Source organism: Enoplosus armatus, chromosome 22, assembly GCF_043641665.1.
Source record: "Enoplosus armatus isolate fEnoArm2 chromosome 22, fEnoArm2.hap1, whole genome shotgun sequence".
Taxonomy (NCBI): domain Eukaryota; kingdom Metazoa; phylum Chordata; class Actinopteri; order Centrarchiformes; family Enoplosidae; genus Enoplosus; species Enoplosus armatus.
Window position 1 is genome coordinate 15,807,214 of NC_092201.1, and position 70,357 is coordinate 15,877,570.

Here is a 70,357-nt window from a genome sequence, read left to right on the forward strand (position 1 = left end):
CTGGCCTGCCATAAGCACAGGCAGTTTCCTTCAGTCCTCCACCCACACACACACATACACACATACACACACACACACACACACACACTAATAGCATCATAACTCTGCTCTTTGCCTTCGGTGTGTTTCATTTCTCCTCTCTCTCTTTTTCACTTCTCTTTTTTTTTTTTCTTTCTTCTTCAGTTTTTAATCTTGAAATTGGAAAGGCCCGCAATTGTTCAGAGCATCACCTTTGGGAAGTATGAGAAGACTCACGTCTGCAACTTGAAGAAGTTTAAAGTGTTTGGTGGGATGAGTGAAGAGAACATGACAGAGCTTTTGTCCAGGTGAGATGTCAACTGCTAATGCCGGTCCAACTGTTTATTTTTGTTTGTGATATTTGCAGTCTGAAAATAAAAAACAACTGAATTTTCAGCAGCTCACATTGCAATGCCATTTGCAGCATTTTTTTGTGTTCTTGAGAGAAATTGGGATTGTTTGTAGCTTGTTGGGGGCGATACACAGCCATGGGGCTGCCTCAGAAGATAACTGAAGAGGCAGTAATGTCCCAAAGGCAATAAAGTATCTGCAAGGAAGTCTTGGATTGATTTTGCTTGACCTAGTCTGTCTCATAGCGCACCAATACTGCCCTTAAAGGCATGTTTCCGCTGTGGGAACCGCGCGGCCCTGCGAGGCGTTGGTTCTAGGCTCTGCTTTGTGTTTCCACTGTGTTTTACAAACCATTTTGGATGCATGTCACTGAAAAGGCGCCGCCAACATCATTTTTAATGCGCTGTTTGGTAGGTGAGTGGACTTCAGTTGTGGGACAGGCCACGTTTGCGCGTGGTGACTTTTAAAGGTCAATTTAAGTAAGTTAATAGAAGGGCCCCACCTGCAGTAGGAGGTCAACGGAATGAGCAAAGTGAACAAGAGAAAATAATTAATAGACATAGTTCACTCCTGGAGGTGCTTCAAGGTTTTGAAAATTAGTTACTGAAGTACTGAAGTAGTATCAGTTGCATTCATTCAGTCATGGTGGGCTGGCGACTAATTTTTTAGTGACACGGCACTCCCCAGTGTGTAATATTGACTTTTGTTATCACTAGATGCCAGGTATCGGATCGGATGCTTTTGTATTAGCATATTTAAATTCTTTTTTCTTTTCTTTTTTTTACTCACGCTGCTTTTGCATTTATCTGCCAGCTCTGGTGGTACCTACCTAATTGATAATTGTAAAATGCTGCCTTTTTTAAAGAATATATTTAGCTTCATGTAGATGTTGACACCGGGTTTGTTTTCTATACGTGGGAGCTGAAACACCTGCGATCCGTGCAGGAAAGTAACTGGCATCATTTGTCAAACTGCTGCGTCATCTTCCTTTTCTCTTGCAGCGGCCTTAAGAATGACTACAACAAGGAAACGTTCACCTTAAAGCACAAGATTGACGAGCAGATGTTTCCCTGCAGATTTGTCAAAATAGGTGAGAAGGGAAGTGGTTTGTCAAATGTCAAATGGAGATTTGTGGTGATCATTTGTCTTTTTTCTTATTTTTTTTTTATAATGTTTTCCTCTTTCTCCACCTTTGCTCTGTGTCTCAGTGCCTCTGATGTCCTGGGGTCCGAGTTTTAATTTCAGCATCTGGTACATTGAGCTGCACGGTATCGAAGACCCTGATGTGGTGCAGCCCTGCCTTAACTGGTACAGCAAGGTAAGCGCCCCGCGGTAGGGGCTGGGGTTTTACAGACACAGGCTCTGACTGGAAGAGTGGATTACAGATCCAGCAGGCCCGAATCTGTAATTAGACGGATTAATCAGTTAGATGGATTAATCAGCTGCCACGAGACCGTAACTTCTGCAACAAGCGTCCTTCATGGTCGTATCCTTGGCCGCCTTTCTCAAGGTGTCTTGAGAAAAGCTAAGGATACCATCATGCCTGTCTATGTTTTCTTTTCATCAAACCATTGTGTAAATTGCAAGCACAATGCCAAAAAGGTGTTTGTTTTCATACCTTTTTTGCTGAGTTGTTCTTTTTCATTTAACAAAAATAAGCCAAACAAATGCTGTCTTAATTAGTAAATCCAGTTTATCACAACTTGGATCTTATTTTCAACGTTGTTCGACAGTCACCAAGTTAATAGCCGAGGTCTTGGAGCGTGGTGACGTTGCCAAACAGCATACATACACGTGCATACATCGACATATACACACGCACATCTGTACATACGACTTCCTTTTCAGGAACAGTTGGCGGGGTGTTTCTTTTTAATAAACTTAAGCTAAAATTTGAGACTTGGGCTCGGCTCACGGTTCGCCGACTGCAACACATCCTCGTCTTGCCACGCGAGGCTCGCATTGGCTTTACGGTCATCTGCAAGAACTCGATTTGATGGCCTGCCTCCGCTCTAGTATCGTGTTTGTCGCACCATCTCCACCTTTGCTGAGAAAGCTCAGAGACTTCTGTACTTCAGAGGAGCAATAGAAAGCAAACCGCCCAGAACGTCATTGGTACCCGTCAACCGAGCATCAGTGATATCGGGGAGGTGAGGTGTCAGAGCCCAAAGGATACTGAAAACACAATACCAGCCGCAACCTGTTCACCCTGCCACCATCTGGCAAGAGATATAAACCCTACAAACCCTTTACTTAGTGTCACCCAAGTAAGTTCATACGGGACATGTTGTCACACTTTAAGTCTAGGGCTCCAAAACGTGTGGCTAACAGTAGTCGGTTGTGTCCGTGAACTGATCCGATCCTGATCTGTCCGTCTCCTCTCCATCTTGCCCTCGCAGTACAGAGAACAGGAAGCCATCCGCCTTTGCCTCAAGCACTTCCGACAGCATAACTACACAGAGGCCTTCGAGTCACTGCAGAAGAAGACTCGGATAGCACTGGAGCACCCAATGCTCACCCACCTGCATGACCGGCTGGTGCTGCAAGGAGACTTCGACGCCTGCGAGGAGCTCATAGACAAAGCCGTGAGAGGTATCGTACTCGTACTCAGGTTACCGCTGAGTTAAAGATTACTTTAAGATGTTTTTTTTTTTTTTTGAATGAATCCTACATGCCTGGTTTCTGCTTGCGTTAATGGTGATTTTATTTTTTGATTTATTTATTTATTTTTGTGCCATATTTGATCCTCTTCTCTCTTTGCTAGACGGTTTGTTTAACCAGTATATCAGCCAGCAGGAGTACAAGCCCAGGTGGAGTCAGATCATCCCGAAATGCAACAAAGGTACAAGCGCCCAAGAAATCAACCGAGACGACATGAACAGTGAGACCATCTATTCAAGCGGGAAATATTCCCGATCCGTCGATCAGACATTTCAGCACACTGTGAAAGCTTTTGTGGCCTAGTAGCTAAAGCGATGCCGCCTTCCCCTTGTTTTTTTTTCGGTCGCCTCCCTGTTGCCCTCTGCTCCTCCCATCGTTCCACCCCTCTCTACATCATCCTCTCTCTCTCTGTCTCTCTCTCACTGTCCTCCACGTCATCCCCCCCCCCCCCCCCCCCCCCCACGCTCATACACCATCCTCGTCTGCTCCTTCCTCTCCTCTTTGCAGGTGACGGTGACGACAACAGGCCAGGGATGAGGGGAGGACATCAAATGGTCATTGACGTCCAGACGGGTGAGACCCACGCAGCCGGTGTTATGACATGGTTGTTTAACCAACGCTATGACTCATATCCTCCTACTCAGACTCAGAACGCGAAGCTCTGTTGCTGTTTAATCAAATGAACCCTCCCTTCCCTTCCCTTCCCGTCTCCGTCTCCGTCCCCTCCACCTCCAGCCCTTCCCCCTCCAAAGGAAAACAGTCCCGAGGACAGTTCTCTTTCAAAGAGCTCATAAATCACAAGTTGTGTTTTGACAGAGACACACAATGATTGTTTTTTTTTTTTTTTATGTGTCTGGCAACATTGTTGGTGGTGTACTCTGAAAAACAAAAGCCTGCCTTGTGTGTGTGCGAGTGATGCAGTGTCTGCAACTTGTGTCCGAACTGAGAGAAGGCATTGCATCCCTCTGGTGTGTGTGTGTGTGTGTGTGTCTCAGGCCAAAAACACTGATTTCTCTGTTGTGGTAGTTGATAGCAGACCTCGATACAGGAGACCCTGAATGATTCCTTTTGTTACCAGTCCTGTCCCGATCCTGCCACTTCTAATTCTTAATCTTTTTTTTTTTTTTTTAATCCAGTGGTTAGTTCATACAAGCTATAGGTTTACCTCTAACTCCCAGGCCCGGTTGCCACTCGCATGCACACATGTCCCAGGCACTTGTCAAACACCACAGCACACATTCACAGCTTACACCGATTTTAAAAGCGCACTAGATACATTTTTTCGCTGATCCTCAGCCCGAAACAAACTATTGTTGGTCATCACCAGTGACTTATTAAATATTTCTTGGCTTTCACAACTTTCTGGCTTGTACCCTGTTTTTGGAATTGCAGCAGTAATGGCACAACTTATTTCCTCCTACACAAGTCTCTGATACAATCGCAGCTTCCCACAACTCCCATCTGCCCGAGCTACAGTGGCTTATATTTGACCCAAACAACGATGTTTTCACAGCAGAGACTAGCAAGCTTATTAATTAGAGACACAACACAAATGTGCTGTCAAGAGAGGTAGTGTACGGCAGTACATCATGTGTCCTGGTAACACCAGGTCCTCTTTTGCAGTCTTGTAACTGAGTAGTTCCCAAAAAAAAAAAAAGTAGTGAGTTTGAGAATATTTCAAAATGCTAATCTCAGGTGTTGCGTTCTAAAACACAATACAGACTTGGAATTTGAAAGGCAGAAAGTGACAGCCTGAGCTGATTCACTGGATCCAGATCAGGGTTTTGGCTAATCCAGGCATTTTTTATGTTATGTTATGTCGACTATATAAAGCCTGATAAGTTTTTGTTTGCTTTCCTATTGTCATCTGTCTGTGTCCATTAACAGGGGGGTAAAAAAAAAGTGGACTCCGTGTCAGTTCGGCTTACATTTTAGAGAACTTTTAGATGCTTTTGTTAAAGTGTAACCTTAACAAAGCAAAGTCTGTTTATTCACAGTAACTGCTCAGTTTCTACTGAGCGGAGGGCTGACAGAGCGCTTGAGTTTAGCATGGCTGTGCTTTAATGTTGCGTAGCTGCTGCTGTTGTTGTTGAGCAGTGTCCGTTCCCTGCAGAGACCGTGTACCTGTTTGGGGGCTGGGACGGCACACAGGACCTGGCGGACTTCTGGGCTTACAGCGTTCAGGAGAACCAGTGGGCCTGCATCTCCAGAGACACCGAGAAAGAGGTGAGCGGGGTTGGAAAACCGTTTTGTCGGAAAAAAAAACATATGGCTATTGAGAAAAGACATCAGTGCAGACTAAATCTTTTTCCCCATGTAGGATTAAACAGTTGCGGGAACGTTTTGTTTCTTAAATACCTCAAACTTTCACCGTGTTCCAGTGTTTTGAGCATGAAATAGTTTTTCTATTTTGTTGAGAAAACCAGATGGCATATTATGTGTTAATTAGAAAGCTTTAGTTAGCTTTAGTTTAGGTTAGCTTTTAATAAAGACAGAATTCAGGAACATTTAGTTTTTATTCATGTTTGGAGGTGAAGTTTACCCGTTAGTATGACTTATAGTCGTCGTTTGAGGAACAATATTTGTGAATAGCCCTTTTGGTCTCCTCTGTAAACATATTGGCTGTTCTCAGCAGCTGGTCATGTCTCCTTTTGCGCCCCTCAGAGCGGTCCGAGCGCTCGCTCGTGCCACAAGATGTGCATCGACTCCCAGCGGCGTCAGATCTACACGCTGGGCCGGTACCTGGACTCCAGCGTCAGGAACAGCAAGTCTCTGAAGAGCGACTTCTACCGCTACGACATCGACGCCAACACCTGGACGCTACTCAGCGAGGACACGTCGGCTGACGGAGGGCCGAAGTTGGTGTTCGACCACCAGGTAGCTGGAATCAGTTTCTGTTCGTGCCCCCCCCCCCCGACCCCTTGTATTTCATTTACACACACCCGCTGTTGAGGAATGACAGTTCACATATCAGCCTACCATCATTGATATAAATGGGGTATACTGAGTGTATGGCATTATATAACAGTATTATACAACATAACATTTTTTTATTTGGATGTCTTGTCTTGAGATTGACAATATATCGTTATCTAATGTTATTCAAGTTTTATTATTTTTATTTAAAGCTTTTAGATCTTTAGAGTTGAAACAATCAAATCGGTCGAGTCAATAAAGAGATTGGCAGAAAGTTAACCGGCAAGTGTCCCCCCCCCCCCCCCCCCCCCAAATTTGAGAATGGGAATATTAATTAGTCTTCTGTGTTTAGTGTCTCTGTTTGGGACTGTTGGTATTCAAGCCGTCGACACAGGATGCGTTCAGGCGCGGTATTGAGCAAAGGATGGTTTTGAATGTGACTTTGGATGCACCTCTCTGTAGAAAGTGCACCAGCATTCATGAAATTAAGTCAATAAAGTCGATATATGTGGAAACCAAAAAGAATTGAATGTCTCTTTGAAAATGGGGGACAAAATTTGGCCGCTGTAATCGAGACCTCTGTCTAATCCTTCCACACAAATGGTGGAAGTAAGAAAGTCACCCCGCTGCTGCTCCTTCCTCCCGGAGCCCTCCCTCTGAACTCTTACACTTCCTCTGCTCTTCCCGCAGATGTGCATGGACTCGGAAAAGCACATGATCTACACGTTCGGCGGCCGCATCCTGACATGCAACGGCACCGTGGAGGACAGTCGGACGTCGGAGCCTCAGTTCAGCGGCCTGTACGCCTACCACTGCCAGGCCGCAACGTGGAGCCTCTTGCGGGAAGACTCGTGCAACGCCGGGCCAGAGGACGTCCAGTCCCGCATCGGACACTGCATGCTCTTCCACACCGTGAGTCCGCTCCTCCTGCCTGAATACACGCTTTATTTCTGTTTCGGTGACGATAACCCCTGCCCGATGAGTTTGAGAAAATACTGTTAGCTCCAGTGTTGATCATTATTCCTCCATTCTTTGTTTGCTGTATCTCACCGCCAACTCTTCTCCTGTTTTTAATAGAGAAACCGCTGTCTGTATGTGTTCGGGGGTCAGAGGTCAAAGACGTACCTCAATGATTTCTTCAGCTATGATGTGGACGGAGACCACGTCGAGATCATATCTGATGGCACCAAGAAGGACTCAGGAATGGGTGAGATTTACCCTCAGTCACGCAAGATACAAGATAACTTCAAATATATAATCTTATATAAAGAAACAGGTTGGTCTGTTTGTTGATATTGTTATATATATTGCTATAGAAACGGAAATTGTCTATCAAATATAATAACTTTATTTATTATGAGACCAAGTGCGTTTTAGAATATCAGGAGGAGAAGAGTGAATAAAAGTTCCGCTGATTAACTTAACTGACTGAGGGAAATTTAGAATACAAGCAAGAAAATAAGACAATGTAATTATTGTTGTTGTTCCAGTAATGGAAGTTCATATTGATAAAATCAATTAAGGTTTTTACAGACGAGTGGAAGCTCCTAAATATTGGTGTTGCATTAAAAAAAAAAAAATTCTCCATGTAACATTTTTGCATTTGCAACTATCGGTTATCATTATCGATGCATCTCTAATTACCGTACCCATCATGCTCGTTGGTTCGATTTTCACCAAAGCTGGACCGAGATTTGAAAGACGTTTTTTAATAACAGTCGAGTGCTTTGGCAACGGTGTCGTATAATGAAAGGAAATGCCAAGGCAGCAAAAGAAAATACCTGTTCTGTACTAACACTGCACAGACGCAGTCAGAGAGAGTCTTCCATTGCCTAGAATCTGTCAAAATAAGCTCCAACAAATCACTTGTAATATCCTCCCGTTGCTCTCATCGCAGGGAGCCTATGCTGCACAGATGGGTTTAGGTACAGCGTGAATCTGGATCGGGTTTACTCTCCAAACGCATTAAACGGACAGAAATGCACCTGCCATCATTTCAGAAAGTTCAGAAAGGAGATAAATAAATAAATAAATAAATTCCCTGCACCCTCAAGGCCAGTGTTTTTGGGTCGCTGCCCTGTAGCCTCATGGGTGTCGTTTAACTCAAACCTGTGGCTCCATTAAACCATTTGAACGGCCCGCGATCGTGGCACCCATCTCTGTTGCTGCAGCAGATTCTCTCATAGATAGACCTCTGTCTGCTTAATCTGGACATAGTGGTGAGAGAGAAATGTATTTTGCGTGCGAGAAGCAAGAGAGAACAGAATGTATTTTGGCAGGAAGGAAGCAGCAAGCCCAAACAGTTCTCCCTGTCTCATAATTAGTGTCACATGTTGATGTGCGCCGGGCTCGGCGCTGCAGCAGCATCTCGTCCTGTTGGTCTTCGCGCGGTGACCTGTGACCCCGGCCTTTTGTGCGGGAGTACTGACGTCTGTCTGGTCTGATCTGGTGTCAGCTGGGAGTTTAGTGAAATTAAGTTGATTTTTAGATGATATCACTGTAATTAATGACATGTTGTCGGTGTGTCGGTGCACACTGTAACATTTTAAGTCTAGTCTCAGATTAACTCTACATTAAAAATGTGTGTGTGTGTGTGTGTGTGTGTGCCTGTGAAAGGAAATTTAAATAAATAAATCATGTTGCAGCTTGCAGTATTGGACAAAATGGCAGTTTGAGCCCTGCATGCAGACCCAACATACACTGTTTACATTTTATGTGTACATTTTGTGACGCGTTCGAGGCTTTCAGCTCCAGGAATGGAGCCCCACCCCCAACCCCATGTCATTTTTGGTACCATCCGTCCACCCACAGCAGGTCTCAGGCCTGCCGCAGTCACAGGAGAACAACACTGTGTTTGTTGGCGTTTCTCCATCACACCCGGCTGAATTTGCATGCTGCTCCCTCCCTCTCTGCTGGGCCTTGTTGCCATGGCGGCGTGTTGCTGAGTCGTTTTCTTTAGCTTCTTTTTTTTTTTTTTTTTTTTTTTTTACTTGGACTTTTCATTTTGGGGAGAAGAAAGTTTTATTATTAATGGAGCTTGTCACACTCGGGCCTGTGTTTGCCCTCTGAATTCTTTCCTCCATGCTAACAAAAACTACTGACCTGAGGAGGTTCTTAACATTGTTCTTATCTCGGCTGAATCGGATCTGCTGGAGGAGTGGATGCTTTTTATTGCTTTATTTGACCCTCCCTGTTGGTATGTCGTCTTTGCCTCCACAGTGCCAATGACGGGCTTCACCCAGAGAGCCACCATCGACCCCGAGCTCAACGAGATCCACGTCCTGTCGGGCCTCAGCAAAGACAAGGACAAGCGCGAGGAGAACGTCCGCAACTCCTTCTGGATCTACGACATCGCCCGCAACAACTGGTAGGAAAGAGAACGAGAAAGAAACACGCTCAGGTTTCTGTGATCGTCGCCGCAGCAGCAGCAGCAGCGAGGAGAGCGTGCGCACACACACACACAGGAAATACTTTCACACACACCAGCTCTTTTGTAGCCAAGATCTTCACCACAACAGATAACCGAGAGCATGCATGCATGCAAAAAAAACAACAACACATACTCTCGCTCAGTGTCAACACTGCAGTGTCACATTTCAAAGCATTTCCTGACCTCTCAGCTCTCCATCAGGGAACTGTATGTTCTCAGAGTGTGTGTGTGTGTGTGCGTGCGCATGTATGTGGTGGTGGTGAAAGAACAGGCTGTGAGACTGCAGCCCTCGTCGTTCCAGTACATTGATTTCGGTTGCTGTTCTTGTACTCGGTGTCCAGTGAAATAAGTCAATGAGACACTTGCAGCGTTATGTTGACGTGTGCTCGTTCCTCTCTACTAGGCCTGTGTGTGTGTGTGTGTGTGTGTGCGTGTGTGTGTGTGTGTACACACATGCGTAACTAACTGAATTTGTTGAACAGCTTATATTAGAGGGCTTTTGTTTCATCACTAATGTAAATTTCCACCCTCCTCCTCCTCCTTATTTCTGTGTGTGTGTGTGTGTGTGTGTGTGTGTGTGTGTGTGTGTGTGTGTGTGTGTGTGTGTGTGTGTGTGTGTGTGTGTGTGTGTGTGTGTGTGTGTGTGTGTGTGTGTGTGTGTGTTGTGTGTGTGTTCCTGCACAGGTCATGTGTATATAAGAACGATCAGGCAGTGAAAGAAAACCCGAGCAAGGCTCTGCAGGAGGAGGAGCCGTGTCCACGCTTTGCACACCAGCTGGTCTACGATGAGATGCACAAGGTAACTCAGACTCTCACACACTGTTATTTAGTATCACCATCGCACAAACATCATGGCAAACACTCAAATAGTAACACTCCAAATCCATGCTTGACACGTCTCCTCATGGGCTGCTTATTCACACACCTGGCGCTACTCTTTGATCAGAGCTCTCCTCTGTTACATCGACACTATAAATGAGCACCCCCCCCCCCCCCTTTAGCACCGCAAAAACAACGTCAGAAGATGGAGGCTCTTCGAAAGTCAGCCTCCTTACGACTAAGCTCTTGCCCTTCACCAGCTTTATTAGGAGTGAGAAGAGTTAAGATTATGGAGAGGTTGTGACTAAAAAGATTTAAGATCTTAAGATCAGAAGAATTACAGTATTTGTAAAAGAGAGTTTTCTCCAATGCTTTCAATATTTCTTCCAAAAATGATCAATGCACATTTGACTTAACCCCAAAAAAAAAAAGGTTGGCTGAAAAATATATTTTGGCTGCATTAATTGCAACTAAACTCTGGCTGTTCAGCCATCTCAGGTGCCTTTTGTTGAAACGTGCAACAGCGAGCGCGACATGAAAGGTCATGATCGTTGACAAGTTAGTGCTTAGCATTAACAATTTAGTGCGTCCCTGATCCATCCAATTGAACTGAAGACGGTGATAAAAGTGTTGTAAGTGTAGCTATATGCATTTTGTTAGCTTAGTCAGTATTCTCTAATACACTCTTGTGTCTTTCCAGGTGCACTACCTGTTTGGCGGAAACCCCGGGAAGTCTTGTTCTCCCAAGATGCGCCTGGACGACTTCTGGTCCCTAAAACTGTGTCGGCCCTCCAAGGAGTACCTGCTCCGCCACTGCAGATACCTCATCAGGAAATACAGGTCTGAAGCATTTTCAACTCCAGCGTGCACTGCCTACAACACTTCTCCAACCACCGCTTACGACATGTGCTGTGTCTTTTTATTGATGTGTACCAGTCTGACTGATCTGCTGTTATCAGTGCCAATACTGACATTTATTTAACAGATGATGTCATGTCATGATCGTTAATATATTTCATTCATGAAAGGGCTTTTGACTTAGCAATGCAATGTCAAAGAAAGGCCACGGAATCTTCCATCCGGGTCATGATAGGAGGCCTGACCGCCGAGCTGTGGGATTACCTCTGCTTTGCGTCTGTTGCCATCTAGTGCTTCTTTTGTTGTAACTGCAGTCTCACTGCACCCATGTAATGTTTACAGTGTGTTTTGATTGGCCAGGTTTGAGGAGAAAGCCCAATCGGAGCCACTAAGTGCACTAAAATACCTGCAGAACGACCTCTCGCTGACGGTGGACCACACAGACCCCGACGAGACAAAAGAGGTACTGGATTTGTCTTTCAGTGCATGCTTTTATTTCAATATTAGTTCAGTTTTCAGTGTGGGGGGAAAAAGAACACGAGAGATCAACCAGAAAGAAGTTGTAGAGAGATGACAAGAAGATAGCACATGCAACAATGGGGAGAAAATAAGAAGCAGAGGGATAGGTGTGTACAGGAAATGAGGAATGTTGAACATGCCTTAGTTTGCCGGCTCTTTTTTTTTTGTTTGTTTGTTTATTTATTCAGTACTATCAAACATAAAAGTGACTCACGGCACTTGTGCTGTGCTTCCAGTTCCAGCTCCTGCCCTCGGCACTCTTCAAGTCCAGCTCTGACTTCATCCCTCTGGGTAAGAAACTGATCTCTGTTCACGCAAAAACAGCACATACGGTACGTCAAGACAGGAACTAGAACTGGATGAAGTTCGGTACCCGCTGCCTCTGAAATAAGCCAAGAGCTGTATGACGTATGTCACTTTCGAAAATATTTGTTGATCTTTAGCATGCAGGTGACCTATGTCAGATGAAGGACCACGAGACAACGTATCGTACTGACTGTGGTGATGAGCTTTCCTCTGCACTTTCATCTAGCGTGCTACATGCTACCCTAAGACGGTGAACGTGGTAAACGTTGCACTTGCTAAACATCAGCATGTTGGCATGACTCCACAGCCATGCTATCAGTTCTGCCAGGCTGCGCTTGGGCACGGCGGTGCTACGTGGCAAGCGCTAATGTCAGCATGCTAACATGGTCACATTTTACAATGCTAACGTGGTAATGTTTAGCAGGTTTAACGTTTCCATCTCAGTTTTAGTGTATTAGCATGCTAACTGTTGCTAAAAAAAAAAAAGCACCAAATACAAAGTACTGCTGAGGCTGATGGGAATTTCATTAGATTTGCAGACTGGCAGTATTTGAAAAGTCGCTAATCTAAAATAATTACAATTAATCCTCAGGGGAGCATGAATGTCTTTGGCATCAACAATGGATATGGTGTACCTTATCAAATGAGCTGGAGCATATGTCTCAATATGTTGGTCGACCAGAACCAGTCACTGTCTTGCTGTGCTGTCATTACCACTGTTGCTCCCCACCGTTCTGTGGGTTGCCAAAATGCATTCTGGGAAGCACTGAGAATCACTTGAAGCGAAAGACGACGACTTGGTTTAAGGCAAAGGGGGCCGACTGAAAAAGTAAAGGCGTATGCTATATTTGGGGGTGTGTTGGGTCCCCCCCCCCCCCCCCCCTGTAAATACAGTGTCTCTGTGATGCTGACGAGCTGTTTCTCTCTGACAGATGAAGTTTAGAGCGGTACCTGACGCGCTGACAGGCGCCTCCAGTTCACATTTTACACGTTTACACCAGCCAAAACAAATCAGTAGTCTTCGCATCTGTCAGTGTAAATCAGCATAAACATGATGAAAGTCCTCCATCGCTTTCGATGACATTCGGCTATCTATAGCACCACACTTGTGTTGAAATCATCTGCTGTTTTTCTGTTTCTGCTTTTCCCTCCCCAACCCCCCTCCCACACACACTTTCTTCTCCTCTCCCCCATCTCAGGTTTCTCAGACGTAGACCAGACGTACGCTCAGCGGACGCAGCTCTTCGACACGCTCGTCAACTTCTTCCCGGACAACATGACCCCGCCCAAGGGCAACCTGGTAGACCTCATCACGCTCTAGCCCCTCCCACCTCTCACGCGCTCGCCTCCCTCCCTCACCGCCTCACCCATTGGACTCGACTGAAGGGCCACGCACCTGACGGGGACGCTGATAACCAGAGACCAGTTATTTTTCTATTCCTGAACCCCCGTTGCTGGGATAAACACAACGCTGTGTTATTTGGCTGTGAGCGAAACTCCACGACGACCTGAGGTGTGTGTGTGTGTGTGTGTGTGTATGCGTTTTACTTTTCCCTTTGGGTTTTTTCCCTCGCTGATGAACATTTCTTGGAGCATGCAAAGCCCCTCTAAACGCCAAACACCGCTTGTGTTTTTCATTTTCACTTTATTTTTATCCCCAGGGAAGGGGGGGGGGGGGGATCTATGAAAAAAAAGACTGCAAACAAATGTCTGCAAATCCTTTTTTTTTTTTTTTGGCCTTAAGTGTTGGATTTGTGCTTCGTACCCACGCAAACGCCCCCGCACAGTCGACCACAGGCATCCATCCACATATTTGGAGCGAAACAGATGACGAGACGACATCTGCTGTTCAGGCCAATTATTGGTAAAGTTTTTGAATTCGCTGGTTGTTAAGTTTGTTTGGACGACGGTGGACGGTGTGACCGCGATCCAGGAAACCACTTCGCTCTCCGCGCCAACCAGCCCTGCCGCTCCTCTGGTGAAACCCGGACCGCAAAATCTTACGTCAGCCTTCTATCTTGAGGAATTCGGTCAGCTTGCTTTCCTGTAACATATGCCCCTATTTATGATCATGACGGCCATGCAGAAAAAGAAAAAAATAAGAAAAAAAAAAAAAAGCAGTGAAGAAAATGTAATAGTGTTGTAGGATAGATAGAGGAATGATTCTATGAGATGATGTTTAATATATATCTAACTATGCCTTTTTCTAGTGGTTTGGGTTGTAAAACCGGCTGGTAAATTTTTTGAGTTTTGACTTTTTTTTTTCCTTCTCCTCAGTAATTAATGGACTGTAACTTCATTCTAAGTTAAATGGTGTACAGAATATGTAAATATACATATAGGACTTTTATTTGGATTGAACGGGTTCCGTGCTGGATCGTGTTCTTTCTTGTCCCTCTTCATCAACAAGCCAGGGCCTGCGTACAGTAACCTCTCTGGCTCTGCATTTTAACACTCATTATTATGCTGTGCGTGTGTGAATGAAGTGCCGGGGCCACTAATTCCAGTTTGACAATTAAAGTAGGGGGCAGGTGAGTGTTCAGGTCTGATCGTCATAGTGAGTTGACACGATGTTCTTTCAGTGTGATTAATTAGCGGGTGATATTTTCCTTTTTTCCTTTTTATTTATTTATTTATCTTTTTTTTTTTTACCCCCTAAAAATCCCAAATGTGCCCCTGAAAAGTGAAATAGACGGCAGGATTGAGCAGAACCAGCCGAGCCTCGGCGCCATCTATTGCAGCCACGCAACGTACAAACTTGCCAGGCCACTTATACCACGGCCACTCGCCAACAAAATGCCATTAGTCGTCAACTTAAAAACACTGAACACATTTTTAGCCATGCTAGCGAGAGGGGGGGGGGGAGCGAGGACCACTTTAGTCCAGACTGAAATATCTGAACAACTACTGGACGGAATTTGGTGCGGACATTTTTTGGTCCCCAGAGGATGAATCCTACTTGACTTTGGTGATTTCCCCCTCGACTTTTCATCCGGCGCCACCATGAGGTTGACATTCGTGGGTTCAGAGTGAAATATCTTTGACAACTACTGGACGGATTGCCATGGAGTTGGCCTCCGACGTTCACAGTCCCTCGAGGATAAATCTCCCTGACTTGTGATTTAGTGCCGCCAGCAGGTACTTGATGAATTGGCGCCATATTTGATAGATTGATGGTTGCTGTTATTTGACTCATTCAGTAGAAGGCTACCAGACATGAGGTGGTTTTAGTCGACACGGAAGACTTTCTCACACAACTGGCTGCCTCTTATGTCTTCGTCACACGTACCTACAAGAACTGAACACTAGTGGAAAAGGATTGCTTTGGTCTCCTTAAGCCTCCCTTGAAGAAACCCTATTCGGAAAGAGGGGGATTTCCTGTGGTCATCGTCGAAAGGCACGTCGACGACAACATGATTCTTGGTTTACGCCCATAGGAAGAGTGTGAAACTGCTGATTTGTAGTTTAACCGTCTGCGGTAAATGAAGAGGGGGCACCCGCCACAGAGGTTCCCACCAACACAGTCACTTTGGAATGACTCTCAGTCGACGCGTCAGAACCCGGCGCGACTCGCCATCCCTGGCACATCCGCTACGACTGTTAACCGCAATTTGTACATAGTTTGTGTGTAATGTACAGGATCCGTACTTTTTCTATCTATAAGCTCCACGAACACCGAGGACAAATGGCATCTTTAGGTCAGTTTCACACGAGGGCAGAGTCGGGTAAAAAAAAAAAAAAAGATTAGAGGTTTGTTGTGCAGCTTGCTGGCGAATTGGAACATCTTTCACAGTTTTTTTTTTTTTTTAACACTGTGTTGATTTGAGGGTCACATCTTTAAATCGGGGGTGAAATTCAATGTTGAGTCACAGATGCTGAGTCTTAAAGATCAGACATGAACTAGTTAACTTATGAGTCCCTCTGCAGTGGCATTTTACAGACTGATTTACATTATTTATATACTTATTATACTTAATGAGAGTTAGCTGAGAAGATCAATATCACCCTCATGTCTGTACTGGCAGCCAGTTAGCCTAGCTTAGCACAAAGACCGGAAGTATAGCCTGGCTCTGTGCAAAGGTAACAAAATCTGCGGACTGACCCCTCCTAAAGCTGACCAATGAACACTATGGAGCCTCTGCTGGTCACCCGACGACCTCGCGGTGACCACGACACTTCAGGAAGTCACTGTGTCTGGCCAACATAATGGTCTGGTACAGAAACTCCCGTAAAACTTCAGACTCCTTTCTTTGTTTGTTGTTTTGGTTTAGTATGGATTAAACAAACAACATGTAACTTGTGAGCTTTAGAGGTGCTGGTAGGTGGACACGTTTACCTTTTTGGACCGAGCCAGGCTAGCTGTTTCCAGCCTTTATGCTAAGCTAAGCTAACCCCCAGTTGGCGGTGGCTTTATGTTTAGAGTACAAGCATGAGTGTGGTAACACCGGACTCGCAGCAAGACCGAAAATAGGCCTGTTTCCCCAAAAACATCCAACTCCTTTTTAAGGATACATGATTTGTAGCAAATGACTAAAAGAGTGTTACGGTCCTTTTTAAGTGTCAGACATGAGCCTCTTATCTGAAAGGACTTGTTCGATGCTTTACATTGAATGCACTTAATGTGGAATCTGGTGAAATCACTTCCTTTGTCCTGATTTTAAATTCATAATGTGCAGACGGACAACATTCAACTCCCTCGATTCATCAGTCGAGGAAAGTAAAAACCTGAAACAGTTTACCGCAGTGTTTTTTGGGTTGTTGTTTTTTTTTTGCGTTGATGTTTGTTTTGTCGGAGGGGTGAAGACGGCAGCGTGCAAACAAAAATGATAACGCCTATAGCTAAGAAAATGAAAGCGCTATGCAAGGTATTATGTGTGATCTTTTGACGACATTTTGGGTTTATCATGCTTGACGTAGCATTTATTTTTGTTTTGTGCCAGAAGACAACTGTTTAAAAAGACTAATTGAAAGCACCTTTTTGTAAAAAAAAACAAAAAAAACTAAACAACAAAAAAAACTAAACAAAACACAATGCCAAATACTACTTTTCTTTCTGCTATTTTAAGGTAGAAATCCTCCACACAACTTTTGCTGGATGGAATGTTATTTTTTCATTTTCCTCTTCTTTTCTTTTTTTTTTTTTTTTTTTTTCCCCATCTTGCCCTCCTCTCGACCCCTGGGTGGGACTCAGGAGTTTTAAGGCTGGTACTCTCAGACACAGTGAGCACTACTCTGTGGATACAGTGAATGTGTAGAAAGCCTTGTAGTATTGCATTGTATGTAATGTATATAATGAATAAAGATTGTATTTTGTTCAGGTTTTCTTAACTCCTGTCTCTGTGGCGTCTCTGTCCCCTAGTGGCCGTGTGCGAGTACTACTGACAGCTGTGCAGAACAGGAAAACAACAGAACCCAAGTGGGGGGAAAAAACAAAACGCTTCCTTTTTTATTTGCAAATCTGAACAGGTAAAACAACGTGAGCGCCGAGGCGCTCGACAATTTACAGCTTCCAGTGTGTCAGACCCCTGTTGTTCGCCTTCAGCAGCAAACAAACCATAAATACATAAAATATTGGTAACGTACTTTGGTGAAAATATCACAGCTATAGTAAAAGTGAAACTGTAGACACACAAACACAATTTAACAAAACAAAACAACAACAAAAAAATGTTGGATTGGAGTGCCCAAGGTGATGGATTCACTTGTATATAAGTAAATATATATATATATTAACTTCTTAATTGGTTTAAAGGGAAGTAAATTATTAAAGTGAAAAGAATCCAAAATGGGGGGGGGCATGCTCATGTTCTGCTGTTGAGGGTTTTAATATCAAGTCAGGCATCTTAAAATGTCCGACGACTCCTCCCCTCCAGCATCCGCAACAGTGACAAAAAAAAGATAAGACGGCTATTTACAAGTTATTGGTATATCAGTATGGACCAATAACATAATCATCCAAACTGTCCTCTGTTAACGTCCGGCGCCCTTTTCTAGACCAGCTCGGGGGCACGCAAGCCGGCCGATTTTTGCAACACATCATTTTCCTTTTCCTTTTTTTTATTTTTATTTTTATTTTTTTTTAAAGCGGGACTATGTGGCCACAGGTGACACTTCTAGGATGGCGAGCCATTGCATTTCCCACGATTCTCTTTGAGGCGGAGAGTGAGTTGAATGTGATTTCGAGCGGGACACGAAAAACGCATGTCTTTGTCATGTCAAGTGTTTTACTTTCTGTTTTTAATTTAGTGATAAAACCGTAGAAACGCACTTGGTTCAATTTGACCTACTGTGCTTACCGTACTTGTGTGCACACTTTTACTTCGGCGAGTTCAGTGTCTTTACAGCCAATAGAAATATTGGGCAAAACTACTGAAAATAAGGCCTTGTATGGAAGGCAAGAGGGGACAAAAATGGGAGGGGGGGGGGGGGGGGCTTTTCCCTTTTGTTTTTCACATGAAACAACTTTATGTCAAGGTCACATATCAAGAGACGAAAAGAAAACACAGTATATACTTGTGATATATAGACCTCCCCCTCAGGCTTTCCATACACCCCCCCCCCCCTCTCTCAAGTCAATGTATGGCATTTCTATAGACCCACCTGCCTTAATCAGCGTCTTTGTGGACATGTTGCACCAGCTACAGCCACCGGCAGCTCCCGACACACGCACCAGTGGGAACATCCTTACCAGGATGCTGCGAAGTATCCCGAGGTCATCTATCTAAGTTAGTAACTCTAGAACAGCCGAGGCAGGCTAATGCGGGGCTGTTACCTCTCTGATCGTCTTCCTCTCAGGCCCCCCCCCCCCACACCACCATGGCCTGGCCCTCCCTCGCTGGCAGAAAACAACATTTAAAAAAAACGGAAAAAAAAACCAACCTCTATTTACAGGCGCTTTGTGTGCTAATCAGCTCTCTTTGTGAGTGTAGTAAAAGTAAAGGCACAATCCTCTTGGGGGGTTTTTGGGGGCACTTTCGGAGTTTTTTTTTTTTTTTGAATGACACGGTTTTGAATTGTGATCCGTAGAGATCAAAAACAACCGCAGAGGCACGACAGTGACGGATTTAGTGGATTATTCCAACATCTGTTTTAAGTTTCCAAGGCCGCTATGTACAATTTCATTTCATACCAAAATATAATAGAAATCAATCCAACAGACATTACTGGGGGGGGGGCTTGGTTGCTCTACAGGATGTATTTCTTTGTGAGAGTTCTTCTCTGGCTACAGGGACAAGAATCCCCAGGGTCACGAGTGTAAGGTGAGAGGGCAGGGCCGGCACGGAGCAAGAAGTGTGGATTCTTTTGTTTGTTTTTGTGTGGCTGGAACTAGCCCGGTTCCTCCTCCTCCTCCTCCATCTTCTTCTTCTTCGTTCCTGGTCGCCTTCTACAGGTGAGTGTCCTCCTCATCGGGTATGTCCTCCTTCAGCAGGTTGTCGATGGGGACGATCCAGCTGTCGTTGAACTCCCCGTTCAGCGCCATCTTCTTCTCCTGCATCTCCGGCTGCACCTCCATCACCTCCAGCGTGGGGTTGTCGTGGTAACCGTTCTCTACCGTGTGCAGCTCCTCAGTCAGGTGTTGCTGTAGAGATTAAGAGGGACAAAAGTCTCTAGAAATGGCTTTCTGTATGGTAAGGCAGAAGTTACCAAAGAAAGATTTGAAAGTCACGTTAATAAAATTCACGGTTTTCCAGTACTTGAGGCTTTTCCAGGAAATAAGGTCTCTAGTTTAAGAGCTCTTCAAACACCGACACGTCTGTTGTAACTAGTGTTTGCAGGGTTACAAGCAATACTCTCTAAAAGAGGAGTGGTGAATCTCTAAATATAGTGTGTTCCTAAACTTTAACACCCCCACATCACATTATTATCATACATTTACGTCTTCGTTTCAGACTTTCAGATCCTACTATTCTCATTTAAACACCGAGTCTAAGAGTCTGATCTTAATTTCAACCTTTGAAACTGACTTCTTTGATTTGATGAACTGTGATTTCACAGATCCCAAAATTTTTGAACATCTCTCCATATGTTCCGATATTATGGCAGCGGCGCCAGACGTCAGTCGACTCAATTTATGCTCATGAACAGGAAAGGCAGTCTTAGCTTAGCATGTCAGCACGCTAACATTCGCTAATCAGCGCAAAACACGGGGTAGAGCTGCGAGCGACGTGGGGTGTCATTAGCATTAGCAGGTATTTGGTCATAAACCACGAAGTGTTGGTCGAGTTCAAATTTTAAAAAGTGAAGGGGTCGCAAATTCTGACCAGCGTGGAGATTAACACGAACATGAATGTAGCAAAGTTGTTGCGCTATGTTATGAACAGGCCATTGCACATGTCCCCTGAAAATATCCCATGTGGATTAAGCAGAGATTTTTTATTCAGGGGGGTACAAGGGTGACCTTATCGCTGTTGTGTTTCCTATTTATTTCCGCCGTTGTTGGTCATTTGTTTTTATGGGAGTGTACTTCTGTCTGAGCAGGACAGCCTCCCGCCTACCTGGTTCTCGTTGTACGGCTTGCGGTGGTGGGAGGCACAAACGGCGAGGATGACGATCATGATCAGCAGGGCTCCACAGGAGGCCAGGATGGCTATCAGGGTTTTGTTGTCTGTTGGTTTCTTTAAGTGGACAACAACAACGACGACAACAACAACAACAAGAGAATGACATGTGGAATTTGAACCCTGCAAGTGTTTACATGCACCGACAACGGCGTCCATACATTCACCCTTACCTTGGTGATTTCTTCATAATACTGGGTTGCCAGGCTGGTTTTCACTGGAAGATACATTTCAAATTGGTCCGTTAAATTCAGTTCAACTTGACTTCAACCTGACAAATGGGACTTGTCTACAGGGCGGAAGGCGCCTCACCTTTGCCATTTATCTCCACACAGTCGAACTGTATTTTGCCATTGTGGTGCCGCCACGTCAGGGTGCAGTTTCCATCTTGCAAATTTGCCATCAGCCGCCTGCACACCTCCACCAGATCTTTCTCTTCCTCTTTCTGACGGTAAAAAAACAAAACAAAAAAAAAAACAACGACACACGCGCGTGTAAACATCTACGTCCATAATATAAACCGGTCAACGCCACATCACGCGTGTCATTCGTGAGCCCCCGCCAAAGCGCCTGCTGTGCTGTCAAGAGTTGGGACAGGAAGGTCAGAGGTGACAGCTGAGGTCATACTTTCCTGTGCTGTGATGTGTGGCTTATTTCTGGCGTATTATGGAGCGGCGCAGCTGCGTAGGCGGTCAGAGAGGGTGAGTATATGAAAGAGGTGTGGGAACGTAGGAAACTAGTGAAAGGCAGGAAGGGTTCCCACTAAGACACTTTTTCCACCCGGTGACTGGAATCTTTTTTTTTTTTTCCTTATAGCGAGCTTCACTGCTTCCTGTCCTCTTGCTGGAAACACAGAGTCTGGACGGCTCAGAGATCCATCCTCCAGGCCTGGGAAGAACTCATTTTTGAAGATGATCACTGACTAGTTTAGTGCTTTCATATTTTGTTTTTATTCCTTTTTATTTTTGGCCTGTACAACTCATACATTCCATCATCAAGTGTGTGAAAAAAGTATGAATTTCATGGAACAGAGACATATGAATAAATAATCATTTCTCCTCCCATATCTATAGGGAGTATAACAGAAGCATGATCACCCATTGTTACAGATTCAGTTTTACAGTCCCATATTTTATACAGGTGTCGTTTGATATGAGAAAGAACTATCGTGTGTGTTTTGGGTTATATAAATATTATATTAATGAGCATTAAAGCGATTGAGCATTTTAATGTCTTTAACTTTCTTTCTTTTAATGGCGTGGTTTAGGCCAAGATCCCAATATTACCTCATTCACCTTTCTTCATATGTATTTTACAGTCAAATGCTAACGTGTACATGATAGACCATCTGTGGATAGACCGCCTTAATCCATTCCTAATACTGCCATGCCTGAGCCTGAGTCTTTTCCAAAGCTGACACTTTCCAGGTAAAAAAAAATATATAACCAATCATATCTTTCATAACTAAAATTCACAAACCACTTGATCAGCTTACACAGACTTAAAAACACACAAACGATAATAATACGCAACACTGATCATTTCGCTTTTAGCAGCTAAAGAGCCAAATATTCTTCTCAGGAGCTGGTGCCGACCTAAACGGAGCTAAAAGAGAGTGAATATCGAATTTAACACGATTCCAAATGAAGGCTAATGTTGCTCCGTGTCTTGACAGATGTGTAAAAAACAAACAAACTGCTGTTTGCAAACACGGTCGCCATTGCAGGTTCACAAGGTGATAAAATGTCAACGTTGTGTTCATTTGGACTGTTCTGCTGCCACTGAGTGGTAGAAAAAAAAACAGCGTTCAAAGCTGGCCACAAATATACAGTTTCATTTATTTATTTTTTTTAAAAAAAAGGCTCAGTAACTCCCTAAAACAGCTGGCAAACGGGAGGAATTGGGAGAGCATTTGTTGGGGACTATTTTCAGCGGTGGATTAACACACATTTGATGCTCTTGCGAGTATTTCTGGCAGTGTGGCTCACTGATGTGTTTTTAATTGTTTCTTGGACAACAATGGAGCTCTGTGGCACAGAGGAATCAGGCTTTGGACACACACCCACACACAACACTTGTTAGTAGGACGCATTCACGGCTGGTTTTAGTCCGACAAGAAAACTGTAGAACAGCCTTCTCCTTTAAGAAAGATACTCAAACACGTCTCCAGATTGAGTCGTGCCAATCTAAATTGTTAGTTCTTACATCTAGAATATACTTTTAATAGTAATTAGTTACTTTACCTCAGCATTCATAAAGTAACTCTACATACTCTACACTCTATAGCGTGCTAGTACTAGTTGGGCTTTAAATTGACAAGACAAGAGTCTACAGCAATGCTAGCAGCAGTCAGTGCTTTCTGCATGTAATGCGCCGAGCTAAATGTCAGTGAAGAAAGGAGTGGAAAGGGTGCGGGCGTGCCTCCCCTGGACAGGACAATAGCAGAGGCTCGATGGGAGTCAGAGCGGGAACTGTTTGTTATCATGCATTGTTTATGTGAATAGAAGCACCCGGGTGCCAGTAACAGATTCAAAGATACAAAACTCAAAGTAAAGCGAAATCTTACCTCGTGTCCGTTGTTTAGAGAATACTGCAGGAGAAAAAAAAAAGAAAGTAAAGAAAATACAGTGTGTCAGTCAGGAGCATCAGTGACCCCCACAGCCTCGTTTCAGTAATGTGTTATCGTGGAGGCCAGCAGACAGACGAGGTCTATCTGTTACAGCGCATCTCACCGAAAACGTCTTTGGCTGAGCTGCTGCGGAGGTCGTAGTGGTGGCGGTGGTGGTGGTGGCGGCGGCGGCGGTTTGCGGGGACGTGGTTCCAGCTTCGGTCGCCGATGCGAGAGTTCCCGCCATGGTCAGGTGGGAGGAGTGGGTGCCGGTGGTCCCCGTGTTCCCAGCTGGCTCCTGGGCCCTGGACGCTGTCCGCTGGGGGCTTGTAACTGTTGCGGTTACTTGCTCGGTACCTTCAGCCACAAATAATATGTGTGAACAGTGCTCACTCGCACACTAGAGCTGGTGATTCCAAGCTTTCAACAAACGCTCCTTTAAAATAGCTTAAAATTGACTAAATACGGCAGTACGGGGGAGTATACTGTAGTGGGCTTTGCTGAGCTTATGTCAGTGTGCAGGTCTGTTTATCAGTTGGATCCAGGTTTAAGCCTTCCCATATGTTTTTGCTCTGGCGCACAAACTGTCTTAACTATATGACTAAGTATGGCAAGGAGCATTGAAACTGTGCTGGAAGCCTCGTCTTGGAGCAACGCCTTCTCTCATGTTGGTTGCTACTTTCATTTCTCACCCATACGCTCCTTGGTTCTTACGCGTCCTACCCTGTTCAATGCTTTACTGCCAATGTGATGTACGTGTCAATTGTGGCTTTCCAACTGCGGATGAAAGTTGGCTTTGCGAATAAGTAGAAGAAAAAGAGAAGAAAAGAAAAGGTAGGCGGACTGTCTCCCTCATCCTCGCGGATGCATTGCCATCGGTGACAATGCAATCACCAAAGTTGGGCTGGCTTTGACCTTTAATTTTGTCCAGTTGCTGCCTTCTCTCAAAGGCCATGACGCTGTGTCATAACGCTTCATTCCTCTATGGTTTAAAAGTCCCATATGATGCTCATTTCAGCTCTATATGTTTTATTCTGGGACTCCACTAGAGTAGCTTTGTATGATTCACAGTTAAAAAAAAAAGTCCTCATTCATCTTATGCTGGCCCTTTAAGCAGCCGTGCTGTGCCTGGATCAGGTGACCTGCTGATGCCGTGGCTGAGTGTGACATCACAACCTTACAGGAAGTCCCGGTCTGAGTACGGGCTGTGTTTTCATTTCTCCGTGGACTGAGCGTTCTGATACTTTCCCAGTATTTATACAGCACCCAGACCTGCTTTGTAATCCAACAAGGACATGGAGGTCTCACTCTCTACAATATGGGATCTTTAATCGTATAGCTTTTGGCCCTGATTTATATCGCTTAATTGGTTTCATTTATATTAATCATGTCAATCTGTGTAATTACTTAAGTATGTTTTGGGTACGTTTGAAATAAACCCTCAATCACTAAGTTCCCATCAGGTGTGTTATTTTCATGTTGGTGTGCAGGGGATTCACAGGGGAACGTACCTCCTTTGGTGTTCTCCTGGCTCGTCTCGGAAGTGGCGGTGGTGTGAGTCATGGACTGCTGCCGCGGTGTAGGGGTATCTGGTGTAGGCAGCCCGACAGGGGCTTTAGTCCCAGAGGTTTTACTGGGTACGGAGGTTTCAGGCGTCTGTGGTGTGGCAGCATTGCGGGACACCACTGAACTGCCACTGCTGTCAGCCGTCGCAGCTGTGGTCATGGCCTTGGGTAGGCCGGGGGTAGCAGCGGCAGGGCTGGCACCGGAGATGCTAATGGAAGGTGCTGGTGGGTTGTTTGTGACAGTGGGTGCTTGCGGATTGGTGGGGGCTGGGTTGTCTGTAGGCTTGGATGTAGCAGTCACTGGGTTAGCTGGGACGGTGACTGCAGCGGTTGGCTTTGCGGATGTTGCCTGCGTAGGTTCATTTTTCGTGGTGGATGGTGGTGCTCCAGTTGTGCCACCAGCAGTTGCTCCTGTCTTGGGCTTACTGTCAATAGTTGGCGCCGCACTGGACGCGCTACCACCGGTTGGCACAACCGATGGAGCAGTTGTGACAGCAGCAACATTCTTCGTCACAGAGGTAGCACCCTGACCATCACTTGAACAGACGCTGTGAAACAGGAAGCCTAAGGAGGAAAAAAACAGGATTATTATCTACGGCATGGGTAGCATGTATATATTATGGGTTCATCACAATGTTATATTTGTATCACACATTCATGTCATCCATTGTCAGTATAAAAAAATCTTGATTAGTTGCAGTTCTAATTTAAAAGAATGGCCTTTTTCTGTCGTTAAAGTCGAGGCTGGCGGAGCACCCTGAAGCCTGAGCTGTGTCGACCTCCGCTCCTGGATTTCCTGCGGTTCGGACAGCTGTAAGCTTCAGCCACGGCGCTCCATCTTCTTCTGTTCCTCTATTTATAGCGACCAGGACAGGATGCTGCACACAATAAACTTGGAAGCACCACACCCACACGACCACGGCCCATTTGAAGTGCCCCGTGAACAATCCTTGCCTGACTCCATGGCCAGAAAACAATGGCCTTATCCACCCCCACCCCCCCCCCAAATGCTTTTTCTGACCTCCGCCCATCTACAGTACACACACACTTTTTTTGGGGATTTTCAGCACACATGTGTGGCGACACATTAACTACACGTTCTAAATGACACGTACATTATGGAATATTTCCTCTGTGTTTAACAAGTTGTAGCTTATTTTTAAGCTTTATTTTTATTTATTTACTGCAAATCACATACTTACACCTTATTGTTATTATTTATATGTGCTCTGACGTAACGCGCTCTTCTTTATCTGATTTACAAGAAACCCCCCCCCCCGAAAAGCTTGAGGCACCAACAGTTCATACACTAGGCACGTTGCTCAGATTTTGGATAACATAGACAAAAGGTTTTCGGCGAAAGTCAAACCCGCGCTGGTTATTCTCATGGGCTTACCCGAGCCACAATTCCCACAGCGCGTGAATGCAGCGTTAGGGCCGGGTGTCGGGAGTTAGCAGATAAGGGTCTGTTCTGGTCAAGCGGAGGCTGGTGGAGCCGAGCCTGTCCTGTCTCTGCGGAGCACAGACACATCACTTATCAGCCTCCTGCCTGCCTGCTGCCATAAAACACTGTTACTAAGAGAGCAAGAATGTCAGAGGAGAGTCCTCTGATTGAGCCGAGCGTTCTGATCTACGCCACACGGGCTGCTCGCTGTTGGGAGGCTCATTTGACGGCATGCAAGGTCTGCCACGTGAGGGCTTTTCCCCCCTGAAGCTGCTGTGTTCGACAGAGTATTTTCAGTCAGGGAATGGACCCAGAGACGCAACAAACATCAGCATTTTGTAAACTACGTAAATACGGGTGGATTTTCCCTTTCATCTAAGGAGCTGGAAAGATGTCCAACATTCCATCGTGAGGGGAGTTTTGCTGGCAGAGTTCACAGGGTGGTGTTCAGTGTATTTTTCCAAAGATGTTGCGCGGCTGCTGATCGACACAGCACCTTGCTGCGGAGACCAAATCTTTCCCGCCGGCCGCACTTAACTGCCTGCAATTTTGCGATTTCTTTTTTTTTTTTTTTGAGAGAGAGGTCTTCAAAATCACTTTGTCATTTTCTCCCTCCACCCCGCCGTCTCGTCTCAATGTGACCCCCGCCGACCCCCGCTGTCACTGACGCATCTGTTTCTTAGTGGGCGACAGCGCCCCGCTGATCCCACTGCTATCAGTAGCAGGGCTGTTTTTTACCTCACCCGCACATTCCTCCCCACACAGCCTCCAGAAAAACAAACACACACACACACACAAGGTCATGTCTCCATCACTTTCAGGGACGTCACATTGACTTACATTCATTCTCTGGAGACTTACCATACCCCTAACCACTACTTGCCCAAACATAATCCTTACCCTAACCTTAAACCAAGTCTTCACCCTAAAATTGTATAACCTACATTACGGGGACTTGCATTTTGTCCCCATAAGGAAGGTGAGTCCCCACAATGTTAATGTGTAAACATATTTACTTCCACACAACATACACCCACACACAAAAATCACCACCTGTAGTCTGTCAAGGCCACTTGGACTGCCTCCCTCTCACTTCAACACAACACACACTCTTTTCCCTGGTTGGTTTACTTCTACAGAGGCTTACGTGACTAATTACTTATAGTAGTCTTTTTATTGAGTTACTCGCTCAAAGCTACACTAGTCAATATTTCTAAATAAGCAAAATACAACTAGAGACATCAAGAGTTGTCTGTATTTTGCCTAACGTAAAAGGTATCAGGCGTAGGCGATTATCACCACCTCTGCAGTGCCAGTCAGCTCTATGGAGCGTTTCAATGTCTCTATTAGCTCACCGTTTTAGCCTTAATGTTTTGGTTTACCCCCACTTTTCTAATCAACCTGCAACAGTCAATTGATTTGAGGAAAAAAAGAAAAGAGAAGAAGCTCTGATAAACCTACTGCACGCTACCTGTTATAGCACCAAAACACAAAGACAGAAGAAAGTTAGCGACTCGCGGGCCGACACAGCGGAGCCCTTAGCAGCTAAGGAGCCAGGCATCGTGCTCGGCTGGTGGACCAAAGCAGGACTAAAAGGAGCGTGAATTGAACATGGGATTTATTTTTCACCAGGTGGCCAAGAAACACTGGCTGGATGGAATATAAGCAACTGTTTGCCAACAGCAACTTTTTATGGCTTTATTTAGATAGCGGCAGTCGAGAAACGAGGGCAAACCAGAAAAGATGCAACGCTTATGGGTTCACAGCTTGTTCCAAAGCGGCCAAAAAATAAATAAAAATCAATGAATACTGATTTAAGTAAAATAAGCTTGTGTGTAGTAGTTCTATGTGGCACCATGTTATCTGCTCAAGATCGAAGACTTCAGAACAACCCTTGGACTGGAACCCTGCCGAGTAATACATGTTCTGGTTGCGACTAGATTGTGCCAAGCGACCTCCTCCCCTTTGTCTCAAAAAAAATGAAAGTAACAGCATTCTAATTAAATTGCAGAACTAAACTAGAAAAAGTCGAAAAATTAAGATGCTGATGAATGAAACTACTTCTTAATAAACTACTTCTAAATAAGCATGCACTGTACACTGTAGACACCGTATGTACAGTGTCCAAAAACAGTGCCTTTATCTGTGAGATATTACACAAAGCAACGATTTATGTTTTTTGTTTATCTGGCTAACTCTGCAACCCTCTCCTGACCTCCCCTGACCTCAGTCTGCTCCACCGCCTCCGTCAGTCTGAGAGGCGTGGAGCTCGTTCCTTGCCGGCTGACCGCAGTCCGCGGCGGAGCGCAGACACTGTAATATTGCTCCCGTTGCCGCGCCGCTGGCCTCAGGGTGGGACCTGCTCCGGTGTGACTGTGTGGGGGTCAGACAGCAGAGGGTGTGAGAACCGACCTGCTGCGCTTTCCCTGGCTCTTCTTCCTGCTCCTTGGCTCACTTCAGTGACAGGAAACGCTTCTGTTGATTTGGGCCTGCGCGTGTGTGTGTGTGTGTGTGTGACTTTTAATTTTGTAACACGCGTTACACTAAATGGACTCGCGTTGGTATCGCGCCAGTTGTTTCTATTGTTCTCGCTTGGGTTAACAAGCATTATCACCAGTGCCATAGGGGAGTTTGTCTGTAGCATTCGACTTAAACTAACTGCGCCTGGGGATCAAGGTCAATTCCAAGACCAAAGCCTTGTTCACGTGCAGTGGCAGGAGTGTTCCTAATACCTGACATGCGTATCTATCCCTGTAGCATCGCCTGTCAATCAAACATTGCGGGCGGGACGGCGGCGTCCCTGAGTCAATCGGAAACCGAAAAACACATTACTTCCTGTGCAAGAGAGAATTTGCCACCAGACATCGACATCATGTTTTTACGACAACAAATGCAAAATCTTTCGCAGACTGTCTTTAAGTGGAATTAGAGATGGAGAGAAGCAAAACTGACTGTATATCAAGAAAAGAAATGGCAGATAATTCTAGAATTTTAAGCTGAGGGGTTCATCTGTGGCCCAAAGGCAAGTGTGAGCTACGTGGGGCAATTGGTGCCACTGAAAGCTGCACTGATCAATATCTATATGTTCGTTAACTGTTCTGTTTTGGTTCAGTCTCACCTCTCAAGCAGGCAGCTGACACATTCACTGGACACTACCTGCCCAGCACCAAACGGACGTCAGAGACCAGGACCATGGAGTTGGTGGAGACCAAAAACAGAGCTAAAAGCAGAGGGAATGTTGGACTTATGTTCATCAGGCGGATTGCTTGGGTGCGTAAATAAGCAGCGGTCGGCTAACATGTAAACCATATCAACTTTATCAGGTGACAACATGTGAGTGTTGTGCTGCCCCCCCCCCCCCCACAAAATCCATTCATATACTGCCTTAGTAAAGCCTTTGAAGCTGGTCCTATAGTGAACCTGTGGAGCGTGGCCGTGTTTTGCCTGTATTCACTGAGACCAAGTGGAGGTCCAGAGCAGGTCAGGGGGGTGATCTCTGTCTCCCTGCCCTCCCCACAGGGGTTGCCACTGCTTTCGGCTCCAGCGGGCGTCAGCCCCATCCTGTTCAGTGTGAGAACCACCATCCGTGCGCTCTAAAGGAGAACGACGACGTGGCCAGAGGGTGGAGGCTGGCTGAATTGTCTTCCCTTCCTGATCCCTTCCCTTCCATGCTGTAAATAAATGCCCCCATGTGCGAGGCCCCGCGCAGGCCGAAACTTGGAGAGGATGACGGATGAAGGGGAAGAGGGACAGAGGGGAGCGTTTTATTGCTCTCTGCCTGAGAAAATGCTATTGACGTGTGGTTGGCATCATTTGTTCCCATTCAGACATAAAAGCCTTTAGTGTCGGGTGGTGGAGCCCGGTTCACGGTTGGTGTTCCAGTTCATCCCGGAGGTATTAAATGGGGTTGAGGTCAAGTTCCTCCAAGAAGCTGAGACATAGTTACAGCACATTTGTTCTTTTTACGTTTCTGTTGTGTTTACATGAAAGTCATAAATAATGAATAATAAAGTAAATAGAAGAATAAATAATAAAGTAAATAGAATAAAACTCATCTCAGCTGTAATAAGCTGAGATGTCATCAGCAGTCATTGTAATGGCGCGTCGAGCCGGGCCCACTGACCCCGGCGCCCTGTCAGTCTCAGTCATGCTAGTCGGACGAGTGGACGGGCTGACTTATTGGAATGCGGCCCAAATGGTAAAAAAACAAAAACAAACAAAAAAAACCAAAAGTGGCTGAAATTATCACAACCTGCCCCCCTGAAAATATATTATATGGTATCACTCTCGTATTTATTCCAAAACGCTGAACTCTTCCTTTAAGATTTAACTAAGAAGAGAGTAGGCCACCCCAAAGTCAGACCAAAGTGTCCACATCCCTTTGGACACATAGTATAGATACTGTGCAACCACGCATATCTACACGCTCCATCGTAAAAAACGACAGGGGGGGGTGGACAAAGTAACAGGAACACCTGACAATATAACGCGATTGGGTGCAAAAGCACAAGCAACATTTGTTGAGACTGCGGCAGAAACGGAACATACGCAACACAATGGCGGTATTTATTGAGGGAGATTATTGTGCTAGGCTTGCATGATGTTGTTACTAAGTTTCATGGAACAATTTGTGTGTGTGTGTGTGTGTGTGTGTGCGTGTGTGTGCGTGTGTGTGTGTGTGTGTGTGTGCGTGTGTGTGTGTGTGTGTGTGTGTGTGCGTGTGTGTGCGTGTGCTATCCAGCCAGTTCTCCGTCCAGCTTGCCAGGCACTCTGACTGTAACCCCCGGACTGATGTGCGTCCGAGCGTGAACATGTGCTATGCGCGCCAAATGGAGGAGAGTAAATAAATAAATGTAGCTGTCGCTCCAAAGCGCTGGTGGGACAAAGCTGCCCCGTTAGCTTGGTGACAGCCCACACAAAGGCCCCTCTGGCCCCCACGTGCGGCCATGCAAGCACGGGCTACTCCCTCACTGCACACCCCTGCTGCAACCAGGGGTTTTCAGGGCTTTAGCCGCCCCCATCCTTGTCCCATTGAGAGAGATAATTCAGCTCTGTGGGACTGAGGGGGGGGGGGGGGTTGGTGGGAGCGGAGGGTGAGGACGGGAGAGGAGGGGTCTTTGCTTTACATTGTGCGCTCCAGTGAAGGGAGGTGAGGAGCTGTGAATGTAAAAAACACTCGGCGGGAATAAAAGAGAGACAAGTGAAAGGGAGGAGAGAGGGAAAAGGGGGGGGGGGGGGGGGGGTGAAAGGAGAGAAAGTGAAGAGGGGTTTGAGACGCCGTAAATCTAAGACTGACCACACACAAGCACCCACAATAACACTTATTACGTGTTATCACAAACAACACACTCCCCTGTCCTTGGAAACCAGACTGGTATGTGTGTTTACATGAGCTGTGGGGTGTTAAAAGTTCAATGTTAGAGCTCCATCACCCCCTCATTACACACACACACACACACACACACACACACACACACACACACACACACACCCCCCTCCAATGTTAAGTAGAGATAAAACAGAGCAGCAGGAATTTAAGGCATTTATCTGTAGTCCGACGAAGAGGGACATTAACCAGCATCACCCTTACGTGTATTAATCACTGGAACCTACCGCTTAATTATTCAAGATTTATAATGTTTATTTGTCATATTCAACACATTAAAAAAAAAAAGAAAAAAGAAGAAGAAGAAACATTTGCATTTCAGACAAACTACCTTCGTTCTGGCTCTTGCATGGAAAACAACAGTTTTCTGAAAATAGAAATAAACGTAGAAAATACTGCACGCGTCAAATGTAAAAAATATAACGTTTGGATAAGCACATTTGGTCCTGCTTCAGGATGAAGCGTTTTATCGCAGCGTTACGCTGTTATATGCCCTGTGTCCGTCACAAACGACGCTTCCTGTCAAGACTTTTATTGTGAAACATTTGTAGGAACGCGGAATACTCAGTGACTTGTGACACTTGTGTACGTTGCTGCAAAACACAGCGGCCAGGACGTTAACACACACATGCACCCACGGTGACAGATATGGGACAATACCTCTTTAGATGAGATTTATATTGTTGAACTTATCAAATGAAAGAGACGGAAATGTACATCACATTTGAGTTGCCATGCACATTATGTGACAGGCAGCAGGATGTTTTTTTTTTTGTACTTTGGGTGAAGCAATCCTTCAAGGTCATTATGAGAGGCTCAGTGCGCAGGCTTGTTTCATTTCACACACACGGGCGCATACACTTTGCTCACAGCTAATGGAGCAGCAGCCGTGCTCTGTTTTCGTAAAAACCTGAGAGACGGGGGAGGGGGGAGGGGGGGGGGGGTCACGCAAAGTGTTGAGGCAGATCAAAAGGGTGCTGAGAAAGTGAGGAAGAGAAGACGGAGGGAGGAGAGGAATGGGGAGGCTCTGGATGAGGGAGGAGGAGGAGGAGGCGAGTGAAGGTCCACGACAGTACCAGTCGCAGGCCTGATTAATGGACACCTGGGTGCGCGGCGTGGCATGCTGGGTGGAGTGCAGGGAGTGCGAGGTTACAGTAGAGGTGAAGGCGAGCGTCTCTTTATCTGGAGCATCGGACAGTGATGGAACGCTGGGCTTTCACAGGGAGCGGAGGTTCCTCCCCTGAAGGAAACCTGCGGTCCACATGCCAGCCATGCCTGGCCTTTAAAAACAAGATCCGCTGCATCTGGACAGTGCAGTGCGCTTCCTAAAAAGGGTGCCTTGGACCTTCAGGGGTCCTTGAGGGTTAGGGTTAGGAATTTGATTTGCACAATTATGTCTTCACTTCCAAGGCAGCAGGTGTTAGTCTCAGCGGAGTCTCTGCTCTAAATCAGAAGGGCCGCATACAAATCCTACCAGCCGTTTTCCAAAAGAAACCAGGTCTGAGACCGGTCGCATGTCCAGTGCGCTCTGAAGGTCTATTCGTAGAGACCTTGAGATAGCTTATCCATTACAATAAGTTTGACAAAGTCGCGTTCGCGGGCAGGGACCGATTTAAAAACTCTCCACTTTCAAGGACGCATTGGACAGCAAATACCTGATCATCGTCTGCAGACAAACACGAAGCACTGACAGTGATAAAGAAAAGTACATTATGCCCGTGACAACTGAGCAAACTTAAAAACATTAAATACTATATATCAGATATTGGAGGGTCCTTGAATGCACCAACCTGCTTAACCAAATGTTCACCGTTCACTACGGGGGATTCTCCATCTCATCGCAGCGCATTTCAACGCGGCGGAAAAAAGACAACGTTTGAAAATCTTTTAAGGCAACAGACTTCAATCTTTAAACTCAAGTTCATAGTTGAGGAAACGTATTATTTCACACTCACACAATTCTCACTCGGTTGTAATCTGCAGCTGCGGTTGTATTAATAGCCGTCACAATCGGACACGAGGACCTATCGCAATCCCGGTTTGCATTGTTTCAAATCCTAGAAGACGCCGGGTGACTCGTCTGAGACAAAGACAGTCGAAGAAGCTAGGACGAGAGAAGGCCTTCTGGAGGTTTGCCAAACCCGGACCACGACGTATACCGGGAGGCTGTTTCTAGACTACTTCGTTTGATGAAGTGAACAATCTGTTGGATGTTGAGTCAACTCAGTTCTAAAAACTGATGCTATGCTTTGAAAATGGTGTCAACACCTGAGTGGGAGAGGGTGGCTCAAGGCCGTCTCCTGCCGCCACGGCCTCCTTGGGAACTGGGATGTTGATAAAGTTTTTTTTTTTTTTTTTCCCCCCCCAATCTATTGTTCTCTGTTCTCTCCCATGTACGCCAGCCAGCGCAGACACCAGACGAGTGTGCCAAGCAGGCTTGTTCGGGTAGGAAACGAACAAGCCGTGAACCCGCAGACGCGCACGAGACAGATGGTCTGCATGGGGGGGTTAGGAAGTCCTGGAGGGGACTGATAAACTGACAGCGCTGCTCTCTTCCTTTAGTCCGGGATCCAAATGCTCTATTTAGACATTGACTTGAAGCATCTAACGATCCACTGCACGTTTTGATCAGATTCTATTAGCCGCCGTTAGCAAGAACGTTGCCAGAGGCATGTTCAAAACTAGCCAGTGCAAAGAGAGGTTGAGGGAAAACCATATGTTTGTGAGTAGACTAAGAAATGCATGTTCATTCAATACAGAAGTGAGTTTTCAAAACTTAAGTAGCGCTTTATCCACCCTTCCTGGACCTGGGACACCATGGACATTTGGCAAGTGGACCTCCAGTAGAGTAACCTGCGTTCTATATACAAAAAGTTGTGGTGAAAAAGTGCAAGAACATCCTTACACCAATACCAAGTGCTGCTACAGGGACAGTTTGACATTTTGGTGAACGTGCTGCCACTTTTCTACTTTCCAACGCAAGCCATCTCCTTGAATAACATCTAAAGGAATAGTTCAGCACAGGTCCGCCCGGGAGGATCGATCGATGCCACTCTCACGTTTGACTAACCGGCCGCTGTGGCTCGACGGGTTCCTTCAGTCTCAGCTGGTTGTCCTGGCAACCTCCCGGTGATGACAATACTTCAGGAAGTTACTGCGGCCAGTCAATAATGTTGAAGTGTGAGTTTACTTACTGTGTCGAACAAACTACTCATTCCTCGGGTCTACACGGCCCCAGTTAAAGGAGCAATGCTGCAAGCCCATCTTTTCCCATCAGAGAGGGGGTTTCCCACGCGCCGCCTTATGATGGAGAAGAGGTTTTAACTGAGCGGCGAACTGCAGATTGATCTGAAGTGTTTCTGGCTCTTCCAAAAGTTAAAATAAACGAGGAGGAATCAGAATCTCTCACTTTTACGCCTGAAAACTGCACAACCCGGGCTGATAACAGGCCGTTAAACATACACACACAGATGCGCGTTCTCACGCACAAAAATATGTCGGGGGGGGGAGAAAAGAAGTGCTGACAGCCTTCGGATGGAGCTCGGGGGCTGTGTCACACGCTCCAAAAATAAAAGCCTCCCCATCTGAATCCACCTAGTGTAATGGTGAGAGAAGCAGCAGGTGCATAATTAAAGAAAAACACGTTCCTCGCTTCTCAGCCAGGGGAGGGAGGTCGGGGCGGGGGGGGGGCAGCAACTTCATTATTCAGGCTCCTTCTGTCCACAGCTATTGGGAGGACTGTGTGTGTGTGTGTGTGTACTTGGAGGGAGGCATTGGAGAGCCCTTAACTGTGGGATGGAGGAGGTGGGGGGGTGGATGAGCCCTATTCTTCCATTACGCATGATTATGGCCACTTTCATACGGGTTTCATACAGTTCACACGGCAGCGAATGTATATGCTTCCCAAACAGGTCAACAGCAAACCCCCCCCCCCCCCCCCACCCCCCCATCAATTTGTGCACAAATCAAGGCAAGAGGAAGACAAAAAGACGCCTCAAGTTTGTCACGTTTTTCCTCAGGCAGCGTCCACATTCCCCCCCCCCCCCCCCCCCCCCCCCCCCAGTTCTTTTGGCCTGTGAGGGCCTGCAGTTGTCCACAAATTGAGTACAACAAAAAAACTTTTCTGCATTAATCAGCCCCCCCCCCAGCCAACTTTTATTCACTGTGAGATTTTATATGCAGCAGTATGACAAATACAACACACTAACTTTAACACTAACACCCCAGCAAAGGATCACAGGGGACGCGGAGGTGATTACAACAACTGACTTACTTTGAGCAGCGCTTTAAAGGCCCCCGCTTTGCCTCCAAGCTCCCTCGAGTGAAGTCGTGAGGGGTCACAAGCAGACAGCCCCCAGAAGATGGGAACCGGTGACCACTGGATTAAACTACCCAACAGCGCCCAACAAGTACTTCAAAGGGGCTCCACTTCCCCCCCCCCCCCCCCAGCCACGACATGAAAATACCGCCTGAGGAGAGTAACTAAGTACATTTACTCAAGTACTACTTGAGACTTTCCTTGAGCATTCAAAATCCCCTCTGTACTTCTACTCCACCACATTTTTTTTTTGGGGGGGGGGGTTCCACCTCCGCATGACACTGATCCATCATCTGCGTCAGAAACATGGAAAACTATAATATACCTGCAGGTGAGAGGGGGCAGGACGGCTTATTCTAACGGGCTCCAGCGCGCACCTGTCGCCGCGTCCCAGCGGCTAAAAAGAAGCGTCATCCCAGAGCCCCCAGAGCCATCACAGGGGGGGTGGGATGGGACCTAGACCTCTACTCACCGAGTGAAAGCAGCAGCCACGGGATCCTCATGGTCGCCCTCATGCCTCGTCTCTGCCCGTCTCCTTCTTCTTCTTCTCCTTCTTCTTCTTCTTCTTCTTCTTCTCCTCCCCCCGGATCAGACTGCGTCCCGCACGCACCGCCGCGCTTTACAATCCGTTACTTTGCGTCCTGGGGACGTTCTGGATGCGGACTACGAGCCCGAGTCCGGCCGCTGACTGACGCCGCCCTGTCACGCCTTTTCTCCTTGAATTTGTATCTCAAGTAAAACGATCTCTCCCCCCCCACCCCCACCCCCCCACCCCGGAGTATTGTCCAATTTTTTTTTTTTTTTTTTTACACCCCCCCCTTCTCTTTCCTCTTCTTTTAAATTGAAAGCAAAGAATGCTTTTGTTGGTCTCTGCTGCTTCTGTCTCTCCTCTCTCTCTGCAGAGTTTGGGGATTTAGGGTGGGTGGGGGGGCGGTGGGTGTTTCAGCGGTCTCCTTGGCTGTACCGTTGTTGCTCAGTGTCTCTCTCTCTCTCTCTCTCTCTCTCTCTCTCCCCAGCAGCTCGGTGCTGTATTGTACTCAGTCAGTCGCTCACCCTCCTGCAAAGTGTTCAGCTGCTTGCAGCCAGTGTGGCAGACCAGGAGCATTGCCCATACCCCCCCCCCCTCCCTCCCTCCCAACCAGACTGTCCCTGCCTCCCTTATCATGAGGAACCAGGGGCAGGCCCAGTCCGATCCAATCCCAGAGCTCTGGACGGCCGCTGCCGGGACATTTTGAATAACAAAGGAAGCTGGGAGACAATGTGTCCCTCCTGGGGTTTTGACTCTTTCCTAAAATGGCCCGTGACTCAAGGACGCGGGGGCGAGGTCACGGTGGCACCGGTGCCGTTTGATCGCGGGAAAAGGCCTGTTTAGATCCACAGAATCAGCATGGGGGCTGTTGGGTTTCCTGTTTGGGGGCTTGCGGTTGGTCAGCAGTCCCAGACTTCCACCGCAAAAGCCTGTGTCTTCTCTCTTGGTTTCCTCACCCGAGCGTTTGGAACAATTATTTTGATCCACAGAGAGAAAGTCTGTGACCCTCATTCACACCGCCATCACCTCCCCGCCTGGATTAGACTCCTGCAACAGACTCCTGTCTGGGGTGCCCACCAAAGTCCTGGACAGGCTCCGGTATGGGGCAAAACTCAGCTGCCAGGGTCCTCACCCGCACCAAGCCCTGGCAGCACATAACCACCCACCCTCGTCCACCTCCGCTGGCTCCCGGTCCAGGTCCCACATCTCATACAAAAATCCTCCTTCTTACCTTACATACCCCTGCCCCTCCAGTACCTTGTCAGACCTCCTTCACCCCTATACCCCTCCGTCCAGGAACCCGGCTTTTTAAATGATTCATTTGTGTTTTTGTTTTTTTTCATTTGTAAAGAAAGAATGAAAGACGCCACATGTTTGACGTAATTATTATTTAATTCATTCATTTTCTTTCTTAAATTCTGAGACACTTTCACACAAGCATTCAAACACGAACAAAAGAGGCTTGCCTCTGTTTAATAAACCCATCCTGGTCGTGCCTCTTCTTGCGCCGGGAGTTTTAACGAGAAACGTCCATTTGTTCCTTTTTCCATTAGCCTGCTATGACTTCATTAATTCACTCTCGAAATGGGCACACTGGTCCAGCTGGCGTTGTGTTTGACTTTGGGATTAAAGTCAGGCCGCTTGGCCAGATTGTCGCCCTGCAGGAACCGCCGGGGTTGACTCAGTCGCTTGTAGCCATGGCGACGCATGCTCACAAACGTCCCAGGAATTGCTTTCAGGGCACTTCTACCATGCCTCCATTCACTTAGCTCCGAATCTCTCCCGATTGACGGCTCGCAGCTGGAATCAATCCAGATCCTTCTCCACGATGGCGCAAGTGCAACAGCAACAAACATTTGTAATCGTCCAACCGCTATTGTGCTTCTGGGGACGGGATGCAAGCTCCGCTGGCCGTCGATGGGAAGTCTGGGGGGGGGGGGGGGAACATAGGAGAGATAACATCGAGGGTGTGGAGGTTTTAGTGGGCGTTTTCCTTCCTTCGGGAAGCTAGGAGTCATTAATGAAAAGCTTCAGAGGCCGAGCCTCAAAGACACGGCCACGACTTGGCGTGGCTGTGATCAATACTATCAACGGTGGCTCGCGTAGTGACGATCCCAAACACAGAGCTATCCGCCGACTCTGTGTCTGGGATGCTAGTGCTCATTGTTTTGCTTTTAAGTGTCTTTAAAAAAGGCGGTTGCTAACAAGCGGCTAAATGAGACTACAGAGGTTGAACACGCACTCACTGGTGCCGCCTTTACGGCCTCGTTGTGTTTATGCTTTATATCTATCTGTCTATGTATATCTGTATCTATCTATAGGCTCTTCAAAGTGAGGCCCCTTGGCTTTTTGTCGAGGGAACCAGGGGGCGATGCTAACTTCCGGGTTGGCCTACAAAAAAAAAATACGTCATCCCTGCAGCGCTCTGTAGGCAACTGTTTGCTAACGTTGCGTTACAGCTTGTTGCAGTGCCCCCAAGTGGCCAAAAAAAAAATCAATGAATGTAGCTTTAGGTAAATGACCCCAAGTGTGTTCAGAAACATATTCAAACAAACATTTGAAGTACTGGGCACTTATGGGCGTCCTGTCAACCGGACCTTGTGGCTTCTCCTCTACGGCACAATCATTTTTTTCAAACACGTTGTTTTTATTTTGGACCTGTCCAGCTGGGCGGGATGCTTCTCTATGCGCTCCTGCCGTAGGAGCGGTTGGGGCGAGGGGAGGCGAGGGGAGGCGAGGGCGTTATGTCAGCTGTGTTTGCACTCACGCAGCCAGATTAGCGCCGATGAATGTCTGAGCGTGCCCGCCCGCGTGCCTGACCGCCAGCAGCCGTCCTAATTTTCCGCAGCCGGTCAGAGGAATGCCGCGTTAGCTTCTGTGCTTAATGAGCGGTTTGATCCTAGAGCTCCTCGTGGGTGTCGCCCCCGCCATCACCTCTGCATGGCCCTGAGATCACTGAGCAAATGACAGATGCCGGGGGGGGGGGGGGGGGGGGGGGGCATGTGTCACAGAGCTTCCTGAGTGTGACGGAGCTTGCTTCCCATGTCATCGGCCCACTTGTCAGCTGTGACTCACGAGTAGGAAGCCCCTCATTCACTTTGATGTAAACCTTTGCCACTCATAGACTGCTGAGCGCAACTATATCGTCTCACTGCAGGCTGTGCGAATGATTAGCTCTTGCAAACACAACATTCTCAGGTTTTTAGATTTCAGTTCCTGGTGGGGGGGGGGGGTGTGTCAGACACCGGCTGACTCCTCGCACCGGCCCAGCATCGGTCACCCTGTGTGTGTGTGCGGTTAGAACACTGCTGGCACCGGGCCGTGCCCTCTCATGTCCGGCGTTTGGAATTCCTCAGCCATGAGCTCAGCCGCTCCGTGCCGGCCCGGCGCTCCCGCCGTTTTGTCCTCTCTCTCTGGGCCCGAGGCAGAGGTTGCTCTCCCTCCCTCTGCCTCATTAGCCCGCCACAATGAGGCGGGCATGCCAGGAATGTGAGAGCGCATTCCCGTACACCCCCCCCCCAACTCCCCACCGGTAACCTCCTCAGCACCTCCTGGGTCTCCTTTAAACACCTCCTCCCACCTTGGTGCTCCTCGACGCTCCTTTCCCAGCACCATGTTAGCTTTCTGAAATCCTCTTGAGACGTGGTACCAATCGCAGGGTGGCGTGAGATAAGAGCCGAGTCCTCCCCATAGTTTAGTGCAATTCCTTTTTTTTTTTTTTGGTATCAGCTCCGAGCAGATTTATTGCAGCTCACATCTGCGCGCCAGAGTTAACGCGCTCTCCTCTTTTCTGCGGATTTGACCGACAGTTGTGACTTACTTGTGGGTTTGTCATTCGGGATTTTGTGATGTTCTCTGAGAAACTGACAGCATTGCAGTAGAAAACCATCCATTTGGCATCAAAAGCCACAGTAAAGAAACATTTGATCCTTACTATACAAATGCCAAAAGGGCTGTTTTCTATGATTCATTTCTTAGATTTGTTAAATAAATATTGATGTGGTTATTTTTGGGCCACTTAGGGGCAGTGAACAAGCTGTAAAGTTGTAAAGCAGCACACGGCAGACCACGACACTGGCTCCCAATCAGAGTGATGTTTGATAAATTCACCACTGGATCTGACACACGTGGGTTTCTTCCGATTGGTCCTCAAGTCTTTGTGTCTTATCCCGCTGAAACCCGCTCTTGTTCGGTTTTCACTCCCTTTCAAATACAGACTTGTGGCATGGCCGCTGCCTGGTCGTGGGTACGCTTGTGTTGTATTACAGTTACATTTAATTTAGTTTTTTTTTTCTTTTCCTTGACGGGAGAAAACATTTTGAGTTTTTTGCCATCATGCTTTTGGGTGAACAGGAAACAGGATGTGATGTTTTTTTTTTTTTTTTTTTTTTGCCTAATATTGCCACCTGCACCATATAAAGTCATAAACAGTATTTAGGAACTTTATCCCTGGCGAGAAGAAGTCGCACTGACTCCTGTGAAGTCCGACTGAAATCACATTTAGTCATCGCCTCCTGTTGTCGACTTTTTTTTTTTGAATGCCTTGTTAATCGTTTTCGGCAGAAAAAGGGGGTCACAAATGTTCCTTTTCGCCTCGGCCAGCTGGAGGGGTGTGTGTGTGTGTGTGTGTGTGTTGGTGTCTGTGTTTGATTGACAGCAGCTGGCACCATTCCATCAAATGGAAATCACGTCATCAACATTTCTCCAAAATTCAGCCCGACGCGTTTGGCGTCTGCGGGATCTTCTCTCTAATTCTGCGGGTTCGAGTGAAGTTTGGTTGCCCACGGCGACTTCGTACTGATCCACAGGAGGTACAAAGCTGTTGAGGAGGCTAAGCAGCTTTTGGATACTGTTATTGTTGCAGTTTACAGTTACCGAATTCCTAACGCAAATATTCATATATTATATTTCGCACATTTGCACGGCGTCCAGCTGCGGGGATGAGCAGTATTTCATAGGGTCACGGCGAGAAGCGAGAATTCCCCGTCTTTCATCAGGCCTTCGATGTTTGCTGCTCTGTTCTGCACATCTAGTGTGGGAGGAGGCCTGACATGAGAGTAATGACAGGACGCAGAACACTCCACACCTTGTAATCAGAAGGCTGGTACCAAGTGGAGCTGCATCTGGACTCTTAAGTACAGAATGTGTGTGTGTGTGTGTGTGTGTGTGTCAGGAGGTTCTGCTCTGAGCAAATGCCTCTTTCCTCTGCTTTGACTGTGAGAAGCTTTCTTGTTAACCCGCCTTCCTTCACTTCACACCACCCCGCAATCATCTTCCCCTTTCAGAATGGATGGGGAGGATAAGGGGTCGGAGGTTAAAGGGAGGAAGGAGGTGACGTAGGATAGCCTAAGAAAGGAGTGGAAGGATGGTGTGTGTGTGTGTGTGTGTGCCCTGCAGGAAAATTCTCCAGACGCGATGCCTGAGAGGAAGCTATCGGGGGCCGAGGAGCCTCGGAGGAATCAGTGACAGCGGGGGGTCGAGCCGACGGGGCGCATACCTCTATCAGCCCGTGATAGGACACACAGAGCACAGACTTATCTGGAGGTGCTACTATGCGGCTACATGTCTGACTGACACCGCAAACTGTCGGCCAGATCCACAGCAGACTCCCTGGTTGAATAAGGCTCTGTTTTTTTTTTGGGGTGGGGGGGGGGTTTGCGAAGAGAAATCTCCCCCGGGCAATTTACAGCTCGCTTTTTCTCTGGCAAACATCAGCAACAATGTGATACTTCATTCCGAACAGGTGTCCTATCAGCGTCACACTGCTTCGGAAGCAGAAGAGGTTAAATGTCAGCGTGCTCTTGAGCTTCTGGCCATATCACCTTCAGCTTCAGTCCTAAAAAGTGCTCCGAATGGTGGAACACTTGGATATCTACAAGTCGTACGACAACCGAGCAAACTCTCTGCCGGTGGTTAAAATCTCCAGAACAAGAGAGGAAGTGGGCCTTGGGATTGTGTCCCAGGAAATGTTTCCTGTTTGGTCAAGTCCCTCCAAGAAGTCCTCATACTTTTTGTTCGGTGGTTGGCGTATGGTAGTGTTCTGACTGTGGGTTTGCCTCCCATCACAGACCTGCAAATGAATGTTAGCCTTCTTATTAACCGCAACCACAACCTTTTCCTATCCTCAACCAAGTGTTTTAGTTTCTAATCCCAACTATACCTTAACCGCAGACCACAAGAGGTCGCTTGTCAGGACAATATAACATTTGTCATTTTAGGGATTTCACTATTCCTGAAATCCACAAAGGACGAATACGAACACTTTTGGAGATTCCCCCGACCTTTCCTTGCTGATACTGTATCGGGTGACTGTGAAGGCCAGAGCACACGATGCGCATCATTTTCATCCTCATGAAACCACACAATGAGTCTTCATAGCTACATATCTACACGTAGAGTGGCCACAGCGATCCCTTCGAGTTGAACCTTCCAGCAACTCCGTCGGGACAAAATGTCAGCTGCACACAAGATCTCAGAGAAACTGCAATTCAGTTTGCTGTTTGAACTTTGCCTTAACATGTAGACCAGTGCTGTGCTCTGTTTTCAAGGCAAGAGGAAAAATCCTTTTTAAATAAAAGCCCTATGGTCTTTCCTCTAGTGCCACTCTCAGGACACACTTCACACTTCAAGCCCCGCAGACGGCAAGAACAGCAAGTTAGTCGGTACCTCGTCCTTTTAGTCCTCCCCAAAATGGGCAGTAATCAGGAATAAAGCCACAGTAAAACTTGAACTTTCAGTCTTACTAGATTGTTTGCTGTTATTTATAGCGTCTTAAATATAACAATGGGATGGGTGGATGGGGGGGGGGGGGGGGGGGGGTTGAACAGACAAATAGGTAGGTAAAAAAAAAAAAGGAGGAAAAGGAAAGGGAGGAGGTGGGTTGTGTCTTTGTTGGGAGTAGCTCTTCAGACAGAAGATCGATGTGCAGCCAGTTTATTGTGAGAAATGTCTGATTTGTCTGTCCGTCAAGGGATGTGCGAGCCCTCGGGCAGACAGCGAAGCGTGCTGTTTATTCACAGAGCCGGGGCGGCTCAGGAAACAGCCAACGGGAGCTTCCCGGGGAAGAAGGCGAGGGGCGATCCCCGCGGTTCTATAGGAGGAAATGAGTCATGTGGGGCGTGGGTCTGATGGAGACCACTTCCAGCCCGGGGGCCCTGAGGTGGGGCCACCCACAGGAAATGTGACATTTTACATTACATGTACATGGAGGTATTTAGCTTATCAAGAATGACTCGGTACAAGAAAGCCTAATGTCAGAGATTGCCCGAGATTACAATCGATGATACACTTTTCCTGCGACCCCGAAATGGTATTTAAACTAAATTAGTTTAGACTGTCGGGAATAGACAGAAGTCACGTTTTGCACGAGGCATATTGGAGCGTGTCAAAGAGGACACATCTGGAGAGGGATTTTGGTTTCAAGTGGCAAAGAAGGATGGACAGCAACTGGAGGGACTCTTGAGGGATCGCTACCACCTGCAAGGCGAGGGTCACGTGACCGACAACTCCATCTGAAGGTGTCAATAGGCTACTTGTTTGCTGCCTTCACTCAAAACCACAAATGCCAACCTCAAGAGGAAATGTCAGGGGATCATTAAAGTCATGAGGATTCATCCTCTGGGAACCATGAGGGTCTTTACTGAATTTGGTGCCAATCCATCTGTTAGATGTTGGAATGTTTCACTGGATGCGCGATAGCTGCTGGGGCCGCCAGAGGATTTATCCTCTGGGCACCATGAATGTCTGCACAAAATATCATGGCCATCCAATATTTAGCCGTTAGCCGTGGCCAGCTGATGATGCAACACTGTGCAAAATGTACGAATGTGCTTATAAATAAGTCCTTCATTTTTATTTTTAAATATTGTGATTTAAAAAAAAATGACCTCACCAGAAAAGCAGTTACCGTGTTCCGCTAACGGCTTCCTCGTGTTGGATGGCGACCAGCTGATGTGGTCAGCTTGGGCCAAGCCTTGTTCAAACTAAAGGCGAGTTTAAGTTCGGTCCCTGTTAACCTCCGAGGCTGAGGAGAAAGTCGTAGAGGCTGGGTGTTTGTCCTCCTCCTCCCTTCAATCCATACCCAAAGAACGACTGGCGTAAAGTTGTTAATTAACCACAGGTGTCGACAGGCGGGGGGCAAAACTACGTCCAAACGCCACCTGATTCAACACGCAGTTTCTCCCTGAGGTGTTCCTGCATTTCAGCACGGTTATCTGACGTATGGTAGGTCACCTGCGTACACACAGCACCTGTTTGATATACGCTTAAAAGGAAAACATTTCCCTGGCTTTCAATAAATGACTCAAGAGCGTGCAATATTTTACAGGTGAGTCCGATACATTTATGAATATGAGCAGTATCACCAGTCTACAGCATTTTGTGTGTGTGTGTGTGTGTGTGTGTGTGTGCGTGTGAAGGAGTGGGAGGGGCATGTTGAATGTAGAGGGTCTATGGGACCACCATTACTAGTAAATCTGAGTGTCATCTGCGTAGCTATGATCAGCAGTGTTATTTTCGGGTGTTCATTTAAATGATCATCATCAATTATAACTGTCACGGATCCCCCCCTGGTCATTCATTCATTCATTCATTTTAGAGCCAACCACTCCCTCCTGCCCTCCTATAACCCCCCCCCCCCCCACCCGCCGGTTTCTCTACCTGACCTGCTCCACCCACACTCCCCATTTCCTCCGATTACCTCGCATATATTTGCAGCATATGCCCACTTCTCCGATACTCCTCTGTCAGACTGCATTTTGCAATGAGCAAAGCCCCTGTTTACCTGATCCTGCCTGCCCGAACCCCCTCCCTGATTTCCTGGACTTCCGATTCTACGTCTGGATGGAGTTGAAAATAATGTCGAGCGCACTTTGAAAGTTTAAACAATGCCATTTTCATTCTAACAAAGGGTCAAATAACTATGTGAAAGGTGTCACTCTACCTGTGTGTATATAGATCTATATATTGCATATGGGTATTAATTATTATAAATCTACATATACAATTAAGATGACAGTTAGAAGTTAAAACCCCTTTAATGAGTACTGTAAGTATTGATTTATAGGAGACCTTTAGTCTGAAGGTTTTCCTTCCTTAAAGCTCCTTGTTGACACGTTTCACTCAAAGGGTATTAAAGATATGTAGTTTAGCACGAGATATAAATGTTCTACCAAAAGGTGGCAGTGTTTACTACGAAAAAAAACTGACCAGTGCCTGATGAACCCTGAACTTATCTCAGCCGGTATGTGCAGAAACCGAGGGGAGGGGGGGGGGGGGGGGGGGGCAACATCTGGTGGGAGTATCCAGCCGAGGTAAAGTCACACTGAACTAACTGATAAGGTCTCTGGCTGATATTTTGGGTTATAACCGGACCCGGGGCATCACACGGGGTATGGCTTTGCTGTTTCAGGCCTTGGACTACCTGGCCGTAGGTGAGCTCCTGTCTGATTGTTGTTGATTTTAATGTTTTGAAAAACTGCACTGATGATTTGATATTTTATTGTTAATTCATTCAATCATTTTTATAGTTTTTTTTTTTTTTTAGGTTTTTGAATGTGTCCAGTCAATTTAAAGAGACCTAAACTCACAGAAACTGCTTCAGATACAAAACCCATCTCCGTTAGCTTTGTTCTGAGCACAGCTCGCAAATGAAACCTTCAACGCGGTCCCTGGACCAAAGTGGTGGGGCGACCGACCCACCACGGAGTATTCACAGTACTTCCCTCCCAAGTTTGAGCTCCAGCTTTACTGTACATAATGAAGTGATGCACACTAACTGCACCTTATTTATATTATATACATCAACGCATTCCATTTGTTTTATTTTACAGTCTGTCATTTCGGGCCTGTTTTGACTGCGTACGCTGCAGCACCGAACAAACACAAGTTTCCATTCAGAGCCATTCTGAGTACGGTCCTTCCTAGAAGCAGGAAACTCCCCAGTCCCCTCTTGTCAGGAACACAGCATGAAGACGTCATTTTGGGAACTCCGAGGACGTCCTTACTAATCCTCGTCTCTACAGTCCATGGGACAGAGACCGCGTCATGAGTTTCCCCGGGGAGGACGAATACAGGAAGAAGCTGCAGACGCTTCGGACACAGACACAGAGGGAAGCTTGAACCTTCGCTGAATATTCATTTGGGTGGTAAATAAAAACGGCGAAAACTTCCACTTTCGAATTTTTATTCAAAGGATTTACAATACATTAAAGCACAAGTTTGTGAACTTACAAAAGAGATGCATGATCTGATGTGACAATATCAACTTGGCTTCTCTCGGTTCAAACAGAGAAGGCGTTCAAAAATAAGCATCTAATACAACACTTCACCCCCCCCCACCCCCACCCCAGGGCTCAAAAGAAGAAAATGCATAAAAGCAAACACATTAATACACACGCACGAAAAGGAATCCGACCACTAAATAATGTAATAAGACTAGCCTTTAAAATAAAGCCTCAATTTCCCAGCTGCTTTGGATGCACTCCAAAACATTTGGTACCTCACAACTAGAAACTACACTTTCTACTGAACAGGTAGTGATTTCTCTGTACATGAGGGTTTCTGCGGACGCAGCCCCCTCCCCCCCTCCCTCCCTCCCTGTCCGTCTGATAACCTTTACCCTGTGGAGGGGTCAGAGGTCATCTGGCGAGTATGGGCCTGGTAAGGAAGCCGCCGTGTTCAGGCTTTGGGGTAAGGCCTCGTCATGAAAACTGGATCTGCTGTACGGTGGGAATCTGCAACGCGGACACAGAGTTGAGTTGGAGTTGAGTTATTTTATCACCCCACCCGCATGAGTGTATGAAATGCGAGCGTGTAGTCTTACCTGTTGATATGAGGTGGTGTACACCATGACGTTCTGCTGCTGACCGTCTGCTGTGATAATACCAGCTGGCAGTGGATTTGCTGATGAGGGAAGAAAAGTGGGGTTTTTAATGAGACCGAACTTCAAGCTTAAAGGAATAGAATGAGAACAGAAATGCATTTCTACTTACTGAAGCTATCGTCTGTGAGATCCTCCCCCAGGCTTTCTCCCACTGCCACCCCTGGAATCCCCTTCTCCCCCTTCATGGCCTGGGGGGAAAAAAAAAACACACACACCAGAGGAACAGAAAACGTTACGTTACGTTATCAGCATCTGGAACTAAACAGGAACGTGGTGTGAACTGGAAATAAACGGATTCCAGTTTCGGGTCTTTGCAGTTAGGTTATAATAATAAAACAGCTTCTGTATAAGAATTTACAAAAGAGCTTTTCTGATTATTTGAACGCGATTTAGGGTAATCAAATTACTACCTAACTGATTGTATTGAAGCATTTTTAGACAGTTGTGACTCTACTGCTGTTCCCAACACACCATGCTATGTCTGTTGCCAGTTTTTCTGCCCAACTGAGCTGCTTTTAATTGTAATGGGCAGAAAAAAGAAACATTTAAATCAACACTGGGTGACTTTTGAGCAATTATTAGACTGAAATCAATCTGGAAACACGCCATCCAAACCTACTCTGAGGGACGAACAAACACGACAGGAAGATCAGAATTTGAGGTTAAATAACACGAGTAACAACAGTTTCATCTAACTATTCTTCGATTTTAAGCAAAGTAACTGGGGCCATACTGTCGCAGTCCATGTTGACGTGGTCGCTCGGACCCCCGTTTGCGTCTCACCTCTCTGAACTTCTGCAGGTACAGCTTCAGCGGCTCCACGTACATGTCGAAGCCCAGCGTGGACATGGCGAAGAGGATGTCCTCCCCGTTGATGGTCTTCCTCTTCTCCTGGTGGCAGCGCTCGCTCGCCTCCGACGTGATGAAGCTGATGAACTCGCTCACGCACTCCTGCACGCACTCCTTGGCGTCCTTCGCAATCTTGCGGAGAAAAAAAACAACAAAAAAAACGGAAACAAATTACAGAAAGGAAGATAAACAGCTGCGTGCAATAAATACGTGTCCGTGTTTACACCAAAAACTGAAAATATGTGCTTCTGTGTTGGCTGACGACCTCTGATGGGACCGCATTTACATTTTCAAATCATCGTCTTCTATGCAAAAAGCTGTGTTTACGTTCAGTGTTCACTCGCCAAAAATGCCCCGCGTGAACCTTTTAGGTCTGACAAACTCGCTGAATGCATTCCCTTCCTCATAAAACATTTGCAACGCCGATTTGTAAAGTATAGTGTGAAACTACTGGCAGAACTCATAGAGAAACTGCTCATTTCATGAAAATGAAATGAAGAATATTTACGTATTCATAGATTCAGAATTTTTTCAACGGAGAAGGAGTAGATGTATTTTTAAGAATTAGAAAAGTAACTGAACGTCACACTAAAAATGACTGCAAAAGAGAAAAGCTAAAATCTTCATAATGAAACTTTGATCACTCCTGCTTCTTCCCTTCCCTCTCTCTCTCACTAACCTTTCCAGTCTGAGGAACGGCGTTCTTCATGATGCGAGCCACGTTGGCAATAGGAAGATATATGTCCTGCTCCCTGAAGTTCTCTTTGACACCGCCGTCGTCATGGTCATTCAGACTCTCGTCTGCATCGTCTACAGGGGACAAAACACACGGAGAGAATCAGCTCCGCGTGACCTGGGCCGAAACGGCAACACTGCTGATGCTCGTTTCCGAGACGATCTACACACCGTCTTGAGACTGGAGGACGTAGTGGCTGGATGCCATGTACTCTCCGGTGATCCCCAGCTGGGAGGCGTCGGTGGTCGAGCTGTCTCCGTCCATCTGCAACACAAACCAAACGCGCGTCTCGTTGAAACAACTGAAGCTGGAGCGCTACATCTCAAATTCACTCCATGGGCTCACGCGAGAAGTTTGACACGGACCATTTCCTTTGGAATTCAATGACATGCTGTTTTTACTGAACTCAGGACCGTAACATGAAGTAAATAATAACGGCTGCGCTGTGGATTCCACACTCTGAAAAGCCTGACAGGCTGACCTACATCATTTAAAGCAGGGAGAACTAAATTAAAGTACTGAAAGTATCAGTGGATGACAAGCTTCTCCCACGATTTCCTAACTTCCTCAGCTGATCCAGTGCTGTGTACTATTTTTATAAGCAAACCTTTTGGCCTATAGATCCGACGTAAACCTGCTTTGGCTATAATAACTATTCAAGAGATGCTTTGGCACACGGTTGGACTGCTTTCATGGTCTGTGGGTATGTCTGTGCGTACTGTACACCTGGCTCAGCAAACACGAACATCAGATTAAAACCAGAACCAATTCAATTCCCTTATCCTCGCTTTGAGCAATGGTCAAGCTGTCATGGTAATACAACTCTGAGGTGTTAAAAGTATAGTAAAGTATGAGTAACCAATAAATGGCTGTAGCTGACTCAATATGCATTACTTTAACACACACCTTTTGGTCTATTGTCTCAGTACACTTGTACAACATGTACACATACTGTGAACTTCTGCACAAACTGCACAGCTCATTCATGTGAAAAACAGATATATTCAAATGTTTTTTTATATATTTTCTATTCTCTTGTTGTGTATATCATATCATATATACATACATATAAATATATATTTACTTATTGTCTCTATGTTTCCAATATACCAAGGCTTGTATGTGAGTACCTACCTTGGCAATAGACTCGATACTGATTGTTGACGGAGCTAGCTACAGCATCTGACCTCGCTACTCATTAGCACGCTGACTTAGCGGAAAAAGCGGGTTATATGTTTCTGTTTTAAAAGACGCCAATTACTTGTATAGCCTCTTTTAGATGACGGGTGTATTTCCAGAGGCGGACAACGAACCCCACCCACCCCCCAGCGCCCTCCACCTCCTTTATATTACACGCAGTGTTATATGATGGGTGTTTGCGGGCTCGGGGGATACATTCTGACGAGAAATTCTGAATTTGACCCTCCACTGGGATTGCAAGCCAACTTAGCTAATTGTGTTGGTGCGGTTAGCATTGCAACTTAAATGGAGGGGGGGGGGGGGGGGGGCGTGCTAGTTAGAGTAGCTGGAAACCCGCGGTGAAGTCAGTTTATGTTAGCCACACGCTAAACATACTGGTCTGTGTTTAGCTAACGTATGGTATGCTAACTAGCAGATTTCAGACGCGGGTAGCTATGTGGGATATTTAGCTAACGTTAGCTAATGTTGAGCCACGAAAGGAGTTAGCTAGCCAGTTCGCAGCTCTTTATAACAGCTAATAAATTCAACTTAATGAAGAGAGGCTGTCCAGCGGGCTATTACCTTCTGTAGTTAACCTATTCAGGTACACAGTGTCCCTTGAACACATTTTCATTGTGAATCCACTGCAACTGGCGCCTGCAGAGACTGTGTTGGCCTGTTCTTTGTCGCGCACAGCAGAGCAAGACGTGGCCGGGGCCGAAATGTTAAATAGTCATTTTAAAGTTTCGCCCGCTGGATACTTCCTGATGAGCAGCCCTCATTCACTCAGACAACAAATAAAAAATCAGACAGAGACGGACATTTCCATTCGAGCTAACGAGAAATCGGTTAGCAATCATTGGCCGGAGCCAGGCACAAACCTGCAATGAAGCCCTGGTTGGTTACCTTCCTGAGACGGCTGTTTGGTTGGACAGAAAATGGCTGCGAAAGGACCAGTCCCAGCGCGGAGTCGCGGCTGCATTACCGCCTCTGGCCGGCAGAGGGCCGTGCTGCGTTCAGGGACTCCCCGCAAGCTCCTACCTCACAGGTTTAGAGTAAATTCAGCGGTGGAAACAGTAGTGACCGTGAAATTTTAAACGTGGGTCGTGTGTTCAGTCGAATGTGGTAGACGATTTTAAGATACAAATGTGTGTTTTGGCTGTTTCTAGTTTAATAGCGAAAGCCAAGCACTGAGTCACTGCATTCTGTAACATCGGTCTTAATCGCATTGCGTCTTCCTAATTCCTACGTTTATGGCAGCACGGCAACGCATCTCTTCTAGGCTACATGTTTCCCGCAAATGTCTCACCCTCCCCTCTGTGTGTATTAAGGTCCATGAGGCGAGTTCAGAGAAGTGGTAATATTTCACCTCAGTCAGTTTTGACAGAAATAAAATAGGCTGTAATACCCCGAACAGCCTGTCTGCCAACAAAAGTCACAGCCTATTGGCAATTGTATCGTATCTATAGGTTTTAAACAGTTCATTATGTTTATGTTTCTGAAACCTGTTGTACCAGCTGTCAAGTTAACGTGCTCAAATCAACCTGACATGCAAGGGTTTCACCACACGATGGCGCCATGTCACCGTTGCTTTCCCCAGTAATACCGCTCAATACAACTACAGTATTTTCAATAGGGAGCTATTATCATCAAGGCATTTCTGTCCCTGTTATTTGATTGCTATTTATGACATTTCACTGTGATTGTAGCAGATATGATTATGATATGATTCTGGACCTGCCTCTACACATACTACCTCACTATTACTTATTCTTACATGTCAGTGCACTACATACACTACATGGACAAAAGTATTGGGCCACCTACACATTACACCTACAGGAGCTTTTATGACATCCCATTCCAAATTCATAGGCATTAATATGAAGGTGCCCCCCCCCCCCCCCCCCTTGCAGCTATAACAGCTTCCACTCTTCTGGGAAGGCTTTCTACAAGACTTTGGAGCATGTCTGTGGGAATTGTTGCCCATTCATCCAGAAGAGCATTTGTGAGGTCAGACACTGATGTTGGACGAGAGGGCCTGGCTCGCAATCTCCGTTCTAGTTCATCCCAAAGGTGTTCAGCGGGGGTTGAGGTCAGGGCTCTGTGCGGGCCAGTCAAGTTCTTCCACACCAAACTCATCCAACCATGCCTTTATGGACCTTGCAGCAGAGCTTTGGCGACTTTTCACGCACTATGCGCCTCAGCACTCGGCGACCCCGCTCTGTAACATTACGTGGTTCCTAAATGTTTCCACTTTGCAATAATACCGCTTACAGTTGATCGTGGAATATGTAGGAGAGAAGAATTCAGTGAGCTCTTCAGAACGACTCGTTCTTTCACAAATGTTTGTGAAGGCAGACTGCATGGCTAGGTGGCTTGATTTTATACACCTGTGGCGATGGGACTGAATGAAACAGTGAAATAGTGCAATACATACATACATGTATATATACACATACATATACATTGCTGTTGTATATATTTTTTACTTGTATTTTTCACTTAAATATTGTAAAATGTGTGTATTTTTTATTTTCTATTTCTTATTTTTATATGTTGTACATACTTTTATCTCTAACTTTATGCTGCTTTCCACTCTTGAATGGGAGCACCGGGACCTGTACAATCCCCCCCACCCCTGGGGATCAATAAAGTATTTCTGATTCTGATTCTGATTACATGACAAGTAAACTCGATTGACTTGCTTTTATTTTTACAATCTCAAAGTCTTCAAGCCGATGAGAAGTCTTCTCCATCCGTGCAGAAAACGCACAAACAAAACGGTGCGCAATTTGTTGGTGTACAGAAATCAGTTTTGAGTTCCTCCGCATGCGTCCAGCTGTGAACTCCGGCTCCACTCCCAGTGGTCAGAGGACACTCCACCAACTCAGCCGCATAATTACTGCTAATCTGGTCAATGAACGCACACTTTGCCAAAGCGCAGCTACAGATAATTATCATATTAATGGGCTTTATGGTAATGGGATGATCTGTGAGCAGCTCTAGAGGGAAGAGGAGATGAGATGAAGGGGGCAGGAAGCTGGGATTGTTGAGAAGGACAAATTAACCCGTTTCAATATTTAATTTCTCTCTTTCTCTTTTGCTGCCCGACTCCGTGGCTCTCATTTATCCAGCCTTTTCTTTCCTCCTCTCGCTCCTTTAGGAAGCTGTGGGGTGGAGGAGGAGGAGGAGGAGGAGAAGGAAAAAAAAAAAGGTGCTGATCCTTGACCTCGCAGCTCCCTCTCCAAGAGGCACCGAGTGGGGTGGGCGTTTCCATTCTCACACGTCTGAAGAGACAGACTCTATGGGAAATATGGCTGGAGGTTGATGGAGCGTGGTAATTAAAAGAAAGATCATTAGAATGAATTGTGTGACCACTGATAATTGAAAAAGAGCAGTAAAAGAGTAAAGAAATGTACGCAATACACGCAATTCAGGGGTTATATATATAATATAGGAATCATCTGCAACAAGTGATTTCAAGTATACAATTTCTGTCACTAAACTACCTTTTAATAGGAATTTGTTTTTGTGGTTTTAACTTAGTTCCAGCGTGGATGGATAACTTGGAGTCGGTCTGGGGTTCAGATGTGATGTCGATCAGACTTCAGAGTATGTGAGTCTCCAAGTGTACGGAGCCTGGACTGCCCAGGTGTCCATGTCATGTGCCCCCAACGCTGGAGATGAAGTGTGGTGTTACTTGAACAAGCTGGAAGGCCATAGTGGGCACCCACCCCGGGTCAGCCCAGGCCGGCATCCCCCCCCCCCCCCACATTATTTCATAAAAGCAGCTGTGTTAAGGCATAAAATGGCTTCCCTGCTGCTTTTTTTTTTTTGACACCGGCAATGGTATGAATCCACCGTCGCCTCCCGGATGTGGTGCTATGCTGAGAGGTCAGCCTTGAGATTATTTCCCTTCGCTCCTGCTGTCTGAGGTCAGTGCCAGAGCAGCAGATTCAAATGAGTTTGCTGCTCTGGACGCTGCCTGTCTGAATTATTCATGGCCAAGAGCTCACAGTCAGTGCCGACTCTGAGGGCGCAGGGCCGCTGCTGGCCGTCGGGGGTGTCCTAAGTGTAGCCCCTTACCCTGTTCAAATACCTTCAAAGGTCCGAAACAACCCATGAAATGCAGTTTGACGCCTGCCAACATGATTGCAGCTCCTACCTGGTAACTGAAAGGTTGTTTCTGCCTCAAAGTGATTTCATTCATGGGGGAGAGGGGGGTACATTTGACAGATTATAGCCCACCCAGTCCTTTCTCCCTGTTCAAATCCCTTCAAAGGGCCAATACAACCCATATAATGTAGCCAAAAAAGTGATTCCAGCTCCTATCTAGTGACTGAAAGGTTGCTTCTGCCTCGAAATCGCTTTTTGGCAGGTGTTAAAACTGCATTTTATGGGAATATAGCAATTCAAAGCCAGTTCGTAATTGTGATTCAGGATCTCCTGTATTTGAAACAATGAAAATATCAAATCAAACACTGCAGGAATGATTGCGCCTCCCACATAAAATAGAAATACAGCTTTTAGAAACTAAATACATTTCCTCCTTTTACGCAATAATGTTAATCAAAAGGCTGATTGTTAGCAATAACTAAAGCGGTTGTTTGTTTCTGCCACCTACTGGCGTAAAACATGCTCCTGCAAAGCCCCCCGACCAGCATCGACACCCCAAATCTCTTGAGTGTTGCGGTCCATTGCAAACATAAACACATTACTCCAGCACTCCGATGCCTTCGCCGGCTCTCGGTGCAATAAAGAATCACTTTAAACTTTGAAATCCCGCTTCACAAACATACATGTTTATTAAATGCAATAATGAAAGAAATGTGCAGAAACAGAGAAAACGATGTCACGGGAAAAGTGTGTGGAAAGCTCGTGATGCACTGACGCCTTTGTGCTTGAGCATCTATGTCTTTCTCCACCGGGCCAGTTTAGAGAGCCAAGAGAAGAACTTCTTCTTCTTCTTCTTGGTTTTTTGCTCTGGCTCCGGCTCTGGCTCTGCAAAGAAGACCCCCTCCCTGGCTTGTGCCCGCTCCACCTGCAGACGCAGCTCCAGCCGGGTCAGCTCTCTCTCCGGCTCCGGCTCCGCTTCCTCTCTTTTGATGGGGATGTTGAGATCATACGGAGTCTCGTCTCCCTGTTTGGCGCCCGCAGCGAAGCTCACGGTAGGCTTGAGGCGGTTTATGATTTCCGTGGCCACAAGGCTGCAGGCCAACAAGGCCATCTGAGCATCCTCCATCAGCCCCTCTCTACTGAGCCAGGTGGCTTTGAGTGACTGGCACAGTTCCCGGCTCAGTTTTACTTCTTGCCCTGGGTCTTCGAGGCGTTTAAGGTTTTGGAGGAAGACTCGGTTTCTCACGTATTTCTTTGCCTCCTTTTTCACCAACAAGTGGATATGCTCCGCCATCTCCTTTTCGAATTTTGTTTCTCATGGTCTGAGAGTCCTTCAGGTGCCTTTTGGCAAACTCCAGGCGGGCTGCTATGTGCCTTTTACTAAGGAGTGGCTTCCGTCTGGCCACTCTACCATACAGGCCTGATTGGTGGATTGCTGCAGAGATGGTTGTCCTACTGGAAGGTTCTCCTCTCTCCACAGAGGAACTCTGGAGCTCTGACAGAGTGACCATCGGGTTCTTGGTCACCTCCCTGACTAAGGCCCTTCTCCCCCGATTACTCAGTTTAGATGGCCGGCCAGCTCTAGGAAGAGTCCTGGTGGTTCCGAACTTCTTCCACTTACGGATGATGGAGGCCACTGTGCTCATTGGGACCTTCAAAGCAGCAGAAATTTTTCTGTAACCTTCCCCAGATTTGTGCCTCGAGACAATCCTGTCTCGGAGGTCTACAGACAATTCCTTTGACTTCATGCTTGGTTTGTGCTCTGACATGCACTGTCAACTGTGGGACCTTATATAGACAGGTGTGTGCCTTTCCAAATCATGTCCAATCAACTGAATTTACCACAGGTGGACTCCAATTAAGCTGCACATCTCAAGGATGATCAGTGGAAACAGGATGCACCTGAGCTCAATTTTGAGCTTCATGGCAAAGGCTGTGAATACTTATGTCCATGTGATTTCTTAGTTTTTTATTTTTAATAAATTTGCAAAAATTTCAAAAAAACTTTTTTCACATTGTCATTATGGGGTGTTGTGTGTAGAATTTTGAGGAAAAAAATTAATTTAATCCATTTTGGAATAAGGGTGTAACATAACAAAATGTGGAAAAAGTGAAGCGCCGTGAATACTTTCCGGGTGCACTGTACACACCGTCTTGAGACTGGAGGACGTAGTGGCTGGATGCCATGTACTCTCCGGTGATCCCCAGCTGGGAGGCGTCGGTGGTCGAGCTGTCTCCGTCCATCTGCAACACAAACCAAACGCGCGTCTCGTTGAAACATCTGAAGCTGGAGCGCTACATCTCAAATTCACTCCATGGGCTCACGCGAGAAGTTTGACTCGGACCATTTCCTTTGGAATTCAATGACATGCTGTTTTTACTGAACTCAGGACCGTAACATGAAGTAAATAATAACGGCTGCGCTGTGGATTCCACACTCTGAAAAGCCTGACAGGCTGACCTACATCATTTAAAGCAGGGAGAACTAAATTAAAGTACTGAAAGTATCAGTGGATGACAAGCTTCTCCCACGATTTCCTAACTTCCTCAGCTGATCCAGTGCTGTGTACTATTTTTATAAGCAAACCTTTTGGCCTATAGATCCGACGTAAACCTGCTTTGGCTATAATAACTATTCAAGAGATGCTTCGGCACACGGTTGGACTGCTTTCATGGTCTGTGGGTATGTCTGTGCGTACTGTACACCTGGCTCAGCAAACACGAACATCAGATTAAAACCAGAACCAATTCAATTCCCTTATCCTCGCTTTGAGCAATGATCAGGCTGTCATGGTAATACAACTCTGAGGTGTTAAAAGTATAGTAAAGTATGAGTAACCAATAAATGGCTGTAGCTGACTCAATATGCATTACTTTAACACACACCCTTTGGTCTATTGTCTCAGCACACTTCAACATGTACACATACTGTGAACTTCTGCACAAACTGCACAGCTCATTCATGTTAAAAACAGATATATTCAAATGTTTTTTTTAAATCTATTTTCTATTCTCTTGTTGTGTATATCATATCATATATACATACATATATATACATATATATATTTACTTATTGTCTCTATGTTTCCAATATACCAAGGCTTGTATGTGAGTACCTACCTTGGCAATAGACTCGATACTGATTGTTGACGGAGCTAGCTACAGCATCTGACCTCGCTACTCATTAGCACGCTGACTTAGCGGAAAAAGCGGGTTATATGTTTCTGTTTTAAAAGACGCCAATTACTTGTATAGCCTCTTTTAGATGACGGGTGTATTTCCAGAGGCGGACAACGAAGGCCGCCCAAATATGAACCCCACCCACCTCCTTTATATTACACGCAGTGTTATATGATGGGTGTTTGCGGGCTCGGGGGATACATTCTGACGAGAAATTCTGAATTTGACCCTCCACTGGGATTGCAAGCCAACTTAGCTAATTGTGTTGGTGCGGTTAGCATTGCAACTTAAATGGAGGGGGGGGGGCGTGCTAGTTAGAGTAGCTGGAAACCCGCGGTGAAGTCAGTTTATGTTAGCCACACGCTAAACATACTGGTCTGTGTTTAGCTAACGTATGGTATGCTAACTAGCAGATTTCAGACGCGGGTAGCTATGTGGGATATTTAGCTAACGTTAGCTAATGTTGAGCCACGAAAGGAGTTAGCTAGCCAGTTCGCAGCTCTTTATAACAGCTAATGAGTTCAACTTAATGAAGAGAGGCTGTCCAGCGGGCTATTACCTTCTGTAGTTAACCTATTCAGGTACACAGTGTCCCTTGAATACATTTTCATTGTGAATCCACTGCAACTGGCGCCTGCAGAGACTGTGTTGGCCTGTTCTTTGTCGCGCACAGCAGAGCAAGACGTGGCCGGGGCCGAAATGTTAAATAGTCATTTTAAAGTTTCGCCCGCTGGATACTTCCTGATGAGCAGCCCTCATTCACTCAGACAACAATTAAAAAATCAGACAGAGACGGACATTTCCATTCGAGCTAACGAGAAATCGGTTAGCAATCATTGGCCGGAGCCAGGCACAAACCTGCAATGAAGCCCTGGTTGGTTACCTTCCTGAGACGGCTGTTTGGTTGGACAGAAAATGGCTGCGAAAGGACCAGTCCCAGCACGGAGTCGCGGCTGCATTACCGCCTCTGGCCGGCAGAGGGTCGTGCTGCGTTCAGAGACTCCCCGCAAGCTCCTACCTCACAGGTTTAGAGTAAATTCAGCGGTGGAAACAGTAGTGACCGTGAAATTTTAAACGTGGGTCGTGTGTTCAGTCGAATGTGATAGACGATTTTAAGATAAAAATGTGTGTTTTGGCTGTTTCTAGTTTAATAGCGAAAGCCAAGCACTGAGTCACTGCATTCTGTAACATCGGTCTTAATCGCATTGCGTCTTCCTAATTCCTACGTTTATGGCAGCACGGCAGCGCATCTCTTCTAGGCTACATGTTTCCCGCAAATGTCTCACCCTCCCCTCTGTGTGTATTAAGGTCCATGAGGCGAGTTCAGAGAAGTGGTAATATTTCACCTCAGTCAGTTTTGACAGAAATAAAATAGGCTGTAATACCCCCAACAGCCTGTCTGCCAACAAAAGTCACAGCCTATTGGCAATTGTATCGTATCTATGGGTTTTAAACAGTTCATTATGTTTATGTTTCTGAAACCTGTTGTACCAGCTGTCAAGTTAACGTGCTCAAATCAACCTGACATGCAAGGGTTTCACCACACGATGGCGCCATGTCACCGTTGCTTTCCCCAGTAATACCGCTCAATACAACTACAGTATTTTCAATAGGGAGCTATTATCATCAAGGCATTTCTGTCCCTGTTATTTGATTGCTATTTATGACATTTCACTGTGATTGTAGCAGATATGATTATGATATGATTCTGGACCTGCCTCTACACATACTACCTCACTATTACTTATACTTACATGTCAGTGCACTACATACACTACATGGACAAAAGTATTGGGCCACCTACACATTACACCTACAGGAGCTTTTATGACATCCCATTCCAAATTCATAGGCATTAATATGAAGGTGCCCCCCCCCCCCCCCCCCCCTTGCAGCTATAACAGCTTCCACTCTTCTGGGAAGGCTTTCTACAAGACTTTGGAGCGTGTTTGTGGGAATTGTTGCCCATTCATCCAGAAGAGCATTTGTGAGGTCAGACACTGATGTTGGACGAGAGGGCCTGGCTCGCAATCTCCGTTCTAGTTCATCCCAAAGGTGTTCAGCGGGGGTTGAGGTCAGGGCTCTGTGCGGGCCAGTCAAGTTCTTCCACACCAAACTCATCCAACCATGCCTTTATGGACCTTGCTTTGTGCACTGGAGGGCACAGTCATGCTGGAACAGAAAAGGGCCTTCCCCCAAACTGTTCCCACAAAATTGGAAGCATAGAATTGTCCAAAATGACTTGGTAAGATGAAGCATTAAGATTTCCCTTCACTGGAACTAAGGGGCCAACCCCAGAAAAACAACCCCATAGCATCATCCCTCCTCCACCAAACTTTATAGGTGGCATTGTCCATCAGACTGCCAGATAGAGAAGCGTCATTCGTCACTCCACAGCTCCACAGAGTCCAGTGGTGGCGTGCTTTTCACCGCTCCACCCGACGCTTGGCATTGCGCTCGGTGATGTAAGGCTTGCGTGCAGCCGCTCGGCCATGGAAGCCCATGCCACGAAGCGATTCAGTGAGACTGCATGGCTAGGTGGCATGATTTTATACACCTGTGGCAATGGGACTGAATGAAACAGTGAAATAGTGCAATACATACATACATGTATATATACACATACATATACATTGCTGTTGTATATATTTTTTACTTGTATTTTTCACTTAAATATTGTAAAATGTGTGTATTTTTTATTTTCTATTTCTTATTTTTATATTTTGTACATACTTTTATCTCTAAATTTATGCTGCTTTCCACTCTTGAATGGGAGCACCGGGACCTGTACAATCCCCCCCACCCCTGGGGATCAATAAAGTATTTCTGATTCTGATTCTGATTACATGACAAGTAAACTCGATTGACTTGCTTTTATTTTTACAATCTCAAAGTCTTCAAGCCGATGAGAAGTCTTCTCCATCCGTGCAGAAAACGCACAAACAAAACGGTGCGCAATTTGTTGGTGTACAGAAATCAGTTTTGAGTTCCTCCGCATGCGTCCAGCTGTGAACTCCGGCTCCACTCCCAGCGGTCAGAGGACACTCCACCAACTCAGCCGCATAATTACTGCTAATCTGGTCAATGAACGCACACTTTGCCAAAGCGCAGCTACAGATAATTATCATATTAATGGGCTTTATGGTAATGGGATGATCTGTGAGCAGCTCTAGAGGGAAGAGGAGATGAGATGAAGGGGGCAGGAAGCTGGGATTGTTGAGAAGGACAAATTAACCCGTTTCAATATTTAATTTCTCTCTTTCTCTTTTGCTGCCCGACTCCTTGGCTCTCATTTATCCAGCCTTTTCTTTCCTCCTCTCGCTCCTTTAGGAAGCTGCGGAGGAGGAGGAGGAGGAGGAGGAGGTCAGGGGTTCAGATGTGATGTCGATCAGACTTCAGAGTATGTGAGTCTCCAAGTGCACGGAGCCTGGACTGCCCAGGTGTCCATGTCATGTGCCCCCAACGCTGGAGATGAAGTGTGGTGTTACTTGAACAAGCTGGAAGGCCACAGTGGGCACCCACCCCGGGTCAGCCCAGGCCGGCATCCCTTCCCCCCCCCCACATTATTTCATAAAAGCAGCTGTGTTAAGGCATTGATTTTTCCACCGGCAATGGTATGAATCCACCGTCGCCTCCCGGATGTGGTGCTATGCTGAGAGGTCAGCCTTGAGATTATTTCCCTTCGCTCCTGCTGTCTGAGGTCAGTGCCAGAGCAGCAGATTCAAATGAGTTTGCTGCTCTGGACGCTGCCTGTCTGAATTATTCATGGCCAAGAGCTCACAGTCAGTGCCGACTCTGAGGGCGCAGGGCCGCTGCTGGCCGTCGGGGGTGTCCTAAGTGTAGCCCCTTACCCTGTTCAAATACCTTCAAAGGTCCGAAACAACCCATGAAATGCAGTTTGACGCCTGCCAACATGATTGCAGCTCCTACCTGGTAACTGAAAGGTTGTTTCTGCCTCAAAGTGATTTCATTCATGGGGGAGGGGGGGGGTACATTTGACAGATTATAGCCCACCCTGTCCTTTCTCCCTGTTCAAATCCCTTCAAAGGGCCAATACAACCCATATAATGTAGCCAAAAAAGTGATTCCAGCTCCTATCTAGTGACTGAAAGGTTGCTTCTGCCTCGAAATTGCTTTTTGGCAGGTGTTAAAACTGCATTTTATGGGAATATAGCAATTCAAAGCCAGTTCGTAATTGTGATTCAGGATCTCCTGTATTTGAAACAATGAAAATATCAAATCAAACGCTGCAGGAATGATTGCGCCTCCCACATAAAATAGAAACACAGCTTTTAGAAACTAAATACATTTCCTCCTTTTACGCAATAATGTTAATCAAAAGGCTGATTGTTAGCAATAACTAAAGCGGTTGTTTGTTTCTGCCACCTACTGGCGTAAAACATGCTCCTGCAAAGCCCCCCGACCAGCATCGACACCCCAAATCTCTTGAGTGTTGCGGTCCATTGCAAACATAAACACATTACTCCAGCACTCCGATGCCTTCGCCGGCTCTCGGTGCAATAAAGAATCACTTTAAACTTTGAAATCCCGCTTCACAAACATACATGTTTATTAAATGCAATAATGAAAGAAATGTGCAGAAACAGAGAAAACGATGTCACGGGAAAAGTGTGTGGAAAGCTCGTGATGCACTGACGCCTTTGTGCTTGAGCATCTATGTCTTTCTCCACCGGGCCAGTTTAGAGAGCCAAGAGAAGAACTTCTTCTTCTTCTTCTTCTTCTTCTTGGTTTTTTGCTCTGGCTCTGGCTCTGGCTCTGCAGAGAAGACCCCCTCTCTGGCTTGTGCCCGCTCCACCTGCAGACGCAGCTCCAGCCGGGTCAGCTCTCTCTCCGGCTCCGGCTCCGCTTCCTCTCTTTTGATGGGGATGTTGAGATCATACGGAGTCTCGTCTCCCTGTTTGGCGCCCGCAGCGAAGCTCACGGTAGGCTTGAGGCGGTTTATGATTTCCGTGGCCACAAGGCTGCAGGCCAACAAGGCCATCTGAGCATCCTCCATCAGCCCCTCTCTACTGAGCCAGGTGGCTTTGAGTGACTGGCACAGTTCCCGGCTCAGTTTTACTTCTTGCCCTGGGTCTTCGAGGCGTTTAAGGTTTTGGAGGAAGACTCGGTTTCTCACGTATTTCTTTGCCTCCTTTTTCACCAACAAGTGGATATGCCCTGCCATCTCCTTTTCGAGGGCCGGGTTCTTCTGGTGCTTCTCGTCCCGACCTTTGAAAAGTTCCACCAGGACACATCTGATGGTGGACTCCCTCACCAAAGCTCCGTCTGTGTTCAGATCTGCTTTCACTTTCAGTGCGAGGCTTTGACTGGCAGATTGCGGATGTTTTGCCTCAGTGGTGGAGACAAGCCTCTCCACCTCATAGAAATCAGCAGCAACGTACTTTTTGTCCACCCACACAACATCCCGGTTGGACAGACGAGGCTTACTGATGAGTTGCTGGACCTCCTCGTCTGGGAAAGCCTTCTGGAAGATCTTCGTGTGTCTTATCCAGGGTCCATGCTGACCAAACATTTCCTCCTTCACAGACTCGGGGAGAAACTGAGAGAACAGCCGGCTCTCCTCATCGCCGGGTGCCTGGGTGGGCGTGGACTCACCCGCAGGCTCGGCCTTGTGTCTTGCGAGGACGGCCTGGATGATGTGATGAGGGATGAAGCTGAGGAGCGCTGGGTCTCTCCTCGCTAGCTGCTTCCTCACCTGGATGGACGTGCCAAACCTTTTCATGAGGCTGCTCTGGAGCAGCACAGCAGCTTTCCAGGTGTTGCAGGGGGGAGGAGGGAGGCTTTCATCCACAGAGACGCCTGGGACTTTCCTCAGGGTCTCTAAGGCGACCGCAGTCATGCGCAGACACAGCGTCAGCAGTTGTTGCTGGTCCAGGTGTGCTCCAATGGAGCTCCTCAGCGGGTTGAGCCTCAGCATCAGCTGGACGAGCAGATCCTCCACCAGCTCACTGCTGACAGCGACCGCGGCAGGGAGAGGGAGCTGAGAGATGCCGTCTTCGGCTTTCTCCAGCGGTGTACCGGAGTCCATGGTCTCTGCAAAGCAATCCGCAAACTGTGCACAGTCCTTTGGAGAAGCTACCAATAGGGTAGCAGTAAATGCGCGCGGTCAAAAAACGAGGGCAAAAGTAAAGACGATCAGGGTGCGGTCGGTGTCTCGCGGTAGAGTGGGTTCGTGAAAAACCCAGCCGATGTAGGAACCGTGCATTCTAATTTATGACCTCACTGTTTGCGTCACAGTCGTTTCCATTCCGGTCAGAGCTGTGAAAGGCCCCAATCACCCGGTGATAACAATAATGATGACAACAAATTCATCTAACGTGAACAAAAAACACACGATTCGAACATCCTATCAATTCCCCAAGTGACGGCTGACAGGTAGCTGCTCCATGTGTTGTGTTTATGCTCGCACGGACGCAGCGGCACGCACGCGTACGCACCCCAGTTGCACCAAATCAACATTTTTACACTAATAGCGGATGAAATCTGTTCGCCTCCAGAGAAGAGTCCCTCTGACTTGTGGCCTCTTTTGGCACAGTTGATGGGCCAAGCACAGGCCAAGTTTGGCCTGTAATTGCAAATTGCTGTAATATACAGTGCCACTGATGCATTTTCATGGCCCTCGACTTTTGGAGAATACACGATGCTCCCAAAAGGTCCTGCCCCCCCCCCCCCCCCCTCCGAAAGCCTCTGTAAGCTTGAACATAGCTGAGTTTTTAAAAAGGCTGCCGGAGAGTGATAACACTCTGGGATTTGATACGTTTACACGGTGTAAGCGCTCAGGCTCATACCCCGTGTTTTTATTACTGTGGCACAGGCCTCGGGGGGGGGGGGGGGTTTACAGCCTTAATTTCATGTAATGAACTAGACGGGGATTATGGAATTACTCAAATTAATAGTGTTTATCGGCGAGTGCTCTCGCTTTAATTGATGGCGCCTTTTGTTGAGACATTAGGCCAGAGTTCCTGATGCGCTCCCCCTTGTTTGCCTTTCCCCTTTTACATTCTCCCTTTGATTCCGCGGCGCCGAGCCTGGCGTCTGTCCTCGAGACAGCTGTTGAATATTCATGCAGGTCATCAAGCGAGAGTGTCTCTGTCATACAGAGAGTGAATGCAGGGGCATCTCGCACTCAACTGCATTCAAATGAACATAAGAAATGTACGCGTGTGTGTGTGTGTGTGCGTGTGTGTGTGTGTGTGTGTATGCGGAGGTCCCCCATCCACTTCATGTTAACGGACGTTGGAGCAATTAGCTGCACATCAGGCCACCTTTTGACCTGCTTGCGTAATCAAGGCAGACGTCCTGATTGGACGAAAATGCCGTTGGAGCACAAAGCAAAGCAGCCTCTGTGACTTTGCGCATGGTCTCACAGCGAGGTTAGGACGCTGCATAGAGGGGCTGTCCATCACTGCCTGCCTGCCTGCCTGCCTGTCTTTGGACGGTGTACGCCCCCCCCCCACCCTCCGCTGCACCACTAGATGGCACTGTAGCTGTTTGTGGCAATGGGTGAACACAAAACACTAGTATACAAAGATGTGTGGGTGGAAAAAAGTGAGTACAGCAATACTGACTCAGCTACTGCAACAATGCCCCACTGATAATACCACTACTATTACTAGTATTACACACCTCTACTGCTGCTTTAACTAGGCCTGTACCACTAGTGCAGCCACTACTGCTGTTGGTGCGATTACAGTAACTGTTACCATGGCAATAGATGGTTACAAATACTAATATGACTTCAGCTACTTGTGTCACTCGTGCAACTACTAGTATTAGTATTGCTCTTTCCCATATTGTCTCAGTCGGCCGAAGAAGTACTCAGATCTTTCATTTAAGCAAAGTACTCAATGGCAATACTACAGTGTAGAAATACTGCCGTTACAGTAAAAAGTATTTAGCATCGAAACACATTGAAGATTACCACTTCAGGGCAATACATATTATATTATTGGATTATACTACACACTATACGGGGGTTACTTGTATCTTATCTCAATCTATAATAATACATCACAGTTTATTTCATCTAATCTATACTTACACATTAATGCATGCATGGGGGGGGGGGGGGGGGTAAATGGTATGGCAGCTATCACAGGGGTATGGCAGGAGCATAGCCTGATGGGCTCTGTGGTTTCCTCCCACTGGAAAAAGATTCAACAACAACAGGTTTTTAATGTGATGCCCTGGCGTGGAAGCGCACATCTGGACGCGCTCATTTTCTTCGAGCGGGAGGGCGGGGTGAAGAGGGGAGAGGGGGGGGGGGGGGGGGTGGCGGTGGGGGGGGGGGGGGGGTGGCATCGCGCTCTTCCCCCCGCCCTCTCCCCGCCTCCTCCCCCTCCAGCAGCCCAGCAGTGGTACGCTCCGCGTTGGATGGGTTCAGCTCATTGACCGGGCGGACAATCCTCATCAGTACCACCAGAGAGCCCCGGAGATTCCAACCAACCGGCCCTTCATTTCTCTCCCTCCCCCCCCTCCCTTTCTCCCACCGACAAAGCGAGCAGCACCCGCCAGCCTCTCCGTCCCGTCATGAAACAGACTCTGAGCGAACTGATGAGGATGAGCAGGATATGCCGGATGGTATTTGCCACCTGTTTGGGATCCTTTATTCTGGTCATCTTTTATTTCCAAAGTATGTTCCAACCAGGTAGGACCTCCCTCCGCTCTTCTCTCTCGGGTGTGTGTGTGTGTGTGTGTAGCTGTGTGTGTGTGTGTGTGTGTGTGTGTGTATCGACGTATGGCATCTTGTCTGGCCTGGCGTGTTGACACACACACACACACACACATCGATTTGTCCGGGCGGTACAGTAACGCGGCGGATGAATAATTGATGCATGCGCGGCGCGGACGCGTAAATCATCCAGCAGGGGGGTACACCGTCTCGAATCGATGCTTTAATGTGGCACGGTCACACGCGGCTCCGGGCGGACCGTCTTGTTGCGCTTTTGTCCGGCTGTTCTCTCTCTCTCTCTCTCTCTCTCTCTCTGGTGCGTTTGGGTGTGATTGGATCCGCTCTCGCTCCCCCTCTGAGCTGACAAGTGGCAGGGGGGGGGGCTTTTTTTCTTTCTTTCTTTCTTTCTTTCTTTCTTTCTTTTCGGCGCACTCGCAAGGCTGAAGCGAATCCCAGTTTGATCCACCTCGACGTTCCCCTGTAACGGGTCAGATCTATCTGTCTGAAAATAAACCACCTTCGCAGGGAGCTCCGAAGACCGACCGTCCTCTCTGATCCCGCCCCGGGAGACCCGTTTCACAATTTATCACGCAATGAACGCAAATCCTCTCCATGCCAGCGGGGGAACCATTTGCATCAAAATGATGTCCAAGCGTGAGATTTGACGTGTTGCTTTACCCCCACCACCCCTTCCCCTTCCCCTTCCCCCATTTTAATGAATCAGCGCCCCGGGGATGTGCCGTCCGTGCGTTGCGCGGCAGCCGGTGCGTGCGCCAAAATCCAAGTTCGGACGCGCAAAAGGAGGAGAGCGCGCCACCGGAGACCCCACACGGCGCGGCAGGTTTACTGTGCGGCGCATGGGTGTTTATCCTTCCCACGCAGAGATGAAAACCCCACAGTGTCGCTGCTGGAGACGGTGGCTGCTCTTTGATGCTCCGCTGTGGCGCTTCGGGTTGCAGCATCCATCTGAAAAAATCCATCTGACTGGACCGTCAGTCCGTAGGGTGACCCTGTGGGGGATGGGGCTGCTGGGATAACAGAGACATGAGACATGAGAGACAGAGATCATTCATATTTCTAACCCCCCCACCACCACCTTCCAACTCCAGGGGGGCCTATAATGACTTAAATGGCCACGGTATGACTGCACTGTAATATGTGTTTCTTTTCTGATCGCTATCCCCGCAACAATATAATTACTGGATCGATGGAAAGGGTTAGATCAGAGGGTACCAACACTTAACTCAATAGTTGGGCCACAGCCTCTGCTGTACATCATTAAATGAGCTTCCAGGCGGGCGGGGAGGGGGGGGGGGTATTGATTGTAAAAATTGAACCAAGACTCCATTAAACCCCTGTCGAAGACCCCCTGGATCCAAGCTCTGCCAATCCCTGCAGGCATTGCATCAGTTTCTGCCCCGACACACACACACACACACACACACACACACACACACACACACACACAGACAAAGTGGATGTTTTATTTCTGTTTCGGTGATGACAGGGTGCTGCAACGAGCGCGCTCTGATTGGAGGCCGCTCATGGGAACGTCTTGTTTCTAAATGTGGCACTTGAAGTTGCAGTTCAGCGCGTACGATCGAGCTGATGTTCTTCTTCTTTGTCACCTCCGGCGCTTGGCTGCGTCCGCATGGCTGCAGCTGCATGGCTGCGTCCGCATGGCTTCTGGTCAAAAGCGCCAGCCGAACAGATGTGATGTGGTGTGATGTGATGTGGCATGTACATTTTAACGCTGCAGTGTGTATTTCTGCGTGATTACACAGGTGAGACGGATACTACTTAGTGAGTAGCGTGTGTGTGTGTGTGTGCGTGTTAGTGTTGACTTCCTTAACAACCCTTCTTATCTCTATCTGTTCATCCTCTTTCTGAAATGACTTAATCACTCTTTCGTAATCCCCCCTGTCCCATTTCCACTCCCCCTGTTCTTTCCTGTTTCTTTCTCACACTAACACACACACACACACACACACACACACACACACACACATGGCAGCACCATTGTTGTCCATCAGATAAAGTTCCAGGCAGCGTCTCCCAGCTTCAGGCATGTTTAGCAGGCCTGGGAATCCTGTCTGGCCTCCCAGTGTAAACTCTCACCTCTCTTCCAGGACCGGCGGGGTCATGACCTCTTGTAAAAGAGAAAGTGGGGGGTGGGGGGGGCGGGTGTCACACTGTGGCATTAGCTAACATGCACACTGAGCTTAAAGACCTGCAGTACATTCCCAAATGCAAATGGATTTGACGCCGTCACACCAAGTCAGCCTCATGGCCAAAGAGAGACGCCGCGTTTGGCTCGATCGAGGGTGTGAAAAATCAAATTTGAGACTCCACGACGACTCGATTTCTGCTCCTCGTCTTCCCTGCTCCCGCCACGACTCACGAGCCCCTCCATCTGGCGTGGACACCGGAGAACGAACAGCCTGCAGCGCCGCATTCGACGGCAGTTTGAGGGCGCGCCAAATCACATTTTGTTTGGACGGCACTGCCAGTCTTAGTCAAAGCAGACAGAAAGCAGCGAAAACATCATCGACGCCAATTTTCATGCTCCGTGTGTTAAAGGGGTGTGCCAACTTTCTGTAAAATTGGAACGTCCTGACAGTGAGAAAATGACAGCATTTTCCCCCCGAAGATACGATCTACACGTCAAATGATGTGTTTTATTCGTTGGTTATATTTAATTGCAGTCATTTCGTTAAAGGGACAGCTCACCCAAATTTCAAAAATATATATTTTCCCACTTACTCCTGGCGCTGTCCAGCCAAGACCGTAGTATTCCTTCTGTCTGCTGTCTTCTGCTGCCACCCAAATATAATGGAGGTCAACGGAATGTCTTTTATGCCGCTCAAACTGTAGAAAAATAGTCCCTGTAACACTAGAACAAGCTGTGGCCTGGAAGCGGAACTTGCTTGATGGGCATTCAACAAAAAACACCTAAATCCAGAGAAGAAAACGTAATCCGAAAAATCTGAGTGAACTTTAATATGCTTGTAAACTAAAGCATCAGCATCGAGTTAGCCACCAGAGACCTCTCGTCACACGCTGGTTAGTAATTGGCCAATGAGAAAGTCCTTTATAATTTCAACTCTTAAGTTGAAACGAATAAATCAAGCGTTTGGAAACAAAATGACGGCTGGCGTCAGAACATCACTCAAGGTATTTCGGATGCTCGCTGACAGCAGTAGGGCTTTTGGAAAGCAAATCCCACTACCTACTTTAGATTCCCAGTACAAATACACATTGCTGCCAGACACACACGGACACGCAGATACAAACAGCCCGGCTTGAAACACAGGTCATTTGTGCCAAATGGAGGTTGCCGCGGCCGTTGTTGCGTTTCGGGCCCGAGGGGCCGGCTCGTTTAGCTTCGCCTCGGCCCGCGAGCGGGGACCTGTGCCCTTCCACCTCCGTCTTGTCTCTCTGAATCCACTTTGAGCCTGAGGTGACTTTGTGCCCGTGACAGATCCTCGGTCTGCCTCATCAGGCCCGAGTCTCTGCCGCTCTCCTTTAAAGGCACCGTGGCGGCTGAGACCAGGGCGGCAGTTCGCTCCGCGGGCTGCTTTGTTTTGGTTTCTTTGTGAGATGCCCTCTGGGATATATCGGTGAGAGAGCCTGTGTGTGTGTGTGTGTGTGTGTGTGTGCGTGCGCTGAGATTGCAGCCCTGGTCACCCGCTGCACTGTGTCTTTTCCCCTCGGCCCGCGAGTGCTAACCTGCTTGTGCACACAGGCCTCAAAGTTGCACGCTCACGTTTCACGGCCAACTGTGCCCAGACGCAGACCGTCAGTGACCTCCTTTGAAATCCCAACAACATTATTATTATTCTTTTTGGTTTTTTTTCTACGCGCGCCTGTGAGTGTAAGGGAGCTTACACCGGTTTGAAGGAATGGGAAATGTTGGGAAAGAATGAGATACCCCTCCCTGGAATTTGTACGGGAAACTCGAAATTCCTCACCTTCATTGGTCTGTCTGTGGCAGCGGTGTCAGCTGTAACGGCTGCTGAGAGAGAGAGAGAGAGAGAGAGAGAGAGCGCTGGGGTCGTTGACCTCTGACCACGGGACCCTGTCGTCAGAGAGGCGGTGCTCTCGTCATCATCATCATCATCGTCATCACAAAACCGGAATCAGAATTCCCATCCCTAAATTCAGTCCGCGCGAATTCACTGATCCAGATCCAGACAATTTCTTTGAAAGTAATCAATCATAAATGCTGGCGTGGTGGAACCGTCGGAGTCTACAGGGGGGTGGGGGGGGTGGGGGGGGGGGTGTGTGTGTTTTAAGGCAGTGCATTAAAGGGCCGTCCTTTATGTTGTAGCGTTCCGCTGAGAGAGGAGGTGACCCAGAGAGATGAAATGAGATAGCTGTGTGTGTGTGTGTGTGATTGCCTTCATGCTCGTGGGTGTGTTTGTGCTCCCCCGT

At 47.0% G+C, this 70,357-nt stretch overlaps 4 protein-coding genes across 9 annotated transcripts in view; 2 read left to right on the forward strand and 2 right to left on the reverse strand.

Annotated features, from left to right (window-relative positions):
* Positions 1-13,215, forward strand: part of mkln1 (muskelin 1, intracellular mediator containing kelch motifs) — a 16,024-nt gene extending 2,809 nt beyond the window's left edge. Inside the window, exons 3-18 of the mRNA XM_070929182.1 lie at positions 184-326; positions 1,371-1,459; positions 1,578-1,687; positions 2,769-2,961; positions 3,134-3,211; positions 3,538-3,603; positions 5,144-5,256; positions 5,695-5,907; positions 6,637-6,858; positions 7,024-7,153; positions 9,166-9,313; positions 10,061-10,175; positions 10,896-11,035; positions 11,414-11,516; positions 11,809-11,863; positions 13,078-13,215. Of these exons, the coding sequence (XP_070785283.1) occupies positions 184-326; positions 1,371-1,459; positions 1,578-1,687; positions 2,769-2,961; positions 3,134-3,211; positions 3,538-3,603; positions 5,144-5,256; positions 5,695-5,907; positions 6,637-6,858; positions 7,024-7,153; positions 9,166-9,313; positions 10,061-10,175; positions 10,896-11,035; positions 11,414-11,516; positions 11,809-11,863; positions 13,078-13,199 (2,040 nt within the window). The 3' untranslated portion in view covers positions 13,200-13,215. The remainder of the gene's footprint in view (positions 1-183; positions 327-1,370; positions 1,460-1,577; positions 1,688-2,768; positions 2,962-3,133; positions 3,212-3,537; positions 3,604-5,143; positions 5,257-5,694; positions 5,908-6,636; positions 6,859-7,023; positions 7,154-9,165; positions 9,314-10,060; positions 10,176-10,895; positions 11,036-11,413; positions 11,517-11,808; positions 11,864-13,077) is intronic.
* Positions 13,216-19,262: 6,047 nt separating this feature from the next.
* On the reverse strand, positions 19,263-29,637 carry podxl (podocalyxin-like). The gene is made up of 10 exons (XM_070929389.1): positions 29,514-29,637; positions 29,210-29,273; positions 28,269-28,426; positions 24,556-25,173; positions 23,169-23,401; positions 23,003-23,026; positions 20,749-20,881; positions 20,610-20,653; positions 20,374-20,493; positions 19,263-19,457 (listed from the first exon to the last, which is right to left on the reverse strand). The coding sequence occupies exons 1-10, from the start codon at positions 29,635-29,637 to the stop codon at positions 19,263-19,265; spliced, it is 1,713 nt and encodes a 570-aa protein (XP_070785490.1).
* A 16,815-nt stretch (positions 29,638-46,452) lies between these two features.
* nfyba (nuclear transcription factor Y, beta a) lies at positions 46,453-56,298 on the reverse strand. Of its 5 annotated transcripts, none has more exons than XM_070928742.1 (7): positions 56,213-56,298; positions 49,660-49,667; positions 48,697-48,827; positions 47,952-48,149; positions 47,278-47,356; positions 47,109-47,188; positions 46,453-47,019 (listed from the first exon to the last, which is right to left on the reverse strand). In XM_070928742.1, the coding sequence occupies exons 1-7, from the start codon at positions 56,293-56,295 to the stop codon at positions 46,987-46,989; spliced, it is 612 nt and encodes a 203-aa protein (XP_070784843.1). In that variant the 5' UTR covers positions 56,296-56,298; the 3' UTR covers positions 46,453-46,986. The 5 variants fall into 5 exon arrangements, with proteins under 5 accessions (XP_070784843.1, XP_070784840.1, XP_070784841.1 ...); XM_070928739.1 differs by lacking the exons at positions 49,660-49,667; positions 56,213-56,298 and adding exons at positions 48,924-49,017; positions 50,814-50,858; XM_070928740.1 differs by lacking the exons at positions 49,660-49,667; positions 56,213-56,298 and adding exons at positions 48,924-49,017; positions 50,515-50,639.
* Positions 56,299-65,781: 9,483 nt separating this feature from the next.
* chst11 (carbohydrate (chondroitin 4) sulfotransferase 11) overlaps positions 65,782-70,357 on the forward strand; it is a 54,949-nt gene continuing 50,373 nt past the window's right edge. The window contains exon 1 of one of the 2 annotated variants that reach the window (XM_070929196.1): positions 65,782-65,899. In XM_070929196.1, coding sequence (XP_070785297.1) covers positions 65,782-65,899 — 118 coding nt within the window. The remainder of the gene's footprint in view (positions 65,900-70,357) is intronic. The other variant, XM_070929197.1, reaches the window with a different exon arrangement.

What these genes read in the sequence shown, in the direction of transcription:
- podxl (XM_070929389.1), bottom strand. Translation starts at nt 29,637, where the DNA reads ATGGTGGTTCTCACACTGAACAGGATGGGGCTGACGCCCGCTGGAGCC. An exon ending in GTCCGTTTGGTGCTGGGCAG is followed by an intron (nt 28,427 to 29,209) that starts GTAGTGTCCAGT and finishes ACCCCCACACAG; the next exon opens with TCACACCGGAGCAGGTCCCA. An exon ending in CTCTAAACAACGGACACGAG is followed by an intron (nt 20,882 to 23,002) that starts GTAAGATTTCGC and finishes TTTTACCGTCAG; the next exon opens with AAAGAGGAAGAGAAAGATCT.
- nfyba (XM_070928739.1), bottom strand. Translation starts at nt 49,017, where the DNA reads ATGGACGGAGACAGCTCGACCACCGACGCCTCCCAGCTGGGGATCACC. An exon ending in CGTCCTCCAGTCTCAAGACG is followed by an intron (nt 48,828 to 48,923) that starts GTGTGTAGATCG and finishes TGTCCCCTGTAG; the next exon opens with ACGATGCAGACGAGAGTCTG. An exon ending in TCTCACAGACGATAGCTTCA is followed by an intron (nt 47,189 to 47,277) that starts GTAAGTAGAAAT and finishes TTCCCTCATCAG; the next exon opens with CAAATCCACTGCCAGCTGGT.